The sequence below is a fragment of the Toxorhynchites rutilus genome, chromosome 1 (assembly GCF_029784135.1).
Source record: "Toxorhynchites rutilus septentrionalis strain SRP chromosome 1, ASM2978413v1, whole genome shotgun sequence".
NCBI lineage: Eukaryota > Metazoa > Arthropoda > Insecta > Diptera > Culicidae > Toxorhynchites > Toxorhynchites rutilus.
Window position 1 is genome coordinate 91940125 of NC_073744.1, and position 72089 is coordinate 92012213.

Consider the following 72089-nt stretch of genomic DNA (forward strand, 5'->3'; position numbering starts at 1 on the left):
TACACTTGGTGCACCCGTGGCCGAGTGGTTAGCGTCTCATATTATCATGCCGGGTGTTCGGGTTCGATTCCCGTTCTGGCCGGGGGAATTTTTCGTCAAAGAAATGTCCTCCGACTTGCACTGTAGTCACGCGTATTCTAGAGCTTGCCCCTCAGAATACATTTAAGGCGTGTTATTCGGCTTAAGAAATTTCAACTAAGTATTAATAAATGACGCTAATTAATGCATACGTTGAGACGGCAAAAGTTCCACAGGGAACGTTAACGCCATTCAACAAGAAGAAGAATACACTTCCTCTAGATTGATGTTGGACGCGCTACAGTGGCTATCTGTGAAGCAAATTTTTTTTTATTTATTAATTTATTACTTGACAATAGTGTTCATCTTTAAAATTTTAAACGATATTCTGCCTCGATATTTGTGTGATCGAATTGAAAGAGGAAGTGATGTTCATAGATACAATACAAGATACGCGAATGATGCAAAAACACCCAACTTTATGTTTAGTAGGTCGCAGAACTCGTTGTTGTATAAAGGTATAAATTCTTTCAATTCGATGCCCAGAGAAATTAAACGTGCGGCAACAATGGCAGAGTTTAAGGAAATGTGTATTTCACATGTAAAATCTGTTTTGTAAACTGGTTTTATCATTTTTTTCTAAATAATTCATTTATGTTTTTTGATTAAAATTTATAAAATTTATTTACAGGTTTAACTACCATATTCGTACTGATGATGATGATTTTTTTTTGTTTTGTTAATGTTAATGTTTTGTTATTGTAAAAAAAAGTAAGCGTTATCTACGGAAGTTTGAACCTCGCGCGCATTTGGTGCGCCTGGATTATGTTAAGTGAACACTGGCAGAACACTGATACTTAATGAAATTTTTATGTGGGGTCTGAAGTGGAAACAGGAATGGGGATAGCTCATTCAGAATTGTCGTAAACTATCTTTCTATCGGATGGTTAAATCGAGTATTTCTGAATTGTGACAGATCTCTATCATGTTCTAAGTAGACAATTTAGATATTGGGTTCAATTCCCAATCTGTCAAGGATCTTCCCGGGTTGGAAATTTTCTTGACATGCTTTGAAAAAACTTTGGGCCTGAAGTTGAGATTATTATTATGTTAATGTGAAACACACCTTGCCTATTTATAATGTTCGATTAATAGAAATTCATGCCTGCAACAGAGTCAGTTCACTTTGATTTGGTTTTATAATACTGTTCTCTTAATTTGGTTAAACATTAATATTATCTATTAGATAAATCGGCCAGTTCAAACCTTTGTAGGGGTATGAGGTGGGTCATATCATCAAAACCACAATATGTGACATTAGGTGAAATTGCCGACTGCTCACTAGTAGGTATTAGAAATCGCGAATGCCTTGATTCTACTTCATCAAATTATGAACAGACTGGGTTAATTTCCAATATCTCCTCTCTCCACAGTGTTCGTATGAACGAACGCTGCATTTACATTTCTACCGAGCGATTTACGCACGCCTCATTCGCAGTGGTAGGGAAAGTGGGAGCAAAGTAGTAACTCTATAAGTAGGAACATGTCCATTTCCTGTGTTCACATACCATTACGTTTTCCGCTTTTCATAGAATATTGTAGCTCAGCTTATTGTTGTTCAAGATAGCAAACGGTTTTTATTATAAAAATTGGGGGCAAAGTGGTCACTCGCATATATCATGCTAAAAGGGATAGATTTATGTGTGTTTTCTAGTCCAAATTTGTTTAAATCATTATTCGAATAGTAGGTACATGTGAAAAAAGCTAGGCCTATTCACCTAGAGTCCGAGTGTTTGGATTTCGATCATATCGAATAATACACAATGTGTCATGCAAGCAACCTCTCACGAACATATAACCAAATATGAGTAGATCATTCAGATACTTGTATGAATGACAGTAATCACTTGTGTTACACTCAATGATTAAACCAAGAGAGGAACAAAGACTGTTGATTGCATATCCGAACTGTACCAAACATCGCACACCATTTTCGAAGCCTGCATACAAGTTTGAATCGCATATATTGTCCCGTTCTATTATATCGAAAACCGCTGCACAGGCAAGTGCAAAGCAATAAATGGTACAAGAAAAATTACGTCATCATTCGGTCACCACTTGCGGAGAGCAGCGAATGGGAAAAGAGCTAAAACGAGAGAGTTTTTGTTTCTCAATGGAGCGGTGTTGCTAGTAAAACTATGCGGTCTATATGAATATATATATATATATATATATATATATATATATTAAAGGATAGTAGCGTTAAAAACGAAAAATATGATCTGACTACCCTTCCCTTAGCCTCTATCGAGCTAAATAATCATAAAGTTTTCACTCTCGGAGACTTAAGAATCAGGATCTGCTACATTAGTTGAATATGAATCATTCGCTTTGCGAAGTTCGTATGATCCTGCTGTTTCATGATGAATGGAGAGGTTCGATATGTATATGTTAAGACGCGTCTACATTACGCCAATCGGCCTTGGCCGCCCGGTAAAGCCGACTATAAATTAGCGTTGACGACATTGTTCTTCATGTGTTCGTGACGGCTTCGTGCATCCGATGGGGCTTCGGATTCGTGCACCCGAGAGGGGTGTTCACATTACATAACGAACCGAATATGCCGCCTTGTACAGGCCGATCGGCATCATTCGGCATAATGTGGACGCGCCTTTAGAGACAAAGAAGAAAATAAACTTTCTGCACAGAAAGCGTACATCACGGTTTTGCTTGCATGCTGGTGTATCATGAAGTGCGAACCGATGCAGAGTTGGCTCGTTCTCATTTGTGTCGTGAATTGTAGCACGTAACAACAAAAGAATGCCGGTGGGGGAAATGATTTCTGTAGGATCATATTTGAACGAACGAAAACGAGTTTTTCAGTGAATAGATCAATTGGCGAACACTGCCTAGAGTCATAATTGGAATTTTCTCTTACGTAAAAAAAATAGTAGGAAACACATAGCGCTTTCATAATTAGGCTTGGTTTTGGTTGGGTGGCATATTTTTCTTGGGTCAAAGCCACAAAAAGGACCCCTTCAAAAGCAGAAGGTAATAAAGTATATCAGCTTTTGAAAACAGAATATTGTCAACCATAATCCTCCACTGACCACTTTGCCCCAAAAACAACAAAGTAATTTCTATGCGAATTAATTGCAGAAATCGGAAAAAAACCTCTTTTAGAATATGTGAACAGTCGTCCAAACTATTGATTTGTTGAAAATATCGGGTCAAATAAACTAAATATCACAAGAAATTCCTTAGATTTAAACACACTAAACTACTGCCGAATGACTACCAAGAGAGCGATTTTTGTTTTTATTTATTTTTTGACATCCGGCAGCTTCACTGAAGTGCAGGGTGACTCAAAAGTCTTGAAATTCTTCAAACATAAGGTGACTATCAATACGACTTCAATAGTCAATAGTTAAACTACCAAATTTTGCCCCCACTAACGCCATATAAAAATATTCTTCACTATTACATCCATTCCTCGGAATATTATGAGTAGCTAATGATAGAAATTCACAGAACAAATCTGTGAGAAAATGAGTGTACTTTGTGTAAATTTAAACCATTCACGGATTAAAGAATGGTAATGTTTTGGTTGGAATGATAATGGTTTTAATGTTTTCTGATTTGGTACCCGTACTGACAAAAAATTGTCCTACGTCAAAACTAGTTGATTCAGGTGGAATGCAGGAGGAAAATTTTCTTAATACCATGAAATATTTTTTCGAAACTGCGTTGGAGTACATTGAAAAATAGAAGCCTAGTCTAGGAGAAACAAGAGTATTATATTAACAACTTGCTCTAAGATTACATTTCCAGGAGCACGGGCCAAACACGAGAATATCGAATCGTTCCACTATGCTGAGCGAACGTCAGATTCGTTGTTGTAGGTTTTGGCACTGTCTAATCACCACGAGTTGTATGCTAAAGAATTAAAGTCCATTTCTGATTGGCCAAATATTCAAAGTAGCATTAAAAAAACTACTGTTCATATACACTCGACAAAAAAAAACAGAGTGCAAAGTCGCGATTTCTAGGTGATTTTTGAAATACTGTTACTCCGTGAAAAAAGAATGCACCAGGCTTACTTCATCATTGTCAAAATTACAGAAGATTTTCTAAAACACATTAAAAATCTGTTTTGATAGTTTTTCTAAATCGATACAAAAAAAATCATTTTTTCGTCAAAGCAACAAATTAGCCTTGCAAAAAACTTATTGGAGTTTTCAAAACATTCTTTCGATTTGCTGTGCGATCATTATTTATCGAATTGTTCATCGTCAAAGAAGAAGAGGTCATTTTTCATTAAAACAGAAACATCTGTGTATAGGAAGATTCTACAGGAACGTTCTAGGCAGCAAATGAAAGCTGTTTGATTAGGTTAATTAAGTTTGCTATTGAGTTTGTTAGAAAATAAATATTTTGGTATACAAACAATTGTAAAAAAAAGAAATCATTTTTTTTATTTCTTCCTGATATTTTAGTCCACTACATCTATACATACTCAGATAAAAAAATGTTCGTAATTATTTCAAAACTTTAAGGTTGCAGTTTCAAAATGAAATATATCCTATCTACATGCGTTCATTTTCCACGAAGTAACAGCATTTCAAAAATCGACTCCGCTTTCGAGTGTAGATTATAACTAATGAGATAAAAAAAAGTCACAGGAGGGTTGTGTTCAGGGTTGCCAACTATAATTTAAAAAAATCAGTAAAAAATAAAATAAACATCAGGATAAATCAGGATAGCTCATATTGGGTTGTCCGAAAAGTTAATGTCAATTTTTGGAAAAACGAAAACATCATTTTCAATCAAAGCATTATAATTTAATTTTATATCCATAGTTCTGTTTCACAATTTATCGTCATCTTTCACACAGCTTAAATATTCTATCCTCCCAGAACATTTCTGCTTCCTCGTCGAAAACTACTGCGAGCCATACTGCCGTTCTACGCATAGCTGTCCCATGTTCCAAAATCAGCAACTTAGAAAACGCATTCAAAGTTTTCTAGCATGTCTACCAGAAGCTTTAAGCATTTCGGTTTAGCAATACACTGGGTTTTCAATAAACAGAAAACTATTGTTTAATGAAATGGGAACAAACAATGAGTTTTTTTTTGTGTTTTTTCGAAAGATTATGCATAAAAACATCGTTTTATGAAGAAATTAGTGATCTGCAACACTTTTGCAAAATATAAATCTATATATATCGCCGTTTTGTTCGCAAACTTGTTGCCATTTAGAAGGCAACTTCATTATCCCCCCCTTATAAAACACCCTCTCCTTATTTGCAAAAAACTCAGACAGCCAGTTTTCGCAATACTCTTTTGAGGCCAACTTAGTATCACCAAGAGCGTTTTGCATGGACCGGAAGAGATGATAATCACTTGGAGCCAGGTCCGGGCTATACGGTGGGTGCAATAGGACATCCCATCCGAGCTCCCGTAGCTTCTGTCGGGTCATCAAAGATGTGTGAGGCCAAGCGTTGTCCTGGTGGAAAACAACACCATTCCTATTGATCATTTCTGGCCGCTTCTGGTCAATCGCCTGCTTCAAACGGTCCTGGGCCGGCTCACCGCGCTTCGACCACGACTTTTTTCGCTCTAGGTTGTCGTACGTGATCCACTTTTCATCACCAGACACCATCTTCTTCAAGAATGGGTCGAGTTTGTTCTGTTTCAGCAGTGCATTGCAGGCGTTGATTCGATCTAGAAGATTTTTTTGCGTCAAATCGTGTGGCACCCATACATTCAGCTTTTTTTGGAATCCAACCTTCTGCAAACTGTTCCAAACGGTTTTATGGTCTATACCCAGTTCTTAGCCAATCAAGCGAGTGCTCACATGCCGGTCTACTTGGATGATTTCAACGATTTTATCGGTTTCCACGACGATTGGCCTACCAGTACGGGGTGTATCTTCGACAGCCACTACACCAGAACGAAATCGATCAAACCAACGCTGTGCTGTGCGAATCGTTACAGTATCGGGTCTATAAACTACACGAATTTTTTCGGCCGCCTTCGTTGCAGTTTTACTTCGCAGGTAGTAAAAACGTAAAATATGGCGAATTTCTTGCTTGGTGAACTCCATCTTTGACGCGCTATAACTTGAGACTGAAAAGGACAATAACAACACTGTCAAAACGACACTTGTAGCATAGATTGTCGTCTTTAAATAGCCATACAGTATGACCCGATGCGATAAGTACAACACAAGATATGTTTAAGTGTTGCCATATATTGACAATATACGACATTTCTTTTTCCCCAACCCAATATACATTAAAGTGCCAATGAATGTATGGGAAAAATCGACCTTAAAATTTCAAAAAGTTACTTCATACAAAATGTTCACCACCTCGAAAAAACACCCTATGCCAAATTTTAGCTCAATCGGACTTAAGAGAGAGTGGCGCAAAGCGGTCAAAGTTTGAGTTTTTTTGAAAATCGAAAAATCACCCAAGAGGGGAGTAAAGGAAATCGAGGTTTTCGAAAAAAAATTTTGATGCCAAATGTCTTAAAATTGCCTGAAACGCCGAGATCTAGTTTCATCTCGAAAAAAAAATTTTTGGCAAAAATCGATACTCTGGGACCCTAAACCTACTAAAAGTAGGTTTAGAGTGCCAATAAAAAAAGTTATCTTGATTTTCCATTCGGAACTTGCTACGAATTGTTGGTTTGTACGACAACATACCCTATGCAAAATATTAGATCATTCGGACTTAATTTAGTGGTGCCGCAGACGTTAAAATTTAAGTTTTTTGAAAACTGGAAATCGGGGTTGATTTTTCGATATTCAAAAAACTCAAACTTTGACCGCTTTGCGCCACTCTCCCTTAAGTCCGATTGAGCAGATATTTGGCATAGGGTGTTTTTTCGAGGCTGTGAACATTTTTTATGAGGTAACTTTTTGAAATTAGAGATGACCATTTTCATTGGTACCCTAATATATATCTATATAAATAATATAAATACACGTGTTCATTTAAACTTTTTTTTATTTGTTTGAGAATTAGTTCGTTCTTCCAAATCAAATTCGTCAGACAATCTGGTTTCAAGAAATTTTCTAGCACTGTTTCGGAAAGCCACGAAACAATTGAGGGTAGAGATAAAAAAAGTTAAGTACAGCTTTGCGTCTAGAGAATTTAACTTAATGTAAGATACACAAGTGCGAACCGGAGACCTATCATGACAGAAAACTTTTGTATGGAAACCAGTATATCTATTACAAATATTCTAAAGAGTACAAAAATCAGGAAAAATCAGGATTATTTCAGAAAAATCAGAATAAATTGAGTGTTTGTCAGGATATCAGGGAGCATGCTAAAAAGTCTGGGAAATCCTGAAAAATCAGGAAGGTTGGCATCTCTGATTGTGTCTAAGACAGGACCGCATAGTTGACGTAGAATTCCGTTATGCTATCTGTTGCATGCTGATTTGAGATAGATTTAAAGAATTACATCAATCAACTCTTTGATAACGATTTGGTGGCACTGAAAAGGTCAAGTTTTCTCATCAGAATATACATGTTACTTTATTATAGAGAAAACATATTTGAAATGGAAAAGGTGTTTATTCAACCCATTTCCATTTTCGATTCAAGCTCAAAGGAACACGATGCTATATGCCTCAATGCGAATTTCAATTGGACTAACAGCACCTTGTACTATATGTAGATCATAGGCGAAATTAGTTTTTCGAATATTCCTTCACTTTTCCAAATTTTTCTCGCTGCATGAACTTTCCTTGGGTGAAAATGAACACAACAAAACAGACAGCTTAAACCGGACGATCCGTTCTAGAGCGGGAACACGCATAGGTTTTATTGTAGCTCGATGTACGGTTGTAAACGACACTTCAAGCATGTTTGCGACATTTCGATTCCGTAGATCACTCTTTTTCTCACCGTTGCGGCTTACAACTTTCGATTCAGAACATTTTTGTTCAAATTTGCTTTTGAGTCTTTTTAGGGAGGCCATGAAAATAATGTTCGATATTTCCAGTTATTTTTTTAAGAGTAAATCTTCCTGTCGATTAAATAATATCATTCTGAATAACATTATTATATTGCACCACGATTGATATGAGGTACAGACTAAGGAGGCGTCGCTGATTAATGATCAGTTGCACCACAATAGGAAGTATCCCGTGTCGGCCACACATACATAGTACTGGAGACTGCAACATCCCAATTATGAGAATCTTTGTAATACTAACCTCGAGCCAACCGCGAGTAATCAGTTACATATTACTAACATAGTCGTAAGACGAAAATTGTCAAAATATTGAACTCACGGCCCCGTCAGGCTAACGCCATATGTGCCTTAATAAAATATATATTTTGGAAAAAAAAACATTATTATATTATAAGAAACATATTCACATGAAAGGATTGACTGGTGCCTAGTACTCTTACTGTAGCGCGCTCTGAAAACCCCACTATTTGTCACCAATCTTATCTTTACCTATATTGCGCACGGATTCATTTCAATGCCTTTCAGTGATCTGAAGAAAAGTAGCATCGCACTCTTGTTCATTCTGCAAAACACCTAAATAGCCCTGGTTTACAACCGTAATTACTTAATGGCACAATTTGTTAGCCAAACATTTAAGCTGAAGGCGAATAATTTTTATCGTTTTGATAAGTTCTTTTGGAAAAATGTGCAGCGAGCGTTTTGTCACTCACAATCGATTCGTCAGTAGAAAAGGAAGCATTTTGCTAGACGTTTGTGTTCATAAATGTGGCAATTCTACGGGAATATTCTGTATTAAATTGTGAATAGAATATTTGCTGAACAATCACGCTAAATTTGAGAATCTGTGATGGATAAAGATACTAGCGATTCTGGTATAGCAACCATAAGCTATCCCCCTTCGGAAAAAGCACGAAACTCTTACGTTGTTAACGGATGCCATGGAGGAACCGAAAATGTGGTAAGATATGATTAGGGCACACACAAATGTAATATGAATTCAACAAACAACACTTTATTTATATAATTTATATAATTTCTTTTTATTCATTTGAGGGAAATGTTTTTTAACAGATGATATTCGAATGATAATATTAAGCTGTCAAAAAAGTCCTGCGGTATTTCCGCGAGGTGTCGTTGTAAGCGCGTAGTTCTAGTTGTATTCATTGTATCGAGTCATACTATAGCTTGTTGGAAAGGTATTTTTGCGCGCTATAATATAGCCCATGACAGTGTTTTGTTTGGTTAAGTCGTTCGTGAGTTATAGTGTCGCAAATATGGAGCAAAATAAAGAGAAAATCCGATATATTTTACAGTACTACTATGACATAGGCAAAAATGCATCTCAAGCTGCCAATAAAATTTGTGCAGTTTATGGACTCGATACAGTTTCCATTTCCACCGCACAACGATGGTTTCAACGTTTTCGTTCTGGTGTAGAGGTCGTCGAAGATGCGCCACGCTCCGGAAGGCCTGTCGTCGAAAATTGCGACAAAATCGCTGAATTAGCCGAGAAAGACCGGCATAGTAGCAGCCGTAGCATCGGCCAAGAGCTGGGGATAAGTCATCAAACCGTTATTAACCATTTGAAGAAGCTTGGATTCACAAAGAAGCTCGATGTATGGGTGCCACACACGTTGACGCAAAAAAACATCTTTGACCGTATCGACGCATGTGAATCGCAACAAAATCGACCCGTTTCTGAAGCGGATGGTGACTGGCGATGAAAAGTGGGTCACTTACGACAACGTGAAGCGCAAACGGTCGTGGTCGAAGCCCGCTGAAGCGGCTCAGACAGTGGCCAAGCCCTCATTAACGGCCAGGAAGGTTCTGCTGTGTGTTTGGTGGGATTGTCAAGGAATAATCTATTATGAGCTGCTTCCCTATGGCCAAACGCTCAATTCGGACCTGTACTGCCAATAACTGGACCGCTTGAAGGTAGCACTCATGAAGAAGAGGCCATCTTTGATAAAAAGAGGCCGCATTGTCTTCCATCAGGACAACGGCAGGCCACACACTTCTTTGGTGACGCGCCAAAAGCTCCGGGAGCTCGGATGGGAGGTTCTTTTGCATCCGCCGTATAGTCCGGACCTTGCACCAAGTGACTACCACCTGTTTTTGTCCATGGCGAACGAGCTAGGTAGTCAGAAGTTAGCCACAAAAGAGGCCTGTGAAAATTGGCTATCCGAGTTTTTTGCCAATAAGGAAACGAGCTTCTATAACAGGGGTATTATGAAGTTGGCATCTCGTTGGGAACAAGTCATCGAACAAAACGGCGCATATTTGACTCAAAACAGATGATTGTAATCAATTTTATGAACAAATGAAAATTCAAAAAAAAATACCGCAGGACTTTTTTGACAGCCTAATATGTGGCCAATTCAACAAAACTCACAACAATGAGATTGAGTGTCATACGTTTTATATAAAAGTTAGAAATCACGTGAACTTGGTGGAGATGTTACTATGCCTTATAGTTCGTGCCTGGCACCAAGTGAGCATTGTTGGTGGTTTTGTTGGTGGAAAATTTGCATTAAGAGAAACTTGTGAAAATTGACTGTCCCAGGTTCATGCGAATAGAGGGTCAGGGTTTCAATGAGAGAAACCTAATAAAAGTGTCCTAAAAATTGGAACAAGCTATGGAGCATCACAAAATTCCAATTCGATATGTCATGTCAGAAAGAAGGCTCAGATAGAACAGAATGAGTATGAATGAACACATTGTAAATTTGTTTGACGTCGAATGAATGACAGCAGTATCGACAAGCGAAATAAACGCTTCACAATGATAAAATATATTTTCAATATTACTTAACAAGCTTAATATTTCCAAGCGCTGTCCCCAACACATAGGGAACGTCGTAGAGAGTATGCCAAAGCGTTTTCAGTCGGTTATTGAGGTCAAAGAGAGTTATATTGACTATTATTTATTTGTTTTTATTATTATTTTTTTATAAACCATAAACTGATTTTTTTTATGTCATACCCTAAAAGCACCCATTTAGGAACAAAAGTCATTTTATGTTTTTCTAAAAAAATCAATCAACGATACTAAAATGGCAAAATGGTTTACTAATTACTTTATTACCCAACTTTTAATATTGGAATATTTTTAGATAACAGTTGTTCAATGTAGAACAACTGTTGTCTCGCATTTCACATTGTTTATTCACTTGAAGCTAATCTAGATCGATTATTATAATATACTGCTTTCTTTCGTTTCGATGAACATCTACAGTATCCGACACAAAGAAGAAACCACCCCAATATACATAAAAATTTGAACAAAAAGAAAGCTATTTATTTGAATTGTATGTTTGAGAAACTACATAAACACCGCTTTTATCAAAAATCTGATACCAACAAATACGAGGACCGTTCAAAATTTTGAGAAAAACAGTTTTATGTCATTTTCTCGAAAGTGCGTCGAATGGACTTATGGTGTTTCTCAAACTAACGATTCATTTATTCTTACGGTCCAAATCGTCCCAAGCCGTTTGCAGGGCTGCAAAATGAAACCGTTTAACTGAAAACGTTTTTTTAACTTATTTTTTTTGTTTTGCAATCTCACCAGCGCTCGGCACGCAAACATGCAGCTGATATTGGGTTGGTAGCCTAACCCACGAGATGTTGTCTTGGGCCTCCAAAGATCGCAAAATGCACGATTTTATGTCAGACGTGATATATCTGTGTGAGGATCAGGAGTCATCATCCCTTGTCCCCATCACAAAAATTCACATTCCAACCCAAGCGACTGACTGATTATTGTAAAGTGCATGTTATCTCACAGAAAAGCATGAAGACCGCTGTAAAATGTACCATCACAACATATCGAATCTAACAATGTTCTTCTTTATCTGCTATAATAACAGTATTCAAACAACACTGATAAGAGTGTTGATGATGAGTATTACAAGTAATAATTAGGGCGTTCCCCGAATCGTTCCCATGTTATAGTCATCCATTTTGTGTTTCCTTCCAGGTACGCATCTATGTTTCTAGTTTCGCACACAGATAGCGCTTAGACACAGATAGTCTGAAGTTTTGTTTCTCCCCTTGTCAATAAACACCCCTAGTGTCAGCATACAAAAGTAGTTTTTTTTACAAAAAGATTTGTACTTGCTAGAAACTAGTGTTTTCTCTGAAGGTAAAAAGTATTTAGCAGTGACTCTCGATAGCAAGCAAGATCAATTGGAACGCGCATTTAGATGAAATTATGCAAATGCATTGAGGATTAGTAAAAAAACCTTGGGTAACAAATGGGGACTAAGATCTAAAATCGAGCTGGATTCATACGGTGTGATCTAGGATAACATATGAGTCATTGGGCCTGATTCTCGAATACACTTCACGGTAGAAACGAAATAAACGGCACGCCATCAAACTGCGTTTTACGAGTTAGTGAAGTGTCGAAGATAATAATGAGTTTTCAGGCAGAATGCGCATTTTTCAAATAAAAAATCAATAATAAAAATTAACTTCTTCGTATCAAACTGATATTCAATGTGAGTGGAAAACTTTGTTTTCTTCATGTGATATAATAATTTCATACAAAAATTTCATCTGAAGATAATTTGATATTATAATGATAAGTTTAGTGGGAAACTAATCTCGTATACAAATGTCGACAACGTACCGTTGTCATCGCGGATGCGTTTCATTCCGTTTCCACCGTGAAGTGTATTCGAAATGTATTCGAGAATCAGGCCCATTAGTTCGGAAAAGGAAAAGCTAGGAAAATTACAAAGGTTAGCTACAATTTCCATCACTGTAGCAATTCATAGTACGCCATCTAGAGCACTAGATGCAATGTTGAATCTACTTCCCTTATAGGGTAAATAATGTTGGTTGGTTTGTCCGTTTGTCCGAGTCTCTATTTGCATAGTGCGCTATACTACTATACACTTTGCAACAACTATTTCTTTGCAACACAAACAGTTAGAATTTCAACAAGATGCATTCATACATTGTTGAATGCTTAGAATAAAGTATATTGAACGTCAATTTAATTCAAAAGAGTCGTTTGTTTATTTATTGTGCTTAAATATGATAATTGCAGCTGTCCAGTTTCTATAAAACCACTTCAAAATTCTTAAGTATTATCAATGAAAAATTCAAAAAGATCGGCTGATTTACATGTCAATAATTGGCAACCTTGGCATTTTGACAAATAACCTGGAAAGTTCGTGTTAGCATACTATTTGCAAATTCTGCTGAACGGATTTCTCGAAGGCGACCTTCAGCTCTTCAATCGTGGTGTACCGTTTTCCCTCAGTGTATATTCTGCGTACAAGGATCTCCCTAAAATTTTCAACAGGATTCAAGTCTGGAGAGCGAGCCGACCATCAAAAAAAATAAAGATTTTGGTTCTTAATCCATTGCTTAGTTTCCTTGCTGGTATGAATCGTAGCATTGTTTTACTGGAATGTGAATTTTTTGTAATGATATCCACGCAAAAACGGTAAGGGAGAGGATGGTAGGACATGTATGTGATCCCTGAATGATGTTAAAGCTATTTTGTTATTTACGCCACGTCGGAAAGTGCTCCGGTTGCACCCTACGCCAATCTACACTATCGACCGCTGAACGTACCACACCTATTCACACGCGAGGGATCTCACGCGACTATTGTACAATGAAGCCCGATTTACAAACACATATAAAAACACAAAGAAAGTCAAAAGTAAACATCAGGAAACAATCGAAATAGCTAACTCCTTAAAACTACATTGAAACTACTTCTTAAAATTAGTGAATTTATATACAATTTATCTTATTATCTATCTTATTTGCTATACTAAGACTAGAAAGGTGAGAAATACGTGAAATAGTAAATAAGTTTGATTATTAACCTATGAATGAACTTAAACTTCAAAATAGCAGTGTAAAATCTATAAACTTTAGTGTTGATACTAGCATACCGCCATCTTTTCTGCATTTCGGAAAAATAGGTGAGAAAATAACTTAAAACTAAAGCATAATCCTAAACGTAATTTATGATATATTCCTACAACTAAACAGATATATATATATATATATAGACAAACAAGTTCTTCTGTACCGAAACCGCTCACAAAATAACAAAACGCACATTTATATACAAGGTTAATCCAGCGAAAAACACTAAAAGTAAATTTGAAATTATAATTAATTAGCCTAGCTTAATTTATACACAGCCTAGCTTAATTTATACACAGAAATTTTATAACTTCTGTTCATTAAAATAAACCACCTAGAGATAGAAGTTCATCGAATTTTGTTTCATTGTCGCTGTGATCAACATATTATAAAATTCTCTTACATCAACCCCGAGATGTCGAAGAAATCAACCAACTCTGGACGGGTAAGCGTCGCATTACCTACGACGGATGACGTAGCCTCAGGTAACGCAGGTGTCGTTGAAACGTTAGCAACCAAAAACTCCGTCAGCATAGTTCCCCCTCCTAGCGGAACGCAGGTAAATTCTAAAGTAATTAAGGCTCAATACGCGTTGCCCCATACGCGTTGTCCGAAAGAAACAAGATTTTCATTGTCGATTATGTAATGAGCGGGATAACGATAAGATGGTACAGTGTGATGGTTGTGAACAGTGGTTCCACTACGAACGTGTGGAAGTTACAGATGATGTTGCGAACGTTACCTGGATCTGTCCCATCTGCAATACAGCGAAGGATTCAGGGCCAGTAATGACTAATCCCCCCACTAGTATCAACACAGAGCAGAGCATTCATAACACTCCAGAAGAGCAGCAGCAAGGACAAACCGAGCCGGCTAAAAAGGATGTGCCCTTGGAATGTCCAAAAAGTAAGGCATGTTCAGGCAGGAGTGAAGCAAAGAGATTGAGAGAGTTGGAGCTTCAAAAACTCAATGACGAGTTTCAATTGGAGAAAAAGTATTTGGAGAAAAAGTATGTGATCCTGAAGGATTGCGTTAACGATACGTCAATTGTCGTCAGTGATTTGGAAAAAATGTCTAAGATTCAGGAATGGGTCGAAGAAACCGAACGCCATGGTGAAGAGGACGATTCCGGTTTAGTGGAAGAGGAGACGAATGGACATGCATCGAACAACGCGAAGCAGTCACAGGAGCACCCCGCTCCAAATCTCACTCAGCCCAATATCCGACCATCGATTCCTCTGGGTCAACAGGATCAACCGTCGCAGCGTACACACATGCACCACCTTAGTACCACTGGAAATCGACCATCGATCACTCCTTCGATGAATCCAGGCACATTGGTAGATGGCAACGATTTCATTCCCGCACAGCGTTCAACTCCAGTTCATCGACCATCTCTGGCTGCACCACCCGCAGCGACAGTTAATGACGAAACGGTGTGTGTATTGAATCGAAGTCAGTTTGCCGCACGCCAAGCTGTTTCCAAGGACTTACCAGAGTTCAGTGGGAATCCAGATGACTGGCCACTATTCTTTTCGATGTTTAACTCCTCAACCCAAATGTGTGGGTTCTCGAACGAAGAGAACATGCTACGCCTGCGGAAATGCTTGAAGGGAAAGGCGCTGGGCAGTGAGGTGTCGACTACTCCATCCAACTAACGTAGCCGGGGTGATGTCGACGCTGAAGATGCTCTACGGGAGACCGGAGGCTATTGTTCAAGCAATAATTCGGAAGGTTCGCTCACTACCTCCACCGAACATGGAGAAACTGGAAACAGTTGTGAATTTCGCGCTCACGGTAGAAAATCTCGTTGCTACGATTCAGGCATGTGAAGTTGGCGACTTTGTGTACAATTCATCACTCAGGTACGAGCTGGTAGAACGGCTCCCATCGTCACTCAAAATGGACTGGGCAAGATATTCTCGTGGGAAACAGAGTCCAACGCTCATCGATTTCAACGCGTGGCTATATACAACCGCGGAAGATGCCAGCGCCGTCATGATCAGTAGCAGTAGCGAGCAGCGTGTTCGGGGAGGCAAGAAGGATGGCTTTCTGAATTTTCATTCCGAGGAGGGATCCCCCAGTACAAGATCTACCGAAGCTTCGTTCAAAACGAAATCATCCGGTGTAGTCGTTAGGGATCAATGTACAGTTTGCAAAGGTACTTGCCCCTCTGTAGCAAAGTGCAAGAGATTCCAGGAATTTAGCTACGATTCCAAGTGGGCAACCATCAAGGAGTGCAAGTTGTGCCGGAAATGCTTGCGAAAACATAATGGGTCTTGTAAACAGTCCAAACCGTGTGGAATGAACGGATGCGAATTCCTGCATCATCCGCTGCTTCATAACACGCAAAAACATGAAATCTCAAGAAGTATAGCGTCGAAGCCAACACCTCCTAGTACCGCACAAACAGAAACGAGGAAAACCGATCAAAGTTGCAATGTTCACCAAGGTCAGTCGGACATACTATTCAGAATTGTTCCTGTCATGATGTATGGACCAAAGAAGACGATACGCACATACGCGTTCGTTGATGATGGGTCCGAGCTCACGCTAATGGAGCAGAGTCTGTCCGATGAGTTGGGTGTGCAAGGACCGACAAAATCGTTATGCTTGAAGTGGACCGGCTGTACGCAGAAAATGGAGAAAGAGTCGCAGAAGATAAACCTGCAGATATCAGGCGTGCATAGTTCGAAAAAATATGATCTGTCTGGTGTCTACACTATGTCCTCTTTGCAAATTCGTCCTCAAACATTACTGCTTGCGGAGATCCAGAGAAAGTACCCATATCTGGTAAAATTACCTCTCGAGTCGTACTACGATGTCAGTCCTCGTATCCTTATCGGTCTGGACCATGCTAGACTGGGACATGCCATCAAAAGTCGAGAAGGAGGCGACAACGAGCCAATCGCTGTCAAAACAAGGTTAGGGTGGATGCTCTTTGGTAATTGTACCGCCAAAAAGAAGGCTGAGCGGTACGTGAACTACCACAACGTACAAACATGCGAGTGCAACCGGCATCCAGACGATGACCTACATAAGATGGTGAAAACGTACTTCTCACTCAACAGTCTTGGACTCATAAAACCAGACAAATTGCTGGTGTCACATCAAGACCAACGAGCACAAATGCTCCTGGATACGCTTACTCGATGTATAGCTGGCCGATATGAATCCGGGCTCCTCTGGAAGTATGATGACGTCCGACTTCCGGATAGTGAATCGATGGCGCTGAAGCGGTGGAGGTGTCTAGACAATCGTATGAGGAAGGATCCTGTTCTAGCCGAGATGATAAGGGCAAAAATTGATGACCACGTTAGCAAAGGTTACGTAAGGAAGTTAACCGTTGAAGAGTTGCAATCGCCAAGGCCTCGTGTGTGGTACCTTCCGATTTTCCCGGTCGTCAACCCAAACAAACCGGGTAAGATTAGGCTCGTTTGGGACGCAGCAGCCACCGTCCACGGATTGTCCCTCAATAGTTTCTTGCTGAAAGGTCCTGACCAGCTGACATCTCTTCTATCCGTGTTGGTGCAGTTCCAAGAGTTTCGGATAGCAGTGTGTGGTGACATCCGCGAGATGTTTCACCAGGTGATGATGAGAATTGAGGACCAGCACTGCTTACGCTTCTTCTGGAAAGACAATGATCATGCTACGGAGCCGAACATCTACGTAGTACAGTTGATGACCTTCGGTGCCTGCTGTTCGCCGAGTACCGCACAATACGTAAAGAACAGAAATGCCAAGAGGTTCGAACGAGATCATCCCGAAGCTGTCGACGCTATAGTCAACCGACATTATGTGGACGATATGCTTGTGAGCGTGGAGTCTGTGGAGAAAGGAATCCAGCTTGTACAAGACGTCAAAAAGATCCACGCAGCAGCTGGGTTCGAAATGCGGAACTGGATATCTAATTCTAGTAGCGTTCTGGCAGCGGTTAGTGAGGAAATAGCGAATGAGAAGAACCTTGATATCGGAGACGAATGCGTAACCGAAAAAGTCCTTGGTATGTGGTGGGATACTTCGAAAGACTGCTTCACCGCACGATATGATAGAGAACTCATCTCAGGACACCGTCGACCAACGAAAAGAGAAGTGTTACGCACCCTAATGATGGTCTTCGATCCATTGGGACTCATTGCACACGTTATGATGTTCCTGAAAGTTTTACTGCAGGAGATCTGGAGAACGTCTGTTGGGTGGGATGATCCGATCGAGGACTTGCAGTACGACAAGTGGCTGTCATGGTTGGCCATTTTTACGCAGATAACAACCGTTGAAATACCACGCTGCTACCGAGTGCTAATACCCGCAGAAGCCGGTACCGATGTACAAATGCATACATTCGTTGATGCAAGTGAGAACGGCTTTGCTGCGGCGGTATATTTACGATTCGAGAATGGCGATACTGTTGAATGTTCGCTAGTAAGTGCCAAAACAAGAGTTTCTCCACTCAAATTTTTATCGATTCCTCGATCCGAATTGCAAGCGGCAGTTATAGGCGTGCGGCTTGCAGATACTATTTCAAAATCGCTCTCAATCCACGTTACGCAGCGGACGTTCTGGACAGATTCCAAAGACGTACTTTGTTGGCTCCGTTCGGATCACAGACGGTATACTCAGTTCGTTGCATTTCGGGTCAGCGAGATACTCGAAACGACAGAGATATTCGAGTGGCGATGGGTTCCGACAAAACACAACGTAGCTGATGAAGGAACGAAGTGGAAGCGAGCGCCTAACTTGGCTAGTAACAGTCGCTGGTTCCGTGGACCGGAGTTCCTTTTGCTCAAAAAAGAAAACTGGCCTGAGAATCCATTTCCTGGAAGAAACACCAATGAGGAGCTTCGACCGCATCTCCTCGTTCATACTCGACCAAGGGTTCGCCAATTTATCCCCAGAATTATTCCAAATGGATCATTCTTCTACGCGTAACGGCCTATGTGATGCGCTATATTCGCAACCTAAAGCTTAGTTGCTACGGAAAACAACGAGTACTCGGGCCACTGCAACGACAAGACTTTATAGACGCGGAAAACCATCTGTTTCGCTGTGCTCAGTCCGCCGTTTTCGCAGAGGAAATAGCTATCTTCGAGAAGAACCGTTTGCTGAAGAGTTCAGCTAAAAGCATTCCCAGATCTAGCCTGCTCTACCAGTAGTGTGCCTTTCTGGATGAGAATGAAGTTCTTAGAGTCAAAGGCCGAACGAAGGCCTGTGCGTTCGTCGATCGAGATGCATTTGAACCGGTGATACTTCCCCGCGACCATTGTTTACACAAGATATAAGCGGAGAAGATTCAGAATAAGATAGGTGCAATAATAGTATTGATACGTGGGATATTAATAGGAAGATAGCTAGGTTATTCAAGTTGGGTTAGACCTCGGCTATCATAGCGACGGCGATAGCTGAATATCCCCGCCTGTGTATACCGTACCTGAACGTAAACGGAATGAGCGTAAATGAAAAATTGTAAAGCGCTATTTGAATCTCTCTCTTTACGCGCTCATTGATAAATAGCGCACGTGAGCGATGTTAGAGTTAGTAGTGCTAGAATTTCAGCCATTGGGAGCACTGGTCGGTCACCGAAAATCGGCCAACTTTAAATGTAATTTTTGTATAGTTTTAAGAATAGTAGAATAGAAGAAAGCATTGTTTAAGTAAAATAAACCTTTTGTGTGTCTAATAAAATTGTGTTGTGGTATTGTCACTTTACGTGAACCGATAAAATAGGGCCTCAACTGACCCCTATTCAAATTGAAAAGAAAGTGCAGTTACTGCAGTTTGTGGAAAAGGGTACTGTCACAGATTCGGTAACCCTTCATCGGAAAACCTTTTGGAAAGGCGTGAATAGTGGTTACAATTCGCAACATTGGTGCCGTGACCAGGATATTTATCCTCAAAGGGACAATTGGGCTATTCACGCCATTATTGGATCATTGAATAGAGAATACGCCATCATAGGAAATTTGAATAGCGATTTTGTATCCTGCCATTACAATTGCTGTATTCTGTATTCAATACTTCGCGCCATAGTTTAATCACTTTCGCTGATTCGGATTCTGGATTGGAATTATTTTTCATACAAGGCCTAGTTGACAGGCTCATACGGTGAGTACCTGTCCAACGTTTCTAAAAACGCTTTCTGTTCTACCGGGTCATCTATCTCTACTTTTCGGTGTTCTACGTTATTGGATGTGCTGATTATCTCGGTGGCCGATCACATTCGGCAAGTTTTTCTGGACGACAAGGTGGAATTGAATTTGAAACAAATTAGGACCATAGGACATTCAATTCGAAAATTACATACGCAATACGGAGCATCAATTGCAATTAAATTTATTCAAGGCCTGATTGACAGGCTCACAAGGTGAGTTCCTGTCCAACAGAATTATTTTATTGTGGAATGGTGCTTTGCTTGTCGTATTTTTGAACAGATTTTAGAAAAATAAATTCACAATTTTAACGCTGATATACATCGTGTGGATTTCGACTGCTACGTTCCTCGGCTTCTCTCGCTGCTGAACGAATTCGGCTTTTGGATTCTGGTGGACAACTGCTGCTTACTGCAACTGCTGAAAATAAAGAAAAAGAGGAACAAATTACATTCGGAAGAATAATTTTATTCAAGGCCTGTTTGACAGGCTCACCAGGTGAGAATCTGTCCAAACATTTAAATTTTCTTCCGAAAGGTGCTTTTCTTGTGCGTTGTTTCTGTTGCAGAAAATTTTCCCACTTTCAACACACTCTCCAGCAGCAGTCGTCATGGGAAAGAAACTAAAGCCCAAAATTTTCGTGAGGGACAGCATCGTGGATTTTCTTCTACGTACGGAGAAATACGCTGCTGACAACGCACAAGCCGATGAAAACGTCGTGAAGGGCCGCTTGGAGAAATTGGAAACCAAATGGGACGAATTCGAGGAGATTGAAAATGAAATTGAGGAGGCAGAGGAAGACGAAGAAAACATCGAGGCGCACGGAGAGTTAGGGCTGACTTCGAAGAAAAATATTTCGAGGTAAGGGCAAGGTTGATGGCAAAATTACCACGGGTTTTAACACAAAACGAGCAACAAAACTACGCTTTACCACCTACTAACACACTACACGCCCCTGTACGACTGCCACAAATAAATCTCCCAGAATTCGACGGAAAATATGAACACTGGCTTCCATTTCACGATACATTCAGGGCCCTAATTGATTCCTCTGCTGAGTTAACCAATATCCAGAAGTTCCATTATCTGCGAGCTTCTTTGAAAGGTGATGCGTTGAAACTGGTTGATTCCTTTCCGATGAGCGATGCGAACTATAGGGTTGCATGGGATGGATTGGTAGCTCGGTTCTCCAACGGTTATCTACTCAAGAAACGTCATCTGAACGCGGTGCTAGAATATCCGAAGATGAAGAAGGAGTTGGCTTCAGGTATCCACGACATCATCGATTGCTTCGAGAGAAACACCAAAATATTGGATCAACTGGGTGAAAAAACAGCCGGATGGGGTGCAATGCTGACTCACATCATGATCTCAAAGCTGGATGATTCGACGCAGAAGTATTGGGAGGAACAAACAACACATCACGAAGATCCTGTTTTCCCTTTGCTCGTGGAGTTCCTAAAAAAAACAAACACGGGTACTTGATGCAGTGTCGGTAGATCAACACATTTCTGGTTCAGTTAGTCCACATAGCGCTATTAAAGCACGTCCAATGAAGGTTTCAGTCAACTCGGCTACTGAATATACGGGTCCAAGCTGTGCATCGTGCGGTCAACAACATGCCATCGTACGGTGTCCGACATTTGGAAAATTTACTCTAGACAAACGGTTGAAGTTTACCAATTCGAAACGTCTCTGTAGCAACTGTCTGGGACGCAATCATATGGCAAGAGACTGTCCTTCAAAGTTCCGTTGTAAAACGTGTGATAAGAAACATCACACCCTTCTTCACCCTGGTTTCCCTGGTTCTGGTTCGACGGCCACTAGCGCAGCGGTTGTCGATAAAACTCCTACTCCGTCTACATCTGGTGATTCATCGAGTTCTGGTGGTTTGGTTTCTAGCTCGGTGGTATCAATTTCTTCTAATCTAGCAAAGGAGTCCATGGAGTCTCACGTCTTTCTATTGACGGCTTTAGTAAAGGTGAAGGACAGTTCTGGAAGGTCGCATCTAGCACGGGCTTTGCTGGATTCCGGATCGCAGGCCAATCTGATGTCCAAACGATTGTGCGTCTTATTAAATCTCTCTCTTCGTAACAAAACATTGGAAATATGCGGTATTGGACAGGCACGGCAGCAAACAGCATATGAAGTTTCCGCTGAAATAACATCGAGAGTCAATGAATATTGTGCACCATTGGAATTCGTGGTCTTAGACCAAATAACAGAAACTCATCTAAATACTTCACATGATGTTTCGCGTTGGAAACCTCCACAATGGATGAAGCTAGCTGATCCTGATTTCCACAGATCTGGTCCGATCGATATAGTCCTTGGCTCGCAACATTTTTATGATTTTCATCTGCTTAATGGTGGCCGGATGCAGTTCCGAAAATTTGGTCCAAACCTTCCAATCTTCGTCAATACTGTTTTTGGATGGGTGGCTGCAGGTGAAGCTTTGGGAAGAAATTCCATTGCAAAAATTAGCTGCAATGTGACAACTGAAAAACTGGAAAAATCAATCGAAAAATTTTGGATTATAGAAGAAATATCTAAAAGCACTCCTCGTTCGCAAGAAGAGGAAGATTGCGAGCTTCATTTTCGAAATACTGTCACCCGAGATGAAACTGGTCGTTACGTTGTACGCTATCCGAAGAGAATCAACTATAACGAGCTGATAGGAGAGTCCAAAACCGCAGCACTGCGAAGGTTCCAGCAGCTTGAAAGGCGTTTGGTACATGATTCTAGCCTACGGAAACATTACGATGATTTTATGCAAGAATACCTTGACCTTGGACACATGCGATCGATCCACAACGTTCAAGAAATGCCGAAATTGGAGCAACATGTTTGCTATCTTCCACATCATCCTGTGTTCAAAGAAGCAAGTACAACAACCAAGGTACGAGTCGTTTTCGATGGTTCTGCAAAGACATCAACCAGTCATTCGTTGAACGAAGCTTTGTTGACTGGACCGGTCATTCAAGACGAGCTGTTGGATTTGATGCTCCGGTTTCGAAAACATCCGGTAGCATTGGTAGCAGATGTAGAGAAGATGTACCGGCAAATAAAAGTCCACTCTGGCGACACATCTTTACAACGGATCATATGGCGTTTCAATCCACACGAACCGATCAAGGTATATGAGCTGCAAACGGTTACATATGGGCTTTCTCCTTCTTCCTTTCTTGCAACGCGTGTACTCCAACAATTGGCTGATGATTGCGGGCACAACTATCCTCTCGCCGTCACTGCACTGAAGGAGGATTTTTATATGGACGACTTCTTGTCAGGTGCGCAATCTACGGAAGAGGCAAAAGAGTTACGAAATCAAATACAATCCCTCCTACGGGAAGGTGGATTCCAACTGAGAAAATGGAACTCGAACAAACCAGAGGTACTAGCCGACCTACCACCAGCTAGCATAGAAAGTTCTCCAATGCTGCAATTCGAACCGGAACACAGGGTTAAAACCTTGGGTGTTGTTTGGGAAACAAAGCTGGATCAACTATGCATCGAAGTACGGGAAGCATCTAACCATAGTGTTTGGACTAAACGGAAGGTGTTCTCGGTCATCGCTCAGCTGTATGATCCTCTTGGACTAGTATCACCGGTAATTTCTTGGGCAAAAATTCAAATGCAGCATCTCTGGTTGGCCTCTGTTGGCTGGGACGAGCCAATTCCTGACGAGCTTGATAGTCGATGGAGGGAATTCTGTGCGCAATTGCCACTTCTTCAACGCTTTTCGGTGTCCCGATACATTCTTGTGTCATCCTGGGTGAATGTCGAATTTCACGTTTTCTGCGACGCTTCTGAAGCTGGCTACGGTGCATGTATTTACACTAGATCAACCGGCAGGGATAGGACAAATACAACGAAGCTCACAGCCGCAAAATCACGAGTAGCGCCTCTGAAGCGGCTTAGCCTACCACGGCTGGAACTATGTGCTGCACTCTTGGGGGCCAAACTGTATGCAAGAGTATCGGCAGCGCTGAGGATGGAGGGAATTCCCTGCTGGTTTTGGACCGATTCCATGGTCACACTGCACTGGATACGTGCACCGCCAAACACATGGCAAACGTTCGTTGGCAATCGTACCGCTGAGATACAACAACTATCGCATGGACATAAATGGAACCATGTCAAGGGCGTCGACAATCCAGCTGATCATGTCTCACGCGGTTTACTCCCAGCACAGTTATTGGAAGACTCCATATGGCTGTCCGGTCCGGCATGGCTGTCAAAACCACAAGATGAATGGCCTCAGGTCGCCAATTTAATCCTACCATCTGAAGACACATTAGAACGGCGAAAGGTGGTCAACATTGTTCAGCAAGCTCCTGATCCGTGTTTTCTTTTTACGTTGTATTCCTCATTCTGGCGGCTGGTCCGGATCACAGCGTACATCGTTCGATTCGCATCTAATTGTCGACAAAGGTCCCAACGGAATCAGCATCAATTGCTGACGGTGTCTGAGCTGAAAAAGGCGAAGGAGATTTTAGTAAAATGCGCGCAAACAGAACGATTTGGTGAGGAATTGAAGGCACTGAAAAACAATAAACCAGTCCCATCGAACTCGTCTCTAAAACTTTTGCATCCATTCATTGACCAGGAAGGTATTCTTCGTGTTGGTGGCCGGCTCAGACAATCTCCCGAACGCTATCAAACCAAACACCCAATCATCCTCCCTAACAAGCACCCATTAACACTTCTCATCGCAACGCATTATCATAACAAAATACTACACACTGGTCCTCGCATGACACTAGCCTCGATACGTCAAGAATTTTGGCCCATAGGTGGTAAAGCGCTCGTGAATTTTGTGTATCGCAACTGCATACAATGTTTCCGTCACAAACCTGTCCCTTCTAATCAACCTGTCGGCCAATTGCCCGAAGCTCGTGTTCGTCCAAGTCGACCTTTCACAATAACAGGCGTCGATTACTGCGGCCCCGTTTACATGAAACCAATTCATCGCCGTGCAGCTTCTCAAAAAGCATACATAGCGGTCTTCATTTGCTTCGCAACCAAAGCAATTCACCTAGAGTTGGTCTGCAATTTATCAACGGAAGCATTCATCGCTGCTTTGCGTCGTTTCGTAGCCCGTCGTGGACTACCAGCAGAAATCTATTCCGACAACGGAACAAACTTTCAAGGAGCAAGAAACACACTCACTGAACTGTACACTTTGTTAAAAAATGAGAAGCACAAGCAAGTAGTCGTCAATGAATGTAGCAATCAGGGCATAACATGGAAATTCATCCCACCCAGAGCGCCTAATTTTGGTGGCCTCTGGGAAGCAGCGGTCAAATCAACAAAAACGACACTCGTAAAAACAATCGGCAACGCAAAGCTATCCTATGAGGATTATGCCACACTGCTCACACAAGTTGAAGCCAACCTCAACACTCGTCCACTCACACCGCTCTCTGAGGATCCTAACGAGCTGGAAGCGCTAGCACCGGGACACTTTCTAATTGGCCAGTCGTTGAGCACCATCCCTGATTCAGATTACACAAACACAAAAATGCATCGCTTGAAGCACTATCAGCAGCTGCAAAAGTTAATCCAAGACCACTGGATACGATGGAAAAAGGAGTATCTCACCGAATTGAATCATCTCCGGAGGAAGCACCTGGACAAAATAAATGTGGCTCCAGGCCAAATGGTACTACTTCAGGAGGATAACAAACCATCAATCTCCTGGCCATTAGCAAGAATTCATCAAGTGCATCCAGGAGAAGATGGCGTCGTACGAGTTGTAACAGTTCGAACAGAATCTGGAATCTACAAAAGACCAATTTCTAAAGTATTTATACTTCCCTTCGACCGGAACTTGGCAGAGCATCAGCTGAATGGAGATTCCACATCTCAGAGCACCCACAACAAGTGAAAGACGTATCCATTAGGCTAAATTCATCACTTGTATATCACAATTCACTTCACATGTTTGTTTTTGTTTATAAATTTATCAGAACAAATTTAGGTGGCCGGCTATGTTTACACAATATATAAGCGGAGAAGATTCAGAATAAGATAGGTGCAATAATAGTATTGATACGTGGGATATTAATAGGAAGATAGGTTATTAGGTTAGGTTAGGTTATTCAAGTTGGGTTAGACCTCGGCTATCATAGCGACGGCGATAGCTAAATATCCCCGCCTGTGTATACCGTACCTGAACGTAAACGGAATGAGCGTAAATGAAAAATTGTAAAGCGCTATTTGAATCTCTCTCTTTACGCGCTTATTGAAAAATAGCGCACGTGAGCGATGTTAGAGTTAGTAGTGCTAGAATTTCAGCCATTTCAGCACTGGTCGGTCACCGAAAATCGGCCAACTTTAAATGTAATTTTTGTATAGTTTTAAGAATAGTAGAATAGAAGAAAGCATTGTTTAAGTAAAATAAACCTTTTGTGTGTCTATTAAAATTGTGTTGTGGTATTGTCACTTTACGTGAACCGATAACATAGGGCCTCAACTGACCCCTATTCAAATTGAAAAGAAAGTGCAGTTACTGCAGTTTGTGGAATAGGGTACTGTCACAGATTCGGTAACCCTTCATCGGAAAACCTTTTGGAAAGGCGTGAATAGTGGTTACAATTCGCAACAACCATCCTGTAACCCACCTCGTCATCTCCGCCATACATGAGCGATTCAACCATCAGAATCACGAGACAGCGATGAACGAAATACTTCAACGCTACCGTATTCCTCATCTGAAGACAACATACCGAAAAATGCGGAAAGACTGCCAGCAGTGTAAAATCCTTCTCGCAAAACCACAACCTCCAGAAATGGGCAATCTTCCTCCTGTTCGTCTAGCTGCCTTCGCTCGTCCATTCACTCACACGAGTGTGGACTATTTCGGTCCAATATTGGTGTCGATTGGAAGACGAACCGAGAAACGGTGGGGGGTTCTCGCCACCTGCTTAACCACTCGTGCCATTCACCTGCAGATCGCTCATACACTGACTACTGATTCCTGCATAATGGCCATTCACAACATCATGGCTAGGAGGGGTATTCCGGCGGCGATCTACAGCGACCGTGGAACTAATTTCCGAGCTGCAAGCAAAGAGTTGCAGAGTGCAATAGAAAACCTTGATCACGATGCACTATTGAAGGAGCTCACCTCGAGTCACACCGAGTGGTTTTTCAACTCTCCTGTCACGCCCCACATGGGTGGAGCGTGGGAGCGTCTGATCCGGAGTGTCAAGCAGAACCTTGGTCGATTAAAGTCTAGCAGGCTGTTGACACACGAAGTACTGGAAAACGCATTGCTGGAAATCAAAAATATTATCAATTCTCGTCCTCTGACCAACATTCCAATTGATGGCGACGATTCGCCGGTGTTGACGCCCAACCACTTCCTAGTGGGGTCAGCTAATGGCCTGAGATCTTGGGTTCCTCTGAATGACAGCCCTGTCTTGCTTAGGAACAGCTGGAAGCAATCACAAATTCTAGCGGACTTATTCTGGAAGCAGTGGGTTCGCGACTATCTGCCTACGATAACTCGTAGGACCAAATGGCTCACACCAGTAAAACCGATTACAGTTGGAGATGTGGTAATCATCGTTGATCCAAAGTTTCCTCGAAATTGCTGGCCGAAAGGCCGAGTGATTGCTACGTGTCAGGCCCCAGACGGTCAGGTAAGATGGGCCACTGTGCAGACTACTTCAGGTGGCATCTACGAGCGGCCTGCGGTGTCCTTAGCAGTAGTCGACGTAGGCGCTGAGACGAACACGCTTCAGAAGTAGTCTTCGCGTATTCCGGGGGGGAGTGTTATTTACGCCACGTCGGAAAGTGCTCCGGCTGCACCCTACGCCAATCTACACTATCGACCGCTGAACGTACCACACCTATTCACACGCGAGGGATCTCACGCGACTATTGTGCAATGAAGCCCGATTTACAAACACATATAAAAACACAAAGAAAGTCAAAAGTAAACATCAGGAAACAATCGAAATAGCTAACTCCTTAAAACTACATTGAAACTACTTCTTAAAATTAGTGAATTTATATACAATTTATCTTATTATCTATCTTATTTGCTATACTAAGACTAGAAAGGTGAGAAATACGTGAAATAGTAAATAAGTTTGATTATTAACCTATGAATGAACTTAAACTTCAAAATAGCAATGTAAAATCTATAAACTCTAGTGTTGATACTAGCATACCGCCATCTTTTCTGCATTTCGGACAGATATATATATATATATATATATATATATATATATATATATATATATATATATATATATATATATATATATATATATATATATATATATATATATATATATATATATATATATATATATATATATATATATATATATATATATATATATATATATATATATATATATATATATATATATATATATATATATATATATATATATATATATATATATATATATATATATATATATATATATATATATATATATATATATATATATAGACAAACAAGTTCTTCTGTACCGAAACCGCTCACAAAATAACAAAACGCACATTTATATACAAGGTTAATCCAGCGAAAAACACTAAAAGTAAATTTGAAATTATAATTAATTAGCCTAGCTATCACTATCTTAATTTATACACAGGAATTTTATAACTTCTGTTCATTAAAATAAACCACCTAGAGATAGAAGTTCATCGAATTTTGTTTCATTGTCGCTGTGATCAACATATTTTGAGTTTTCCGTTTGCACAGAGTCCCACCCAAACCATGCTCGAGCCTCCACCAAAAAACCACGTCAGTACCCGTTGAAACCTATTGAAGATAACCTATACATTGAAGAACTTTTCGTTATGGTATATAGCAAAATTTATTTTTTGGCAACATTCTTTGTCATAAGAATGGAGGGGCTTAGAATGAAGGGGTGTAAGTGATTTGATCGATTTCTCTACATCGACTTTCTCTTTTGGTCATAACTTAGCTGCAAATACATTCCCAGCTGTATTTGTCAATGCGGAAGATAGGTCAGAACCTCATCTATCGGTTTCTATAGTAAACTCAAATTGGAACGTTTTTGCAGTTGAGTTATTAACTGAAGAAAAAGTTGATGAAGAGAAATCGATCAAGTCACTTACACCCCTTGCATTCTAAGGCCCTCAATTATTTCCCACTTTCGGTCCATGTGAGCTTTGGCTAAACTCAGACGTCTTCCGATGTGAGATGGTGTAAGATGAGGAGCTTTAACCTTTTAAGCCCTCTTTATGTTAGGATTTTTCTCTAAAACTTGACGAATTGTAACCCGTGTAACATTTAAATTGAAATATTGCTTTATTTGCATAAGCGATTTTGAGGTATTCGAAGGTGTTGCAACTATTTCCCGCTTACACCGGTCAGAAAGCTTCGGTTTGCGTGGAGCTATTCTATTCAAACTTTTTATGTTTTTTGAAGATTTTCCTCAGAGAAGAATTATGTTCATAGTTTGTCCACCTCTGATCATGGTTTGTCCGAAAAATGATATAGTTTGTTCAGTTTGAAAAATCATGATTTTTTAACGAACATATTTGAATTCTTAAATAGTTATAATACTGAATGCATTGACACCAATAGAAGGTGGACTTTATAAACCTTCAAAACATGTGCATTTGTTAAAATATCTTATGAAAACAAATAGAGTCCCGCCACAATAGATGAAATATCTGGTCGTAATGGAAAATGTACCAACAGGAAAAAAGGGAGATGTCGAGTTCTATAGCAAATGTCAAAAGTCTACATTTGACTCTCCATTTATTTTAATTGAAAAAATAGAAGGGTAGCGATGGAGACACGATCGCGTTGATAACATAGGACTATGAAATCATTATACATGATTCGATTATTGATTTAATATTATTTGAGAATGACAATAAAAATAATTAAAACTTTTGTAGATGTTTGGTGAGTGTAGGCTGAAGTTTTGTTTTGGAAGTAGCTGAAGACGGTTTATTGAATAGCCTTGCCCTCATGAGAATAATATACAAACTTACCATGTGTCACATTCCTCTCTAGCAACTTGAGTTACGACCTGTAGAATCACTAATATGGAATAGAAGAAACAAACGATTGCTCCGTCGGTTTGCGGAATTAGTAGAAAATGTTTGTTGTTATTCGACTGCAAATTTTCTTCGACTCTAAAAAGAGGTTTACATGTAGTTTTTTTCAAATTTTGATTTATGGACGCTTTGCATTTTTCAGTTCGTTTGCTTCTAACTTTGTAACGGGTCAATTTTGAAAATAAAAAAAAAACTAAAACTCTATCTCAAGGTCTTGCGAAAGGCTATTTGGAAAGCTATGGGAAAAGTAGTTGACTGGTGACTTGTCTGGTTTTTATTCCTTTCTTTGTTTCTATTAGAGATTTTTAAAGCATGAAGGTTCATTCAGTTTTAGTGAGATTTTTGGGTTATAAGAATTGCACATTTATTTATCGAACATATTAAGACCCCCACAAACTACTGACTTTTTACCGACCGATAGTTTTGTCGAGTGTACACTCTGTCCAACTTCTATAAGACCAGGTGGTGATCTTGCTGCTTTGTGTCATTGTGAACAAACAAGGCTTCAATTTATATTCTAGTGTGATTTTCATATGTGTGTGTGCAAGCGTTGAGCGTGAACGAATGTTTTCGTCTTTTTCAACTGTCAATTCGATTTCTGACTATCAAATTCTCTACGGAGTAAACTGAAATGGTTTTTTTCTAGGAAGCACGAACCCGCCCAATTCCAGCTTCACCTATCAGGTAGAACGATTATGCACTCAAGATTATGCAAGTTTTTCAAATAAATTTTGATTCTAAATCTACCAGGGGGAGAGACATTGCGTATCTAAAACAGAAATGCCAGTGCGATGAGTCTCGAAGTCTTGGCAGGAGTATCCCCGCTTACACTTCGGTTTACAGAATTATCTTACAGATTTCTCATCCACTGCAAGATCATGAATCCATTGGTGATTGATAACTTCGAAAATTTACTCCAATTGACTCCTCAGTCAAGTTTCATGTCTTTATGCCATGAGTACTAGGGTGGCAATGGATGTATGGAAAGAATTTCATCATCGAATTTCAAAAACCGACCATATACATTTTGTTTATTGGCCCAAAAAATGACCTGTGCAAAGTTTCAGCTCAATCGTACATGATTTAGGGGTACCTCAAAGCGCTCAAAGTTTTGATTTTTCGATCCTCGAAAATCTTCCAAGGAAATTTAGAAAATCGTTTTTTTTTCGATGCCAAATAACTTGAAAATGCATGCCGAAATTTGAAAAATGTTTGTGTTGCATAGAATCAGAGTGGTCTTATAGAAGTTGGACAGAGTGTAGCTCAACCCGTCAAAACAATCGTCCGATATAAAGTGCGCACATCGAGCCAACTAAGGACTGCATCGAAAAGTCTTTGGCAATATCTGAAGATCAGTTCAATGTGAAACAATAGTGTGGCTAACATAAGTCAAAATATTATGCAGATGCCAAATCCGGACAGAAGAGAAGAAGAGACTGATGCTTTTTATAGAGGGGCAGCATTTTTTTCTTCAAAGATTCATCTTTGTAAATTTGAGCATTGATTGTATCTTTTGTGGAGAAAGTAGGAGACCGCAGAAAACAAGTACAAATATTGCCTTCTCTCCAAATTTTCCCAGCGCAATCGTGCATTCAGCATCGTCCACCTCCTCCTCCACCGATTTCGTGTAGAATTGCAGCCCTGTAAGCGTACTTGAATCATGTTTGACGTATGTTTCGTTGTCCATCAGGATGCATTGGTTGCTGTTGTTCAGTAGCCGGTTATACAGTTTTCGTGCCCTTGTTTTGGCTTGAAATTGTTGTTCTGCGGTTTTATTATGCGCCTTCCACTTTTTATATATCTTCAAGGAGTTCCTGGTCTTGTTTCTTTCAATCATTCCAATGCTGGTTTTAAACTTCACGTGTTGATACCAATCGGTGTTGTTTGGTGATTTTCTACCGGATCCAGGCATATCATTCAAGGAGAACTCGTTGTCATACTTGTGGATAATAGAAAATATTTTTCACACTTGTGGCGCACTTTAAACCGTTTTGCGATTTGGTTGAAGGTAGCACACTTTTCCGTACACCAAGTGTGCTGAATTTTCTTTCATGTCTCAAGATCAATTCTAGTCATAGTGAAAACGAACAATCCAAACGGAATGAATCGATTGCACAAACTTTTGTTGACATGTAAACAAACTTTTGCTTGCATGCACATTCAAACAAGTTCTACCATTTTGGAGTAAAGTCATCATAAAAGTTGCTGATTATTCTTCGATGCAATTCTTAAATAGTCAGGGACGAATGGCCTTAGAGTTACATAAAAATAAAAACAGAACAGAACCAACTTAACAGTCGAGTTGATGAAGAGGTCGCAGAATAACCAACGGCCGGAAGACTATTCTCGAACGATTTAGTACTTAGTTTGTATTTGACTATTGAAGTAAGCGGTCGCATAATGAAAACATTGTCCAGAAATTATTGTTATTGCTCTCATACAACAGACGAGAAAAATCAAGAAGACTTTCCGAGAATATTGGGTGCGTCTAATCCACAGTTGTTCATTCTTGCATTCTAAATTACTAGATTACCCGGAAAGGTTTTCGCCTTTTATCGGATCAGCATAACCAGCTTCAATGAGCTTCAATGAACAAACAACGATTGTGAATTATGCAATGCCATTATAAAAATATTCGCACGACACGAGTGTAGGACACCAAAACTAGGAGCGAACTGAACTATCGACTTATATCCAATGAATAATTTAAATGATCAATCAATTAACCGCTGAACACACACAATAAGTATATCCGTCTCTTACTAGATGAACCTACAGACTATCCAAGATTACAATATCCGATTCAAGTTTCAACATGCAATGATGATGTTTTCAATTCGATTCGTTTTTCAGGATGATGATCCAGCCAACAAGAACGGTGTCCAAGAACGACCCGAGTGGTCGAATAAGCTTGAATTCCTCATGTCATGTATTTCAATGTCGGTGGGACTAGGAAATGTGTGGCGTTTCCCATTTACTGCATATGAAAATGGCGGTGGAGCATTCCTCATACCCTATCTTATCGTTTTATTCGTAATCGGTACTTATACCGCTTTTATTATGATCAATGATTCAATTACTACGCATACTCTAATACTTTCTTTTCTTAGGGCGTCCGTTGTACTACATGGAAATGATATTGGGACAATTTACAAGTCGAAGTTCAGTCAAAGTTTGGGCCATCTCACCTTTATTTAAAGGTGATTATAAAACTTCACATGAATTTGGATGCTATCGAATGTTTTTAGTTACAATTATCCGATTGTTTTCACGATGATAAAAATTTTACAGGGATTGGTATCGGACAACTAATTGGCACAGCGTCGGTAGTCAGTTATTACGTGTCACTAATCGCAATTTCTATGTCGTATTTCTTCGCATCGTTTGCTTCGGAACTACCATGGGCACAGTGCAGAGAATCATGGGGTTCGAACTGCGTAGATTCGGCTATCACCGTTAGGGACATGGTTGCAGGAAACAGATCTACAGGGGATAAAATCAGCAGCTCCCAGATTTATTTCATGTAAGTACACAACAAAAGAAACAATATTTGATTATACATAAGAGATCATATTTACACGCAGGCTGCTGTAGAATCCAAATTAATCAGAACATTGAAATTTTTGAACTGAATATTGATAATACTAAAAAAAACATTATATTCCAGGGATGTTGTACTTAAGGAAAAATCGAATATTACAGATGGCATCGGTACTCCCGACTGGAAGCTCACACTCTGGCTCTTTATATCGTGGGTGGTAATATTCCTGGTGCTAGTCCGGGGCGTAAAAAGCTCTGGAAAAGCTGCCTACTTCTTAGCACTATTTCCATACGTAGTATTGACCATTATATTGATTCGTGCACTGACTCTGGAAGGATCCATAAATGGGGTATTGTTCTTCATAAAACCACAATAGAGCGAGTTACTCAACCCGAAGGTAAATTATACATCCTAGATTGTTCGCAAATTGACCTTTAGATTACTCAGAGGCACTTGAAGTACTTAATTTGAATTTCTTGGTTGTACAACAGCTCTATTATTTTATTGTTTTAACTATTTTAACACGACCAAAGCAGATGTGGAAGGAAGCAGTTGTACAATGCTTTTTTTCACTAGCAGTTGGAATGGGACCAATCATAATGTATTCATCGTATAACTCTTTCAAACACAATTGCTATAGGTAGGTCTAACGATCGAATTTAATACATAGAATAACTCGTATTCTGGTGCTTTCAATGGAGAAAAACAATGGTCAATCTAATCATGTGACTAACACGGACTGGTAAATAATTTTCATTGTTGATTTTTGTAATGTATTCCGAATATTAGGTATGGTATTCTGCTACAACTCAATTGTTTTTTTCGCTCTCTGTTGGCATGGGAACCATTATTATGTTCTCTTCTTACAATAACTTTCATCACAATATATATAGGTAAGAACCTACATTGTTCTTGAACATTTACTAACAAAAATGTAACGGTAATGTGGCAGTAACTCATCTCATTAATCATAGAACACACTAACATCAACTCGATGGCTTTTGAAAGCAGTTCCAGTAGTACCCGACCTATCGGAGTAAATTCAATTTTCTCGGCGATTTTCAATACCCCTATATTGAACAAATGGAACTTCGCTACGAAGCAGTTTAACTTTCCAAAATAGTAATCAACCGCAGGTTGTCGGATTGCATGCCAACTCGTCTCGGGAGTTGGCAGCATCATCTCAGATAACAGAGAAACGAAAGACATTAGTCATTTAAGAAACATTGCGTACTTGACATCTTCGAAAAAGAATTAGACTACTTTTTGAAAAGAGTTCAAAACATTTTCTTTATTTTTTACAAAAAAAATATGACTCAATAACTATAATATCTACAAAATTCTGGTCAAAGGATGAAATGTAGGAAATTGTTTAAATTTAAATTTAAAAACAAAGAAAAGTTACACGGAAAAAAAATATTTAAAAAATTTGAAATTCATTTTACTTAAAATCGTATTGTTCCATACAAATGGAACACAAATTTCTGCATAACTCGAGAACTAATCATGCAAATGAAGCCAAATTCGGCATATAAAGTTTTTTCAAATCTAATTTTTGGCATAGTTTTGGCATCCTGATTTATTACATTAAATGAGCCTAAAATTAACAGAAAATGCGATACTCCCCAATACTTGTATGATAGGTATAGGTTTCAATATAAGATCAATTTGAGCGAGCGAAACAGGAGACACATTGCAAATAAGCACGGATTAAAGCTTTTCGTACAGTTTGCCAAATATAAGTCCCAGACCGAGATGGATATATAGATCTCTATTATGCTCTTCTATTCACTCTTAACACTTCCCAACTTCATTTTATAATGAGGTGTAATATTATCACGCAGTTATGCAACAACACCATTAGCTATGTGAATAGCGTGCTAGTGCCTTGCATTAATCTGGCCTTGGTTCGATCCCCGTTGACACTGTATAGACTTTTTTTGTATAATCCCAAAGGAAAAGGAAACTATGGATAGGTTATACCTATGATATATCCGTAAGGTTGACGAAGGACTGCCGTTGACTTAGTAATCATTTTTGTTTTTTCAATAAGCAATAATCACACGTCGGATGTTCCTCATTGGGTACGATATCTTTTGTATGTATTGATTAAATTATTGACTAAACTAGTGAATAAATGAAACAATTTACGAATTCAATTGCAAACAAATCCCATTTTAGATCAATACATGCATTATGGTAGTAGTTATCGCAGCAAATAGCTATCAACATTTTCCTAATCATCGAACGGTATGCGTAGAAGTTGTACCCGCCATGCCGATTTCCCCAGGCTCCATGGTTTAGAAATCTGTGTTAGGGAAACATTCCGATTTGCAAAAGCACAAACGAGTACAAAAGTACCAGCTGATTGCATCTTATTTGCAATGCCAGTTTCCCCAAGCTCCATGGTTTTGAAGTTTGTGTTAGGGAAACATCCATTCATTCCAGCGATGGTACCTCAATCGTTACGCAATCATAATTGAGTGGATTTCCGAGCGACACTCGCTTGCGATTGTGCGATTGGTGTGATATCAACAGCCTGTTTCGAAAGCAATTTTAAGGCAATTGAAACATGTTTTTGAATCAAAAAGTAACAAACATAGAACGCGTAGCCATTTTATCTTTCGAATGAAGTATATATCATACCATTTCTTTCAGTTGTTTAGGAGCTATTAACTCTCAAAAACTTGTTCTCCGGCCTAACGCTTCCGTTTTCGAAACTTTGAACTTACACCCCAGTATAGAAATGAAAAACATAGTCCTACGTCAAAAAAGAGAGAGATGTCTGCTCCCTTACATACAATCATTTCAAAGCTTTTAAAACAGCTCATTATTTGCTCATTTGACCCTTCAGCACACGGAAAAGCATTATTTCTAGTTTTGGTGTACGATAAATGTTTCTATGGTGGTTAGACACCCTTCCCTCCTCTGGAAGGGGGAGGGGGATTTCATAAAAACACTCGCTGTCCCGGCAAAAGTTGTTCTACCATAACAATTATTTGGTGAAAAATACGCGTTTGCCGTTCTCAAGATGGTCAGCTGAATTTCATAAATTGGGAAACCAAATATACGCCAAACAACTTCATTGGAGCTGATGCACCGACCAATTTGGTAGCGCATTATTCCGTCGTTGTCATCCAATCGAGAAGTATTCACATCGGTATTCTGAATTTGAAACACAGCCATATTGCTTCATTCATTCACGGACTTGCAAATGTACGCAATGCTCTTGATCGAACTGCAGAACTCAAAATTGATATGAACATTGCTGATATTTGTGAAGGGTTGTCCGCTATTTTCAGTGGACCTGATTCTCGAATACACTTCACGGTGGAAACGAAATAAACGGCACGCCATACGTTTTACGAGTTAGTGAAGTGTTCGAGATAATAATGAATTTTCAGGCAGAATGAGCACTTTTCAAATAAAAAACCATTAATGAAAATTGACATCTAATATTTTTGAGATAATTTGATGAGTTTAGTGGGAAAATAATTTCGTATTCAGATGTCGACACCGTACCGTAGTCATCGCGGATACACATAATTTCGTTTGCACCGTGAAGTGTATTCGAGAATCAAGCGCAGTATTTCTTTATTGATTTATTGCGTTTTCCCAAAAATTTCACCAACGACACAATCGGAAGCGTCGGCGGATGTCTAATATAATTAATAAAAAGCGATAAAAGTTTTAGATCAACGCCGGGCTATGAATCATGTTTGTGGTAACAATATCGAACAGAACCCATATTCCGTTATTAGCAGAAGCAATTTTCAATTATTAAAATTTGAATGAAAATTATTACTCGATGCTGTTTAAATACTTAGAGGACATAGCCGCCACTATTTTTCTATAAATCTCCTTGCATTTCTGTCAAATATTCATCCATAATATAAAATCATTACTACAATTCTCGTTCATGATTTTTTTCCACTTGTGTTATTCTTTTACACAGAACTCATATTAGAGCCCATTTCCTTTTTTTCGGTAGGGCCTATTTTCGTATACAAATTTTGTTTTAAAGCGTGTTCATTTCACACGGAAATTCATTACCCTTTTCGCCTCACAGAAATAAAACACGAAGCTCAATGATGTCTATATCGAATTGCGTTTCAATGTTGCCACATTTTCACAACCCGATTGGACTTGAGTTGAATGTATAATAGAATATATGAAGGTCGTTCAAAAAATAAGTTTCAGTACCTCAGAAATCGCGGAAAAATAAAGTTAGGACAAAAAAAAGGTGATTTTCGTAATCTACGTTTTATTTTCTATTTTTCTACATGATCGCCGTAACGTTCGAGGCATTTTTCATAGTGTGGCACGAGTTTTTCTATTCCGAACGCGAAGTGCGAAGCGTCCAACTTTTTGAAGTACGATGTAACTGCGTCACGAATTTCTTCAGTGTTATCGAATCGTTGACCGCCGACGCCAACAATTTCGAGTAATGATTTTTTTGAAAAAAAGGATACGCCCCTATAAAAATCAGTCGTTAATTTGACCGTCGATACTCGATCGCATTGTTAACGTAGGACTACAAAATTATTGTACAATGCACAGCATTTTGCCCGTTTTTCAGTTTTCATGTAGCAATAACTTGTTCTGTCTGAAGCTTCGAAAATTTCTTCCAACTTCGAGAAGTTAAAAGTGTTGTCTACCGTAGTTTGAGCCTCTTCTTCTGCATCTCTTTAGTTTAGCACGAAATACGCTTGGAGTGCAAAGCATCATCGAAAACACTTAGACCCCTCTCGACGAAATTCCCAATAAAGCACACCCGAGAGCCGGTTCTCAAAAGCAACACTGCAATTTGATGTCACTTTTAACCCAGAAACAATGTTCGAATTTACGGAAATTGAGTAATCGATCGGAATAAGTCACTAATAAGTTCTCTGAATTCACAAAACTATTTTTTGACAAAAAAGTTATAAAAATTAATTCACTTTACATTATGTCGGACCTTTATGTCTTTAACCTTTGCGGTCGAAATTGATTTCCCTTGAATAAGATTCTACTACCTTTTCCTTCTAATAATATTTTGTTTATACCAAGTACAGTTACCTATTATTCAAAGAAACTCCGTATACATTCGTAAATGGTTAAAACACAACAAAAAATTCAAGTTTTCAAATTAAAGTTTTAGGGACTTTAAAAGGACCGATGGATAGTTTTGTAGGAACAGATAAAGATTATTGTTTGATGATCCATTCCTGCCCACGCGAGAGCAATACGCCAGCACATTTCTTAATCATTTCAATTTACATTTAGTAACGCATAAAACCTTTAAGGATTATGAAATCACAATGTATACATCAAACAAATCTTAGAATGTTTCCTAATCGATTGGTGTGCAAATAGTTAAAATTCGTTTGTCAAGTAGTTAGTAACGTTAACTTGATTTCAAAAACCCTGTTTTCTGATTTGGCACCCTTATTGAAAGTCTTATTTGTTCATATAAAAATGGTACTAGGTCGCGTCAAAATCGTCTGTTTTTTGTGTGGGATTGCTCTATGTTTTGTGTCTGCCTGGTCACCTGTTAAAAGGATTTTTTTTTCTTCCATGAACAATATGTGGACAACGCAAAAGTCACAAATCAAAGTTGAATCCATAAAAGTTATGATAATTGTCAAACTTCGATCTGGAATGTGACAAATTCAATGATAAAACTTCCAAAAGTCATGATATCCTTCACAACGTCATTTCATCCTCTAAATATTCCTTCGTTGTAGAGAACAAAGCAGGCTTATCTAAGAATGCTTGATTATTTTGTTTTCTGAATAAACAAGAGTAATTTGGCTTACGTGTCCCGTTTTTATTCCTGAACTAATTGGTCAGCCTATGTTATAATGACGAGTTTTAATAGAAGTACTAGGAAATGTAAGATCGAAAAAAATAAGACCGAAAACCCAAATTTGGAAAAAAAAAAATTGATGAAGTGATAGGCCTTTTTTACATCAGAAAGGGCTTTAAGTACATTTCCAAGAATAATCGAAGAGAAGAAACTAAGGGGTGTAACTCCTCTAGTTGTTAACGCGGACTTCCATGGAACGGATAAACAAAATCTAAAATATAGATTACTTTTATGGTGGAAGACCAATATACTTTATGCGAAAAGGCGTTAGATTTTGATGTTAATAGGCACAAAAACAAAGCTGCAATATGCCTTGGAAACATAAAAAAACAATAAGAAATCTAACAAATCAAAAATTATTGGAGCTAACATACTTCAACACTCGTATCAATAATATGTTATATCAGGGCACACATTACTTCCATTTAATACGCTACATTACTTGCATTGAATCCAAATGAAGATATCCATTTGATCAAACAGGGCACAATGATTTGCAATCGCTATTTATTCTTCTTTCGTAGAGACGCCATGATCGTGACAACTCTAGATACGTTCACCAGTTTATTAGGAGGCATGACAATATTCAGTATATTGGGGAACCTGGCACATAACCTTGGTATCGAAGATATTTCCACTGTTTTGAAAAGCGGAACTGGATTAGCCTTTATTTCCTATCCTGATGCGATAGCAAAGTTCGATGTTGTTCCTCAGGTGAGTATACCTATCAAAACGTAAATTGGAAGAATAATATCTTGTGTTTGGTTTCAGCTGTTTTCTGCACTATTTTTCTTCATGTTATTCGTCCTGGGTGTCGGCTCTGCTGTTGCATTGCACGGGTGAATACAAATTTCAGTTGTAGGATCACTCATAACACATTTCGAATAAGAGAAAATAATATTTATAGATACGTATTTCACAAAAAAAAATCACATATACGGTTTTTACATTTACATTTAGAGGTCGGACTCGATTATATATAGTCGACCATTTTTTCAACAATTATTTTCAAATCCTATACATAATCGAATCTCATGAAAACAATTTTTTCATTGATGTATGAATGTCAAACATTAGTAGAAAAATAGCTTTTTTGTGATTCGATTATATATTGGATTTGAAAATTAACGTTGGAAGAGAAATTGCGATTATATATAATCGAGTCCGATCTGTATTCACAAAACGTCAACAGGCTTTACATGAATGCCCTAATGTTCGAACCTTACAACTAATCCACAAACACTTCTTAAAACTAACTTATTTGTAATCTAAATCTATGTGAGGACTACAGAGTACAGAGCTTTAAGGGACGAACGAGAAAGATGACAATCGAAACAGGAACTTCATCGGTTAAACACGCGACACATACTAGAAACGGGCTCATTATAACCGTAATTAGTGCGTGATGATGGGAGGAACAAGAAATTATTGATACGCAAATAACGTCGGCTAATGTTGAAATTTATTAACCGAAGAAGTTCAGGACAATCAATGTTTGATGAAATTAAATCTGACGTAAATAGGGCCTTGGCAACATCTTTTCGAGAACGTAATAAGTTCAGCCCAATCAGTCTACAACGGTCCTCATAGCTGGGAAGATTGAGAGGATCGTTCCACGGCAAATTGCGCAAGGCGAATCGGACAAATTTCAATTGAATTGATTCAATTCGCTGAATGCTATTTTGGTAGTATGGTGAACATACTAACTACCTGATAGACATTGTTTATCAATATTTTTGAACTGTTCACAAACTGCGGAGTATTACGATCTGGTTAAATTCATCGTTCTAATTAACATATATTAACATCATTCACTACGAACAATGGCCATTTTTGACGAAAATATTGTACCAAATCAAATCCTATATAGGCCCTTTCATGTATTTTTTACGACGACGTTTTTCTAAGAAATGTTTTCTACAGGGTCTTTCAGATTAAACGCTCACGCAACAAATTTCAATAACTTCTACAAAAGTGAACCGATTTTTATTTTCAAAAAACTAGAAGTGGGAAGTAGAAAGATATAGGTATAACCGCGAAGTGGACGTAGGACTAACGTTGACTTAGCAACAAATAAGTAACAAGCATATAAATCTCAGACATTTCATCTCTTAGACATCCCTTTTCAGGGCTCCAAATTTGATGGATTAGAGTTCAGAAAAGTTTTTTTGCAGGCCGAACTGAAAGGAGTATTTAGCGAAAATGGTGTTGTCGATGATAATTCGATACCGATAGGTGCCATGGATATGGATTTCATAATGAAAAATATGAAATATATGACATGATGTAGTGAATATTTCCCCATATCGAAGAAATCACTTTGATGAAACTGCATTATAAAATTATTTATGTACGATTGGCGCAATCGATAGTCAATTCTAATTTGCGCTGGGTATTTCCTCGGAGGATTCGATTCCTCCTTTGAGCATTATTAATCTCTTTCTGGCAAAAGGAAGTGGTATGATAATCACATTATTCGAAATATAAAATGAAGATGTTTTCTGCCAATTTCCTTCCAACCTCCAAACATCTCTTTCTCCCGATTGTCGTTTTTGCGTTCGCTAATCCTTTCTCACAACACCCATTTTTCATTTGAGAAATTGTTGAGTAAACATCGTTTGCCAGTGCGCGTAGAGCGGGATTTCCTCAAAATTCATTGCACCTCTAATAAATTGGCGAAAGACGTGGTCATTGGTACATTGATCGCATTGTATCGTGCGTGTATGTGTGTGTGGCGGCTGCTCCGATGTTTCAAGCGGAACCGTAACATCACTCTCCTCCTGATGGATTCCCTTCTGGCCTTGGTGACACCGTTTATCAGCGCTTTCATGATAAACGAAGTTAGCTTCATCACAACAGCGACAACATGCTCCAATCGCTGTTCAATTATAACTGAGCGGATTTCCGAGCGGCGCTCGCTTATATAATGATTGGTGATTTCAATAACCTGTTTTGAAAGCAATTTTAAGGCTATTGAAACAAGTTTTTGGATCAAAAAGTAACAAGTATACAACGCGTATTTTATCTTTCGAATGAAGTGTTTATCACACCATTTCGTTCAGTTGTTTAAGAGCTATTAACGCTCAAAATCTCGGTCTCCGGCGTAACGCTTTCGTTTTCGAAACTTTGATTTTACACCCCGGTATATAAATGAAAGACGTAGTCCTACGTCAAAACCAAAATAAAGCTTATTGTAGCACATTTTCGTTCTTGTAAATTGTACATTATGACATTAAAAACCATCCGATCAAACTGAACGAGTAGCCGAATATTATCGTCCCGGTGTGGGGAACGCAGTATCACCATCGACGGAGCACAAAAAATTTATAAGGAGCTACTCGATTTTTTTGCATGAGCGTTTCGTTTGAAAGACCCTGTATTTCTCGTCATTTGAATGTAAACAATAGGATTTCGCCAACTGAATGCATCAATTTAAATGGAAGCTTGTCCAAAATGTGTTCTTACATTCATCTATAGGTGAAATACTCAACTCCAGGGCGCGGCAGGCATATTCAATTGAGGATAGTCAGGGGACTATGAAGAAACTTGCGTTCGTATTCAATTGGAACTGAGTTTTATCTTCTTCCAGCAGTTTCACCGTCAACATGACTCAACAGTCTTTCGGTCGTTCAATTATTATCTCACTGTCCTGACTATCTTATTTGATTCTTCTCCGTCAAATGGATTTCATTGCATATTTAAGTGACTCCCCCCAAAATGAATTAGTTTCTATCTCCCTCATGTATCACGTATGCATGTATCGATGTTTAAGTTCAACGGGGTTTGACATATACTACAGGTGAGCTAAACTTTTTGTTGACGTAGGACTACGTCTTACATTAAGGGTGCCAAATCAGAAAACAGGTCACGTTTTTATGAAATAAAGTTAAAGTTAATAACTATTTTTGCTGCGAACGGATTTTAACGATTTTCATACCAATCGAATCGGAAATTTTCTAAGATTTGTTTGATATGCTATAGATTACAATATCATAGTTTGTATTTGATTTAAATTAATGAAAATTGAAGGCAGTCCCATTTCCCCATATATTCGTTCTGTTCATTTATGTGCTATTCCGAAAAGACCTGTCAATAACGGGCACTTATGCAGCCGCTAGAATAGAAACGGAGACGAATGAATCACTAGATTTAAAGTCTCCGTAAACAAAAGAAAAGAAGAAGAATCAAAACAACGAAGGGGGATAGCGGAAAGAGAATATTTGAGAAGTAAACTCCACCCTTGCATAGTAAGTAAGCTGTCGCTAGCGTATAAGTATTGCATCTCCTCTGAGGAAAATTCTCAGAATCTTTCTGTGCCCGAAACAACAAAGGCCGCATATTCTGCTCGAGCTGTGAACGCTAGCGAATATTTCTCTTGAAGTGCAACTTGCATCGCAATTAACAAAACCATCCGAGCCATGGCAAAGCAGGCGAAAAAAGAGAAGAGTGTAAATGAGTGCGCTTCTAGCCATCAGTGTTTGGCTTTGTGCGTGTTGCTTGTTTTCGTTGCGCGAAACTTAGAACTTGTTCTTTTCTTGTGCATGTGAATAGCACAGCTTCGATACTTTTAGTTGCCATTCGTATTTGCTCTCGTGCGCATCGGCTCTGTTCAGATACAACTAGCTCCTAGCTTTGTTGGCGGTTTTGAACGAGAGTCGAGAAATGATTTTTCATAAACGGCCATTCTCGCGATTTTTCATTTTTATCGCTGCAACTCTGTGCATCTGTTAGACGCGTGTTTGATGCTTGTTGAATGACGATGCAAGGAAGATGCCTCTCGTTAAATACTCAGTGCAATACGTGCATTGATATTTGTATTGTTCTCGCAAAGGCAAGAAAGAATCGTTGCTTCTCGAAATGATTCTACAAAACCACGCAAGCCATTAAACATTTTCAGAAACTTTTTACAACGTATTCGCAAATAATACCCGAGATGATAAACTAACAAATTTCAAAAAAAAAAGATTGCATAGTCCTACGTCCTAAGCGGTCGTGTCTCAGATACAACCCCTCGAATGTTTTTGTTTCACAAAATTAATCACAAATATAACGTAACGTGTTGTGTTCAGAAACAGCGACTAATTTGTGAATTTTGCTGATTAAACACGTTTTGGCGTAGGACTACGTCTAACCGTAGTATATGGGACTGTTATGAAAACCTAAACACAGAACATGCAGGAAAAAATAAAGATTCCGTATGCTTAAAACTCGAACATTTCTTAATAGATCGGAAAGATGTTTGCATCAATTGATAGGAGTTTTTTCTACGCGTCTATCACAATTATTTAAATGTTATTTTCCATGAGATAAACAGTTGAATAACTCAAAAATGTCAAGCGTTATCTAAACGTCCTAACTGCCAAGTTTCGATTGGCCCGATTTACGGTTTTCCCTACACAGACTTCAAAATCAATGTACCTGTGGGAATCCGCTTTGTAAATATACATGCAAGTAGGGGGTATTTTTGTTCCCACCGAGCTGTTTCCCTAACACGGACATCCAAATCAATTTGCCTGGGCAATATAAATAGAATAAGTTGCATCGAGAGTAATAGATGTATGCATTGTCCGTTCTGTGGTTTAAATTTTTAGTGTCAATTACAATTCGATAGACAGTCGGATAGCAAATAGTTGCCGGCGGCGGCGATGGTGTCCATTATCAGCATCGAGATATTTCCGCCGAATGCAAAGTTGAGGAAGGAAGGAGAAGGTCCCACGTTTCTCCGGTTATGTCCACGACATTACCCACCCGTCTTTTTATCTGTATGTTTTTTTTTCACAAAAACGAACTCGGAGACAAAGTAAACTTTTAGAAACTTTTGTTGAGAATTTCTCCCAAACTGCACGCTATTTACTAATACTAACGCGAGAACCTTTATAGCATACCTGGTAACTGACTAAGTTCGTTGGTTTGAGTTCACGGTGGGTAAACAATGGAACTACTTTTTTACATTAGAAATCAAGTTTTTATTTCATTTTATATGGACGTTAAAATAAGATTTTGTAAGCGGGTAACGTGCTCCCGTGGCCGAGTGGTTAGCGTCAAACCTAGCATGCCGGGGGTTCGGGTTCGATTCCCGTTCTGGTCGGGGAAATTTTTCTTCAAAGAAATTTCCTCTGACTTGCACTGTGGTCACGCGTATTCTAGGGCTTGCCACTCAGAATGCATTCAAGGCGTGTTATTTGGCATAGAAATCTCAACTAAGTACTAATGAAAATGACGCAAGTAATATTACGTTGAGACGGCGGAGTTCCTCTAGGAACGTTAGTGCCATATAAGAAGAAGAAGAAGAAGAAGAAGAAGCGGGTAACGAGATTCGTGTAAGTGGGAGTAGTAGTGTGGATTGAAGTCAGGTTGAATGAAGAGGCAGATTTGTATTCATCAGTCACGTCAATTAGAATAGCCATTTGCTAGAATAATTTCATCCACGCTCTCAACGCTCGTCAATTCAAAACATGTTGACGGCGAATGCCGAAGTAGTCCTAGTCGAAACGAAGCTACTGAGAGAAGAGTCGATTTTAATTTTTCATCTTCGAAGATTTCGGCTCAACTGCTCAACTTATAACTCGAAAAAGCTTCACAAATAAAAAGTTCTGCTGCGACAGACACGTAGAAGCCAGTCCGTTGTCACTTCTTATTATATTTGTAATGTTCTTCTTCTTGTTTGGCGTTAACGTTCCCTGTGGAACTTTTGCCGTCTCAACATATGCATTAACTAGCGTCATTCATTAATACTTAGTTGAGATTTTTTAAGCCAAATAACACGCCTTGAATGTATTCCGAGGGGCAAGCTCTAGAATACGCGTGACCACAGTGCAAGTCTGAGGAAATTTCTTTGACGAAAAATCCTCCGGCCAGAACGGGAATCGAACCCGCACACCCGGCATGATAATGTGAGACGCTAACCACTCGGCCACGGGGGCATATTTGTAATGTCAATTCTTCTATTTTAGAGCAATTATTACTGCTTTTTGGGATGCATTACCAAAAACAAAATACTGGCAAGTTGCGCTTGTAATATCGACTCTTGGATTCTGCTCAGGTTTGGTGTACATTACACCGGTAAGTAAGTTCATACACTTTGACTGCAAAAATCTAGTATTTATAATTCTAGGGAGGTCAATGGATACTAGATCTAGTCGATCACTACGGCGGGACATTCCTCATCTACGCTCTAGCAATAATTGAAATAGTGGTAATTTTCTGGATTTACGGATTAGAAAATTGGTGCTATGATGTTGAATTCATGGTACAGCAAAAGGTTGGGCTCTATTGGCGACTTTGTTGGGGGGTTATAACTCCAATTTTTATGATCGCTGTTTTCATTTACTCGATGATGAAATACCAATGGCCGAAATATGCAAATCAATCGTACCCTGACGAGGCAATCATTTGCGGAATACTGGTTTTTATCATCGGAATGGCACAGGTCATAATTTGGGCGTTGTGGACCTTAGCTCGAAATCAATCGAAGGCATCATTGTGGAAGAAGTTCATAAATACAATGAAGCCGAGTCCGCACTGGGGACCTTCTGCTAGCGCTACAAGAGCAGCTTGGCTTAATTATAAAAATGAAGCGAAAAAAAGGCGTATAGAAAACGCATCTCATAGAAATCATTCCAGGTTTGTTAGAAAACTATACGTGTTACTAAATTTGTACGACGATTTTATTAAAACGACATGATAAAAGTATCAAATGTATCCTTAATGATAAATCTTTCCGTTGTATAGTTTTTAGAACAGAATGATGTAAGACAGAGAAATATATGTCGGAATACAAATGCCGCAAATGCTTTCCAAATCTTTAGAAATTTGTACACGACAAACCCAAAGTTCCCTGTTCAGGTTCTATCTAAAACTCTTAATTTCGTACCGTCCACAAATGAATCGTTTGTTTGAGAAACGCCATAAACGCCACTTCTATCAAAATTAACTTTATGGCAGTTTTTGAGTCCTTTGTTAGTTCTACGAACCCCCTTTAATTGGGGTTTCAAATAGTCGTTTGTGAGAGAACCCCCATAAGACCATGTTTCGAATTATCACCGAGGGTGGCACTGCGATAGGTAGGGTATATAGGGGCAATATGACCAGGCGGGGCGAAATGGGTCACCCTTCGTTTGGGCTTATTATTGAACCAATAACACTTATTTTCCAACAATTGTGTTAGTATTACTCTTATTAAGTATCTCCGTGAAAATCGTATTCGAATTCAATTGTTTTATGAAGATATTGGAACAAATCTCACACTAATTATGACGGAAACCATATAAGAAAAACAGTCAACAAAATAAGCTTTGTATGCTTCACACTGAAATTTATAACTCTGCTCTGTATATCAATTCGTACTGGTATTATTTCTGAACATTTCCATTGATCTATTGCACTGCTATTCTTTTGCACTGCAATCATGTAAAAGATTAGTTCATTTTTATTTAGCGTAAATGTACGGGGCGGAATGGCCATACCTGCTTGGGGCAGCTGTCAACATTTGTAAACATAGAATTATCTAGTATTCAAACCAGACTTCATGAGTGACCGTTTTCAACTGATTTTATTGTTCAATTTATTTCTTCGCGCACCCATGGTTAGCGATCGTTGCTTATCTTAGTAAGCTAAACAAAAGATAGCATGCTAACGCGGATTCCGCATTTGTTATTGTTACAGATCGTATTTCGATCTCGGTCTGACCGTTCTATTGCGGATGTTTGTAATGCTTTTATGTTAGCTACCGTAGGGTGGCGTTATATTGATATTCGGTACATTATAATTTGTAAATACAAATCTAAAGATGTATGTGTGTGATATACAGTGTAGGGATTCATATGTATGTGTAATCTATAGGTGTGTGTGTGTGTTCTAACTCCTCCCCATTTAGATTGGCGAATCCTCCTGGCATTCGTCTATTCCTCTTATTCGTCTAATTTTTGTATTTAGATCTTTCAGTTTTATAGTAGTCTCTATTTTTGTGCGTCCAAATTTTATTTTAATTATAATAATTGTGACGATTAGACACACTATTATGGTTGTCAAACTAAATGATACGATGTGAAATTTAAAATGAAGGCTCTCTGTTTTAAGTTTAATATAATTTAGTTTCTCTCTTTCAATTTCTTTTTCATTGATTATTTTGTTATAGGTTGTGTTTTTGTTCGATTGTATTATTTTAAATTGATATTGTGCCTCGTGTACGATAAATGTCTTGTTTTCAATACACATTTCTTCTGTTATTTTCAGTATTTTAGGTGGAAAAATTGTATTTTGACCTTGAATGGTTGTAATGTTTGTAGGTTTTCTTATAATAATCAATGTGTCAGTATAAATATTTTCATTGATTTCTTCGTCCTCAGTACATTTAGGGGCTAGTAAATATTGGTTACATTCATATTTTTCCTGTGGTGTACAACTATTCCATAGTGTACCATTTTTGTCAATCAATCTGTACTCTCTTTTCATATTTTCGATAGGTAAAATTCTATAAAGTTGAATTTTATTTATTTCCCTTGGAACTTTGTATATAAAGAGCATATTTCTGTTGTTAGAAGTAATTTTGACTGTTCCAAAGTGAATTATCTCTGAGATTGATAAATTACTCTTATTTTCTATTTTCAATAATTCATTTTTTGTAAAAAGACGGGTGGGTAATGTCGGGGACATAACCGGAGTGACGTAGGACTATACGAAGGGGACAGCTTCTGTTAAATATATATTTTAAATATATTGTTTCATTTTCATCTCCTACGTGAATATCTACCTATCTACCTGAAAAATGGATTAGTTCACTGTTTACTCTTTATGAATATGTTGATGGTTCTGAAAAGAACCTTTGGTGTTGTGTTTTTGTTATCACTCGATATTCCCATCTTGTTCGGTTAAACCTTCCTGTTTAGCTATTGCGTTTGCCACTCGCCACAGCTTTCACAGTTGGAAAATTTCTTCCCATCCAGCTTGTGACATGTTGTTCAGTAAATTACATTTAATGCGACGTGCCGGAGAAACACTTTGCCACTCACTGAAACTAATTGTTGCCTTGATGAGCGCCGAACCGAAGCTGCTTTGTTCTTGATGCGGGTTTTCTGATTGTCGTGAGCAGCTTTGCAAGCCAACTCGAGCACTCCGACGGCCGAAACTCTATAATCGCTGTTAGGTATACTGTTGCTCCGGCACCAATCCGTTCGGCCTAGTTACCCTTGCGGAACAATCAGTGAATGCGACCAACAGGGAACTGGAGACCTACACGGTTCGAGTGAGACTTTGCCTTTCCCTTAACTTGTCCTCCTTTGTTACGTCCACGATGCCGATGCCGTACAACCACACGGGTTTACGGTTTGAAAGAAAATAAGATATTTTTTTGGGGTCCGCGTGTTTTATACTCTAGCGGTACACACTCACAGGATAGAGACAAATCGGCAGACTCAGCCAGAGGGGCGAGTCCAACGAGACGAACGAATGACCGTTAAAAGGGAGCGATGGCAAAAAAATACATTCATTACGATTCGTTCGCTCGTTGGATTCACATGCAGGCTAAAAAGGGTCCTTTTCAGGATCACAAAATTATCTTCAATGTAAAGAGTTTATTGTTTTGTTATCACTCGATATTCCCATCTTGTTCGGCTAAACCTTCCTGTTTAGCGATTTGTTGCCACTCGCCACAGCTTTCACAGTTGGAAAATTTCTTCCCATCCAGCTTTGTGACATGTTGTACAGTAAATTACATTTAATGCGACGTGCCGAAGCGCCACTCAGTGTCGCATTGGAGGCGATTTTAACCTGTAATTGAACATTTGCGATGACTGTGGTACAGTGTCGACTTTCAATGTGGGGTCATAATTTGGATCTCTATGTTTACAAAAATGTCCAACTAAATAAGTCGCATTACATGTCCGTCCAATTAGCTAAATGTCGAACTAATTGTAAATTACTGTACTATCAACCTGGAAACAATTTAAGAATTGGTGAAAATTGAATAATCAGGAAAGTCCCTGAGCTTATTGATAGTTAATAAGCTCAGAACAACTGCCAAATTCACATACTCATCAGATCCTGGCAAACAAATTATGAAAAAATCAATTTATGTTTTATTATTATTTTGGATAATGTTTTAGAAAGCATTGAACTGTATTTCCTAAACTCTTTTTTGGAAGGTTTAATGGCCCTGAAAAGCGCATTGTTTTATTGAATGGTTCCAATTTAGGAAACATAGTACTCGTGGTTTTGAAAAAAAACCATTTCGAACGCCCTCGATGCCGCCTTGTTCTGGATATGCCACCAAAGCAGTTTGTATAAAGAACAAACATTTTTCTTCTGCTACCTGATGCCGTTTTGCGATTGCGTTTGCCACACGCCACTCGCTGCAACTGCCTGTTGTCTTGATGTCCACCGAACCGAATGTGTTCTGTTCCGAATGCGGGTTTTCTTATCGTCGCGAGCAGCTTTGCCAGCTAACTCGATCACTTCGGCGGCCGAAACTATATAACGCCGGCTAGGTGGACTGGTGCACTGGTACTAACGCGCTCGGCCTAGCTACCCTTGCGGGGAACTCCAGATCAACACGGTTCGAGCGGGATTTTGCCTTTCCCTTCACTTTTCCCCCTTTGTCTTTTTATATCCAGACATGGCTGCTTGGGTTGGTTTGTTGATGTGTTGTGATGCGGACCGCTGTGGTGTACGGTTTGAATGAGAATGATCGTTACGGCAGCGGAGCGGGGATTTTTAAGCTGACTGGCTGGCTCGAGAATTACGGATGTGTGAGACTGCGACCTATGTTTCGTTCATTTTTTTCTTTTTCCTTTCCAATCGTGCTTCATTCTATTTCGCTGCTGCTCTGGTTACCCGTTTTGGTCGGTACGATTTGAGGAGCACAAAATGGACCAATCAAAAATGGGCACATAGTGCATTTTGACAATGCTTGATATTTCACAATTATTCAATTATTTATCTCAAGAAAAATGAAATGTTATTCGTTATGATAGATGCGTAGATATATTTCCTATCAATTGATGCAAAAACCTTTGCGATCTATTGAGAAATGCTCGAATTATAAGCGTTCCAAATCTTGCATTTTTTCCTACTTGTTCAGTGCCTAGATTTCCATTTCACCTCCTATATCTTCCGGTTAGACGTAGTCCTACGTCAATATGTCTGGATATATTATTTCTTGTTTTGCGAATGAAATTGCTTGTGTTATATAAACTAATTCCTGTATCAAATATTCCAGATTGTGGCTCAGCTTGAGATAAAAATATATCATGTTTTTTTCTTGTATACCTTCATCTATTTGTGTCTGTAAGCCATTTATTCTTATCGTCAATTGATCGTTGATTATAACTTGTTTATTTTCTTCTGTTATTATGTTGTTCATTGTATTATTGATGATTCTTAGGTCATTGGCATCAGGTGAACCTGATAGCCATTTCCAAACTTGTCCTAAAATTTCCCATCTTTTGAATCTTGGGGTGTATATTTTGAAAAATAAATCTTTTAATTTTGAAAGTTTATCCTGTAGTTCATAACTAAATGTTGAATTAATACCTCGTGTCATTGTTACGTATTCGTATTCCCTGATTACATGTTTTATTTGTGTAATGTTGATTTGATGGATTAGAATAACTGAAAAGATTTTGAATTTATTAGTCGTTTATGGATTTTACGGTTATTCGTATCAACTATATATGAGGGGTGATTTTCCTTTACATAATTAATCCTGTATCTGGGTTTATTTTTGTCTATATCGTTTGTTTTTTTCCATATTTCTTGTCCTTGATCTAAATTTGGATATTCTTCTAATACTTTCTTGTACTGCTCTTGTAGTTTTTCTAAGTCCTCTTTTGTCATGTTATTGAACCATAACTCGACCGGTTTATGTCCGGTGACTTTGAATCGTGTGATTGTATTTTCGATAAGCTTGTGCAATTTCCATTTTACTTGGTTTATTTTCTTTCTTTGTACAGCGTAGAATCTCCCTTACTGTAGAGTGGACTCTCTCTATTTGGCCGTTGGTTTCACTTCTAGGCACTGGTGTTGTTGTATGATTAATTCCAAGCTCTCTGAATAGAAGTTGAACTTTTTGTGTTAAGAATGATGATTCGTTGTCTGTCATGATATGTTCAGCTTGAGGAAACTCATTTAACATTTCTATGAAAGCTTCTTCAACATCCTGTGTGTTACGTGTGTTTAGAAATCTGAATGTAACATATTTTGTCAATTTATCAATTACATTCATTATAATGTTGTTGTCAATGAAGACTAAATCAGCATGTAAATGTGTTCCTTTCATTGGTACTGGTGTATTTGTAAGTTTCTCCTGTATTGGATTACGATCATATTTTTGTAGTACACATATTTTACATGTTTTTACATATTTTTCAAATAGTGTCCTCATTTTTGGGAAGTAATAGTGCTCGAGTGCCTGTTGAACATTTTCTCTTGCATTGCGATGAGCGTAATCGTGGATTTCCTTAATTTTTTTCAATTGGTCTTCTTCATCAAATATTTCTTTTACTTCCATTGGTGCGTAGTATATTTTTGTTTTGCTATTAGAGAGATGTTCCTTGTAAGTTTCTTGTAATAATCCAATAATTCTCGTAGGTGCTTTGATTCCAGTTTTTATTCTGTCTTGTATGATCATTAAAAATTCTTCCTGTATTTGTTTATCTGTTTTACCTTCAAAATTCACATAGATGCGTGTTCTGCCATCTTGTGTTGTATACGTAGCTTTTTCACCCTCAATATACACGATTTGTAATTTGTAGACATTAATAGGAGCAGTAGAACTTGGAAAAAAATATTCGTCTGAGTCTTCTGCGCTATGAGCAGTCATTGTATTAACAGAAACTCTACTCAATGCATCTGCGACTTTGTTAGTATTGCCTGGTTTGTATTTTATTTCTATCTTATATGTTTCAATTGTCGATTTCCATCTTCTTAACTTACTGTTATCATTATTTTGTGATATTGTATAAGTTAATGGTTGATGGTCAGTGAAAATAATTATTTTTTGACCATAAATATAATTCCTTAAATTTTTCAAACTCCATTTTATTGCTAATAACTCCTTCTCTATTGTGGAATAATTTTGTTCACTAGAGCTCAATGTTCTACTGATAAATGTTATGGGCTTTTCGCCTTGCTCTGTTTTTTGTGAAAGTACAGCGCCTATAGCAATGTTGCTCGCGTCTGTCGTTTTTTTTTTTTTTTTTTCCAAAATATATATTTTTATCAAGGCTCATATGGCGTTAGCCTCACGGGGCCGGGAGTTCAATACTTTGACAATTTTTTTTATTATCTATGTTAGTAATATGTAACCGATTACTCGCGGTTGGCTCGAGGTTAGTATTACAAGTGTTTTCGTAATTCGGATGTTGCTGTCTCCAATGCTCTGTACGTGTGCCCGACACGGGATACTTCCTATTGGGATGCAGCTGACTCTTAATCAGCAACGCACCCCTAGTCTGTACCTCATATCTAGCGTGGTGCGTCTTTCTCGACTCGAGGAATCCAGGATAGAATGGTCACTAACCGGCGCAATCATCAGTTCATGTAGAGTTGTCATGAGCGGTACAACCTTTGGCTCTTGTTGAATCATCAGTGGACTGCACAACCTTTGGCCCGTGTATCTGTAAAGAGTGTGTGTATGTATTGCCGCGACTAAGTAAAAGTTTATCGATCGGATAGGAGGGATATAAAACGGGGACACAACGAAGGAAACATAATTAAACGTTGACATCGGCGTTCCTGAGGAACAGGTATAGATGAAGCAGAAGATCAGGATCACGGCTACCTAAGATATCCCGGACGGGGATATCCGATTGTCTGCCTTGTGCTCTCAGTGCTCTAGAGAGCTGAGAGCGAGCAGCATGGAACCGGATACACGACCAGACAACATGCTCGATGTCGTGGTAGCCATCGCCACAATCACAAAGATTGTTTGCTGCAAGCCCAATGCGATAGAGATGCGCGTTTAGGTTGTAGTGATTGGACATAAGCCGAGATATCACGCGAATGAAATCACGACCTACATTCAATCCCTTGAACCATGCACTCGTCGAGACCTTAGGGATAATCGTGTGTAACCAACGACCGAACTCATCTCCACTCCACATGCGCTGCCAACTTACGAGCGTGTACTGACGAGGAATGTGGAAAAATTCATTATAAGCAATTTGCCTTTCAAAAAGTGTGCCTTCTAAAGCGCCCACCTTAGCTAGCGAGTCCGCTTTCTCATTCCCCGGAATCGAGCAATGAGAGGGAACCCATGCTAAGGTAATCTTGAATAATTTTTCGACCAAAACACTCAATAGTTGTCTTATTCTTGTTAGGAAATAAGATGAGCGTTTATCAACTTTCATTGAGCGGATTGCCTCTATTGAGCTGAGACTGTCTGAAAAAATAAAATAGTGGTCGATGGGCAATGTTTCAATGATCCCCAGTGCGTAGTATATCGCACCCAGTTCAGCGACATACACGGAACAAGGATCTTTGAGTTTGAAAGAGGCACTGGAATTTTCATTGAAGATGCCGAAGCCAGTGGACCCGTTTATGTATGAACCGTCAGTAAAGAACATTTTATCAGATCTAACTTTCCCATATTCTGCCGAAAATATCGGCAATCACCAATGGATTCATGATCTTGCAACGGATGAGAAATCTGTAGGATAATTCTGTGAACCGAAGAGTAAGCGGGGGTACTCCTGCCAAAACTTCGAGACTCATCGTATGTGTCGAATGCAAACACCCCATGGCTATACGCAGGCAACGATATTGTATTCTCTCCAGCTTGAGAATATGAATCCTGGCAGCTGATCGGAAGCAAAAACTGCCATATTCTAACACTGATAATATCGTTGTTTTGTATAACTGAATGAGGTCTCCTGGATGGGCACCCCACCATGTTCCGGTTATTGTTTGGAGAAAATTGATTCTTTGCTGGCATTTCTGTTTCAAATACGCAATGTGTATTCCCCAGGTACATTTAGAGTCAAAATATACTCCAAGGTATTTGAAAAACATCGAGTGCTTGATCGTTTTGCCGGATAGGTGAAGCTGGAATTGGGCGGGTTCGTGCTTCCTAGAAAAAACGACCATTTCAGTTTTCTCCGTAGAGAATTCGATACCCAGCTTGAGGGCCCACGTGAACAGATTGTTCAGGGTATCTTGCAACGACTTTTGCAGAACGACGGGATTAGTACCCGTGATGGAAATAACTCCATCGTCTGCAAGTTGTCTCAGCGTGCAGTCTCTAGTTAGACAATCATTATATCATTGACGTAAAAACTGTACAAGAGGGGGCTTAGGCAGGAGCCTTGTGGTAGGCCCATAAAACTGTATCGAGAAGATTTCAAGCTGCCATGATTGAAAAACATGTGCTTTTCTGACAGTAAATTGTACAGGAAATTATTCAGAATTGGTGAAAGTCCACGATTATGAAGTTTCTCTGAGAGAATTTCCATGAAAACTGAATCAAATGCCCCTTTGATATCGAGGAAAACGGAAGCCATTTGTTCTTTGCGAGCAAATGCGATTTGGATTTCAGAAGATAGCAGCGCGAGACAATCGTTCGTCCCTTTACCTCGGCGGAAGCCAAACTGCGTATTTGACAGCAAATTGTTCGCTTCAACCCACTTGTCCAAACGAAGTAGAATCATTTTCTCCACGTCTGTCCAACCAATGTTTTTCCATATATGATGATATCGTCAATATATGCAAAGCATATTCTATTCAGATGTTCGCCCAATATTTGGTTGATTGCGTGTTGAAAGATCGCCGGCGCATTCTTCAAGCCGAACGGCAATCTTAAAAATTCGTATTTCTCAGTTCCTGTGCTAAATGCTGTTTTTTCAATATCTCTTGTATCTAGTTTAATTTGATGAAACCCATTTTTTAGATCAATAACTGTAAAATATTTTTGTCCTTTCAACTGAGACAATATACTATCTATATCTGGCATTGGAAATTTATATTCGATTGTATTATCGTTTAACTTTCGATAGTCGATGACCATTCTATATTTTTGAATCTGACTGGTATCGATCTTCTTAGGAACGATCCATAACGGGGAATTATATGGTGATTGAGATTTTCTAATGATTCCTTTGTCTAATAGTTCTTGAATTTGTTCTTTAGCTTCGTTTCTCATATTGTGTGGTGGATTATAAGGTCTCGTATAGATAGGAAAATCGTCCTTAGTTCGAATTTTTGCTGGAATGGTTTTCATAGGTTCATTATTATCTTGAAATAATTTGAAATTTTCGCTAATTACTTCTTGCAGTTTATACTTCTCATTTAAATGGGAAGTTTGGATCATATGTATTGCATCAGAGTCATTTTCGTCGTATTTGAGGAATAATTTTGTTTTGGGGAGTATAATAGTGTTATTAACGGTGTTAATAATTGCACCAATTCTTTGTAAGGTTTGAATTCCTATAATCCCGTCATATTTAGTTAAAAGTGGAAGTATATAATATTTTTGATTCTCGTTAACAGAAGGTATAATATTTAAATTTGCAAATTCATTTATAACATTTACACCATTTATGGATTCAACATGAAATCTATTTCGTAGTAGAAATGTTTTATCAACAATTCCTGGTTTGATAAAATTATATTTTGATCCTGTATCAATAGAAATTTTCTTGCTTTTATTTTTCCTTGAATTTCCAAATATGGAAGGCCTTTTTTATTTAGGGTAAATAGTTGACATGAACTTGCCTCATTTCCGTGTTCCTCGCATTCTTCTATATTATTTATTAGCTGGTTTCTGTTTTCATAATTCACATGTCGTGATCGTGTTGAACGATCGATTTCCATCGGCTCCCCTCTCGGATTATTTCTTAGCTCTCGATCACGCTGAAGTTGTTGCTGGAACTGTTGGTTCTCATGTTGCTGTTGTTGGAATGGTTGGACTTCTCGTTGTTGTTGTAATTGTTGTAAATCTCGCAGTTGATGTGGTTGAAATTCTCGTTGTTCAAAACCTCGTTGTTGTCTTTGAAATGGTTGAAATTCTCGTTGTTCAAAACCTCGTTGTCTTTGAAATGGTTGAAATTCTCGTTGCTCAAAACTTCGTTGTTGTCTTTGAAATGGTTGAAATTCTCGTAGCTCAAAACTGTGTTGTTGTCTTTGAAACGGTTGGAAATCTCGTTGGTGTTGTCGTTGTTGGTATAAAGTACCTTGTTGTTGATACTGAAATCTTTGATCTTGTCTTTGTTGTTGAAAATTGTTATTCGGTTGGTTGGATGATCTTCTTTGATAATTTCTTGCTGGTACTTGTGGAACGTTCGTAATTTCGTTCTTCAATCTTGTGTTAGCTTCCATTGTAATTACATGATGATATGCTTCTTCAAGTGTCTTTGGGTCATATCCAGTAATAATTAATCCATTTATGCCATTTAATCCACGAAGATATGCCGATACAGCTTGCATTTTGTATTGTTCAATTAATGGCTTTGCATTTTGATTGCCGTATTTCAGAATTGTAGAAGATATAAGTTGGTTTAGTCGAGTCGTAATGTATTCATAAAATTCGTGATTACTTTTTTCATGTTGCTCCGCTGTAATAATCTCATATAATAAATGCTCAATTTTCTTTTTTTCACCGAACGCCTCAATAAGTAACTTCTCCATTAGTGAGAAATTTGCTTCGTAATTATTTTTTGCAAGCACTTCCTGTGCAGGTCCAATAATTTTGGATTCTAGTCCAAGCAGAAATGTGTAATAATGACCCTGTTTTTGTTGAGTATCCGAATCCGTTGCAAAAAAAATTTGGTTGATCCTCCTCGCTTTATTCAGCCAATGGTTAAGGAGATTCGGGTTTCCATCGTAGTCGTTTATAGTTTTTAGAAGAGCCAACGGATCCTCGTGCGACACCTGAGCAATGTGCCCCGTCGTGGGGTTTCTAATTTCGAATGGCGCGAAATTAGCTTCCGGCGTTGGGTTAACTTGGTTATTTAGTTGTGTCACTTGTTGTGCTAGGACACTGATTGCTGCGTTCAAACTTTCAAGTGATGGTGGTGTCGACATTTTTTTTTTCTTTTTGAACTTACTTGTTCCTCTCAGAGTGATGTCGTTGTCGCTTTCGCTGGCTTGCTACTAACGAGACCTTCACCCGGCTTCCGATTGGGATTAGAACAATGCAGTATTTTTTTAATTGCACTGTATCTGGATTGCAGTAACTCCAGATTGCACTTAAATTTTCACACTTTCACTTTCGGGCGCCAATTATCTAGTATTCAAACCAGACTTCATGAGTGACCGTTTTCAACTGATTTTATTGTTCAATTTATTTCTTCGCGCACCCATGGTTAGCGATCGTTGCTTATCTTAGTAAGCTAAACAAAAGATAGCATGCTAACGCGGATTCCGCATTTGTTATTGTTACAGATCGTATTTCAATCTCGGTCTGACCGTTCTATTGCGGATGTTTGTAATGCTTTTATGTTAGCTACCGTAGGGTGGCGTTATATTGATATTCGGTACATTATAATTTGTAAATATAAATCTAAAGATGTATGTGTGTGATATACAGTGTAGGGATTCATATGTATGTGTAATCTATAGGTGTGTGTGTGTGTTCTAACTATAGTTGGATATAGCTAGATGTGTGTGTTCTAACTATAGTTGGAAATAGCTAGATGTGGGATCATGGTGCTGATTTATATCAGAGCATCCAATCGTCAAAAGTGGTCACAGGACGGTTGAACGCGGCAATCGAAGCGGCGAAGAGTGTTACGTCAGTGCGACATGCAGTCTTAGTACATTGTGTCCCGCGAGAAACATTAGACCTTTATTTACATTGTGCAGATCCTTTGCAGCTCCATCTGCTCGGATCATTTGGTAATATTTTTACGACGGAGCAATATTCTCGCTATGGAACAACGGTTCTACGGTGTTACGACAAGAGAAATCCGTAAGCTGGCGTATGATTTGGCCGAAATAAAATTATATTCCTTACCCTTTCAATAACCCAAACCCATTAGCCGGAATAGATTGATTGGCTGGTTTTCGAAAGCACCACTCACAACTCTCTCTTCGGACATCAGAAGCAACCTCCGTCGCCAGGGCACAAGGATTGAATTGCATTGCAGTCGGGAAATTCTACGATTTACTGGAGGAGTTACAGCAGAAATACAGCATTCCACCAGTAAGGCAATTCAACGTCTATGAGAATTCAGTGATTCCAGTAACTATTTCTTATCAATAGGAGAAGCAAGTAAACTAAAAATAATAATCTTCATTCAACAGGTGCAGACCAGAAATCCCAAAATTCTAGCAATTTGGAGCAGCAGGCAGGGCAGAGCGCTATAACTTCAACTGAGCGCTGAGTACTGAACACGAAATAACGAATGAAACCCAATGAAATATACGTGATAGTTGCAAAATAGAATAAACTTTCCTTTTATGAACTTGTTACCTTATTTCCTAACGAAAACATGCTCAAAAGATTGAATCAACTAACATGGCCGCATGGTGGCCCATTTTGCCCCGTAGTGTTTTCGATCGACTGAAATGGAACACATTTTTAAAAGTGTAAGTTTTCCACATAAATCTTTTTTAAAGCATATTCATACAATTTACATCGATCATGAGGGTTTCAAATCGTGAGGTTTTAACATTTTATTGTTCAATTTATTTCTTCGCGCACCCATGGTTAGCGATCGTTGCTTATCTTAGTAAGCTAAACAAAAGATAGCATGCTAACGCGGATTCCGCATTTGTTATTGTTACAGATCGTATTTCTAGATGAGTATATAGATGATATAGATGAGTCGAAGGTCGAACTCCTTCGAAACGGCTCGACCGATTTTTATAAAATTATGCTCAATAAACTTGGTAAAGGATGAGAATAGGTCGTATACTCTATAGGATACCGATTACCGTATGTTTAATATCGAATAGGGTGACCCGATGTAGAAAAAAAAGTTTTTTTTTAAATATTAAAATATAAAAATGCATGTAACCTTCAATTTTCACTGCCATCACCTATTTTTAATAGCGATTTTAGTATTTTGGTATAAACTATGTCCAAATAATTGACCCGTAGTTTTCCAAACAGAACAAATATATAAATTTACGTTGTTCAATGACAGATGGCTACGTCCGCTTCATCGAACTATCATCCACACATGCTCCAGTAACATCAGTTCGACTAAAACCAGGTGCACAATCAGCGAACTGGAAGGCTTTTTGAATGAGCACAATCAATTATTTAATTTCTTCATATCATACATGCTCGGATTCCAAGGTGACAATCAGTCATCAATTCTGATAAAACAACTGGAGAACATGTGTGTAGATGCGCATGTTGTTGAAGACTTTGCTGGAATCCTGCTAGAAGACTGCACTGCGAATCGAGTAATCGTGATTCGAAGGAGAAACAATAATCTGGAGTTCGTCGTTGGCACACATCTTCTTCTTCAATGAACTTCAACGTTCCTTAAGTTCCTTACGTTCGCCGTCTGATCGTAGAATTACTTGTGAACGGTGGAGAGGTAGAGAGCGAACGACTGCGATTCCTACGACACAATAAACAGTGAGGAAAAACACATCATGACGCTATCATGAGCAACCCTGCCTTTGCTATTACCATCACCTTTGTTCAAACAAAAAATGAAGTCTTCGATGACCAGTTACAACATCAACCTGATCGCCATATTATACAATCGGGCTGTGCAAATATGGCAACCTTGAAACGCAATTCGATATAGATATCATTGAGCTTCGTGTTTCGTGTTCCGTGCGAAAAAGGAAAAGAAATTCCGGGTGAAATAAACACGCTTTTAAAACAACAATTATAATGAAAATAGACCCTACCGAAAAAAAACGAAAATATGCTCTAATATGAGTTCTACGTAACAGAATAACACATTCTCTGCAAATGGGGAAAAATCTTGAAAGAGAATTGTCTCTGATAATGATTTCATATTATGAATAAAGTTTTTGCAGAAATGCAAGGAGATTTATAGAAAAATATTTAAGTTAGCATCAGGACTATGTCCCTATAGCGTGTAAACAACATCGAGTAATAATTTCCATTCAATTTTTAACAATTTAAAATTATTTTCGAGTCTGCTAATGATGGATTATAAGTGACTGTACGATACTGTCTCCACAAAAATGATTCATGACCCGATGTTTATCTAAAACTATTATCACCTTGATGAAAAATGTACAAAGCGTTTTCCCAAAGATTTCACCAACGACACGAACGCAAGCGTAGGTAGAAGAAGAAGTACTGTCACATCTCTGCGGATTGTGTCGAACCTCACTCTAACACCTTGGCGTCGCGAACTGTCATGAGCATAGGTATATAAACAAAAGGTAAATAAAAACATTTTATGAGTCGAAGTGATAGGATTGGAAAGATAATTGAATAAACTGATTGATCCGAGAATATCGATGTAAAATGGCGAAGAACTCCCCCTGTAAGTGCATCTTGCGGAAGCTGCAGGGATACAGATGATCGTCAAATGGTTGATTACGACGTATGCGGACAGTGGTATCATTTCGTGTGTGCAGGTGTGGATTCAAGTATCCAGGACCGTGATTGGAGCTGTGAGACTTGCGTTAGAGCGGCAGTTCAGATCCCAGTCGGAACTTCAACACCGATATCGACGGGTGCTACAGCAAAGTCAGCAAACAGCGAGCGGCTTATATCAATTCCGGATGTGCAAATGCAAATAGCGTCAATACAGGAGAAGTTGAACAGCCAGTTAATGCAATTCGAGAAACTTTTAATGGAAAAGGATCAACATCAAAAGACTCTATCAAATGAACGAGAAAAATACGAACGTCAACTAGAAAGCATGAAGCATCAGGTACAAGAGCGCGAGGAATTAAAACAGAAAGCCGTTTGTGGTGGAACAGCAAGTTCAACGAGATTTCTACCTCCGCTGAACGCGAACGAAAATAATGAACCGAATGACTTATTGACACAGAAGTTGCAGCTTTTGGAGAAAAGGCAAGCATTAGAAAATAAGCATTTAGAGGAGCGGAGACAACTATTGCAGCGGTTTCATATGATTGACAGAGGTGTTGTTGAAAGTGACCCTGAATTGAGTGCGTTTCAACCGATTGATCGTAGTAATTTGCAACGCGTTTGTTCTCTTAGCCAAAGTCAAATTTCGGCTCGTCAAGGTATTAGCAGTGAATTACCAACCTTTTCCGGCTATCCTGAAGAATGGCCTCTCTTCATTGCAAGTTACGAAAATTCGACCAGAATTTGTGGTTACAGTGACGAAGAGAATCTCCTGCGCCTTCAACGAAGCCTGAAGGGAAAAGCCTTGGAAGCAGTACGCTGTCGCCTTTTGTATCCGTCAAGCCTTTCGGGAACCATCGCCACATTGAGAACGCTGTTTGGTAGACCAGAGATCATCGTACACTCGCTCATCAACAACATTAGGGAGATGCCGGTACCGAAAGCAGAAGAGTTGCATACGCTTATTGATTTCGGAGTAGCCGTTCAGAATATTTGCGCCACTATTAAGGCGTCAGGTTTGGAGGAATATTCGTGCAATGTAGCCCTACTGCAAGAGTTGGTAGAGAGATTGCCTCCTTCAATAAGATTGAATTGGACGTATCATCGACAGACATTATCGCGGGTCACTCTTTCTAACCTTGGAGATTGGCTGGAGAAATTGGTGGAAGCTGCTAGTACAGTCACTATACCATTCATTGGAATCCCAAACCCGGAGGGACGGGGTCGAAGGGACAGTTGCATGAATATTCATTCGGACAGTAATACCATCTTTGGGCTATTTGTCGCGGGATTTCGGATTATGTACATGTACACACGATCGTAGTATGAACAAGTCAACTCTGTTTCTAGCGAAACATTAAGATCAGTTATTTATGATCTTTGGAAAATTTGTTACAGTACACATCGAAGAGTTTTCCCCAAGGATTCGAACGGGACCAATTGTGAGAGGTTGTCCCGCATGTAAAGAGGAATGCAGTAGTTTAGAATCGTGCCACGTGTTTCTCAACATGGACATCGGTACCAGGTGGAATGTAGTCAAAGAACGAAAACTGTGTAGGAAGTGTTTGAGAAAACATTTCGGGGCTTGCAATATCAGAACACCGTGCGGCAAAAACGGCTGTTTCTTGATGCATAGTGAATTGCTGCATGACGATCGGAGACATAGCCAGCCAGCGCCAGAACTGTCGACGTCAATAAGCGGGCAGACAACATCGCAAAATTGTCACACACATTCGAACAATGTTGGAAATGTCCTGTTTCGATACGTGCCCGTGACCATTTATGGGAAAGGAAAAACAATAAAGACTTTTGCCTTTCTCGACGATGGCTCGTCGGCAACTTTCATGGAGCATAGCTTGATGAGAGAATTGAATCTCGAAGAGATTTCGCACCCTCTGTGTCTGAACTGGACTGGAAGTCAACAGAGAGAGGAAAATGAATCAGTCAAGTTAACGGTGAAGATCTCTGGCGTATGTGACGTGAACAAGGTGTATGAGTTACCGAATGTCCACACGGTTCGAAGTTTGGCGCTACCTAAACAGTCCGTACCGGTGCCTCAGCTTGCAGCTAAGTACCGCTACTTGAAGGGATTGCCGCTCAAATCATATGCTAACGTGTCACCAAGACTCTTGATAGGGATGGACAACAGTCGTCTTGGCCACATATTGACAAGCGTCGAAGGAACATACAATGAACCGATCGCTTCTGAAACTCGGCTTGGTTGGATAGTGTACGGACCTTGCTCAATGACTTCTGGATCTACGAACACAGACTACAACAGCTTCCACAGTTTCCACATCTGTCAGTGTAGTAAAGAAGCGAAAAAGGATTTGACTGTGACGCAGGAATATTTGGTTGACGATTCGTTAGGGATTTTGGATCCGGAGTCATCCAAGGACGAGGTGCGAGTCTTGAACACTGTCTCACCCGAAACACGTTTAAAAGAAAATCGCTGTAGAACAGACTTGTCGGACAAGGCGTTGTCACAGGAGCTTACTGTTTTCCTAGAGAAAAGATTGCAAAGGGGACCTGCACTAGCTACCTCAACGGTCGCAAAAGAGTACGAATGTGAGATAAAAGACTACATTCGACGTATTCCGATTACAGAGGAATTGAAGATTTTCCGTAAATCCGACAAAAGGATGATGATTTCTCACGCGAAGATTAGGCTGCAGAAACGGCGTAGTCCAACGAAGCTTCAAAGCGGTGGACGGCTGAATGAAAATCCAGACTTGGAGGTGGATGACGCGACATATGATACATTCCATTTCTCGAGTTGTTCACAGTTCGTCAAAAATCGAAACACCAAAAGGTGGAAGAATTTGAGTTTGAAGATGTCGAAGAGGAAAGTCAAGTTATAGCCAAGTTATAGACGTGGGTTCTAAGAAGATTAAGTCGCTCCAGTTCCAGCGACGTACTGGGGGGAGTGTCACATCTCTGCGGATTGTGTCGAACCTCACTCTAACACCTTGGCGTCGCGAACTGTCATGAGAATAGGTATATAGAAACAAAAGGTAAATAAAAACATTTTATGAGTCGAAGTGATAGGATTGGAAAGATAATTGAATAAACTGATTGCCTTTAGAACGAATAACGAAGGTAAAAGTCTTGAAGTTTGCCCTTTAAATATTCTAATGCGCATGTGTATCATTTATAGTTGAAATCATAAATAGGACTAGACTGAATAGGTTGGAAATTGTAGCAGAGGACTAAACGTGAGTAGTTTCGTTGCAATTACCTGAAATAGAAGAGATAGAACCATACTTGCCTGAAAAGAAAGAAAGTGAGATTAGATATCAGTGAAATTAATACTTACCATTATAATTGTGCAATAAAACCTGAAATATTTAGAATACTTACCTTTTGTATGTGAAATAATAACGTAATGATTGTATAGAATGTGTGATGTCGAAAATGTATCTTGTAATCAATGATGTAAATTTACGTAACCAGTTATTGTTGTTTTAGGGATTTTTTACCGACTGACAATATACGTTATCAAACCGGAAATAGCGACTTTTTCCAACAAGTACTGAAAATGGCGGACAACCATTCACAAATATCAACAACGCAGCACTGACATTCACAATCGTTGGGTAGTACCACACTCGCCTTAGCTGAGCAAAACATTCAATGCTCATACTAATGTTGAGTTCTGCAAATCGATGAAGAGCAATAAATACAATTGCAAGTACGTGAATAAATGAAGCAATATGGCTGTGTTTCAAATGAGAAACACATGAAATTTATCAGAATACCGATGTGAATTCTCCTCGATGAAATGACAACGACGGAATAATAGGAATAGGAATAGGAAGAGTCTAAGGCCCTTTTCGGGTTGAAAATTCGTTCGACAGTCCTGGTGCAATAAGCGTATCGTTGTGATTGTCTTGTCACACAATGCACGATTGGATGCTACTGAAAGGCATAGTTAGCCCTCAATATAGAACTGTTGAAGTGCACGAAGAACACTAAGTCCTTGGGCCTGTTCACGAACGTCACTCCACGGTGAAAACGAAGTGAATTGTATACAAACCTTATTACGGCTGTCACCGTGTGTGTAGAATCCAGAAGAGTTCATCCGTCGTGACAACTTTGATGAACTAGGTGTTCTTATGGATACCACGATACTGTCATGTCACGGAGAAAAACAGGTATATTTGTTACTTGTGTTTTAGATGGTGAAAGCTAGTCACGCGGAATTGAGTAAGTATAATTTTGTATTTATTTAGCTTTTTTGCTAACATTTTGGATCTTGTGTTGTGTTGTTTAAGAAACAAAAGATAAACAAACAGCAATTTACCCGCCTGGTGGCATTTTCAGAACGAAATTCTGACGTATCCAGAGGTAAATTTGTTTATTTGTATTCGGTAAATGCGCTATGGGATGTAATTAAGGATTAAAAATGTAGTTCCCGTAGGCCCATTGAAACATAGCGGAGGTCTACTTCCGAATGTCTTGAATGAACAGAAATTGTTTGTTTCTATTTTTAGGATTGGACTAAGAGAGAGTTGCAACACCATAAAATGGCAATGGAGGCCACTGGTCCAAATACGATCATGATTGATTATGTATAATGTTGATTTGTTGATATTTTGAATATAAAATAATAACTGTAAAGTTTTTCCAACATTGCAGGGCTAGTTTTTTGTTGTTCAAACATTCACATTTGGTGGACCAGACCAAAATCAGGACGATAGTTATAACTTCTTACGTTATAGATATTTTCAACGGTATTGTTTTGAAGACATACTTTGAATGAAATAATATGAAAAAAGTGATAATAAGTTTCAAACAAGGAAAAAATAAGTCAAAGCATTCACAAGATACTGTTTTAAAATTCTTCTCTAGTTCTTTTACCATAATTTTGATATCCGTCTAAAGAATCGCTTTCCGTTTTTTTCAAATTCCTTGAAACCCATCATATATTTTCTATAAGGATTATGCTCCTGGCCGACGCTGCTGACCAGTTTCTGTTCAAATAATTAAATCAAACCTCATGTCCCGTATATCAAATTACACGAGAATTGGAAGGATAAGATGAATAAACTTCAGAATCCCATATGGAAGTAGCTCAGATTATACTGATCGTGAGGTGGATAAATTCGGGTTTGTTCTGAGATATAGAGGATATTATTATTCATCTAAATTGTAGAAACGGTTCATAAAAAATAATTCTAAATATTTCTCACTATTAAAACGAGTAAGACAGAGCTAAGTACAAGAGTATGCGAAATTTCGATTATTAAACATAATAGTCATGTTTTATCTCTAGCGTAGAATTACATTCCCAGATGTTCAACAACTACATTATTCCCGAGCAACCAAGTATTCCTCCTCATCTTTGAGCCAGCATTTGATTCAGCAAACTAATCATCGAGGTATAATCGCAAACTTGTCTTTCTAAAATATTCGATTAATTAAATGGAATATTATCTCATACGCTGTATTAATTTTACCTGCATAACGTTCAAACGTCCGAAATTATGCAACCGACAGAACGTTCAAACACCCGACATTATGTTATACCAACATGTCTCTTATAAACGAGAATGAACACTTTCTCTTCACGGAGTTCATTTTTACACGCAACTGTCCGTGACAATGATGATAGACAAAAAAGATTAACCCTCCTGTACTCGCGTGCAAAATCATAACACGTATACTCGCGTACGGTGTCACAGACCGAAAATCGAACTTCTCTGTAATGTTGCCATTGTGTATTTTTCAGGCTTTGTTGGCATTTATTTGAAGAAGAGGGTATGATTGAATGAAAAAACTCCAAAAAATATGTTTTCTTCGTCTTTATTATGTTTAAAAGTCATCTAATTCAGCCTCCTCAAAATAGAGTAATTTTTGATACTCCAACACAAATAACGAGATTAGAATTTTTTACTGTTATTAATTAGAAGTAAGCAACTGAAAATAATTCATGGAAGTATAAAGAGCTATAAAATAACATAAAAACGTATTAATCGATTGTGGTTTCATTGGTGTGAGAATCAGAACATAGCATAAATGCATGCTCGAAACAAACATATTTTTTACATTTCATGCAGTTGTTGCATGTTTTTCTGCTCTTTTATCGAAGAGAAGAATGTATGACGACCTAATTATTAGATGGTAAAGATTCTGGAATATAAAGTTTGCATATTTCTAATATTCTTTGTCTCTGTTTTCTTAGTAAACTAAGAATTAATGCCTTTTTTTAGATGGGGCATTAAAAGATGATATAAAAGGATTTCTTTTCCTTTTCTTTTTCTTGTTTTCTTGTCGATATTGTCCATTATCAAAAAAATATCCCCGAAACTGTAACTGTTAAAAATAACCATGAGCTACCGATTAGTTTATAGTTTACTGTTTACAATTCTTCCACAAGTGAAATTCTTTCACAAGTGTGTATATGTATGACCATTATATTTAGCGAATAACTATACGAAAGTCAAACATTTATATTTTGCTTTTGAACGTATAAATCGAACGACGAATAATTAATATATGGATCCGTTCAATACAGATACAAAAGGGACTGAAATCAAATAAGAATAGTCCGGTAATGATCTTACGCATTATATTCAATAAATATTCCACGCCACTAACATTAATTTATACATTTCATTCAACAATATTCTAGAATATGAAAAATGGCACTTGTCCAAAAAAGTTACTCCTATACTCGCGTCGGTGTGTCAGACCGAAAGTGTTAAAAAAGTAGCACACGTCCCCATTGTACCAACACATGCGATACGCTAAACGATGACCAACGACGAATAACGAAGCTAGAGAGAATCGCAAAATCGTAGTGTTGATATTTTCTGAGAAATGAACGAATTATTAATTTCTCGGTCTGACAGACCAATTCGCGAGTATAGGAGTGTTAAGTGAAGTGTAAGTGACGTGAAAGCGTACGTGGCAGTGATGTTCATGATCAGGCGCCTTACCTCTCTCTCCTTGAATGCAGGACATATCTTATAAACAGCCCCATTATTACTTGGTATGTGCATTATGAACATTAACCCAAGCTGTAAAAAATATTTTTTTAACAAAAGTCATTGGTGTAATTTCGATTATTGGCGTTACAGAAACCCCAATCTTCAAGAATTTTTTTTGTTATTCCATTTTCCGGAAAGTGACAAAAAATCGAAAAATCGTCAAACAAAAACATTGGCCAAAACCTACTTTTTTGTTCCTGTAGGAGTTTCAATCCAATTGTTTTTTTCCTACAACACAATGTGTGATCTTTTATCAAAGTAGAAAAATTTACATATTTTTGAACACTATGAGGTATATACATTTGTAAAAACATTTGACGGAGCACCTGCATTTTTTAATCAATTAAACAAATTCTATTTGCATTGCCGTTACCCAACTGGGAACAACTTTATTTCGGTTGCGCGTCGCAGTTACACGACATCTGACCCGGAGTAAACAAGATAAATCACTTACATGTTGGTTAACATGTTGAACCCCGCGTCGATCCCTACCGGGCCGACGCTGAGCTTTTCGGTAGGAAAGCGCTGATTAACTGGGATGAAGTTTCAGTTTCAAGAAAATAAAAATATATATGGTTAGTTTTTTTAATGTTATACAAAATGTGACTACTTTCTAGTCGAATTTCTGACTATTTTTTTTACAATAAGTATCTTCGGGAGCTGGGACCGACACTGGTATGCAAACTTTCCGGCGATTTTCAATCTTTACATTTTGTAAATGAATAACTGTGAACAATGTTGTTGGCCACTTTGCTAAGGAAAACCATAAATACGGCGAATGACAGGGCGACGAACGATATCGGTTGGAAATTATATAGTTAAGGGTAACACTAACAGTACTTGGTTGCTAATTTTTTGTATAGTTATAGTTTTGCAAGTATGCATATTATCATGCATATTATCAGTATGCACATTATCATGCATATGCATATTATCATGCATACCGATATCAGAAGAAATAAGGTAGCTCTCGTTAAATACAATATTCTATCAGCCATTCCATACCAAACCGATATAGTGGATTAACAGATTTCCATGAAAAGTGGTAGTTTTGTTCTTTATTGCAAAATATTCGACCGTATTTTTTTTAATTTTTTCATTAGGGTGACCATTTTCATTTTAGACAGCAAAAAAACAACTACAATCGATAATTATGAAAACAAAATCCAATTTTTCGGCAAGTTCCTCCGGCGAGTCAAAGGTTCCATAAACATACTCGAAGATGTCAAAGCGATGAGACAGCAACGAATCCTATCCAGACTGAGAACCGTCCAGTGCAACATGTCTCAACAGGGGACTCTTTCATCCCCTTTGTGATCTATGCGAGACCCGCAATTCGATTGAACACATCGTCTGTATTTACCCGAAGTACGAAGTATCTCTGAAACTTATACGGCCAGGACCATTCGTGATATGCTTGGCGATGATCCATCGTGAATTCCTGCACTGCTCTGTTTTTTTTAAATATGCCGATTTGTAATTTAAAATCTAAACAAAAACTGGTGTTTCTTCTCTTTCGCGATAAGGGGAACAATCTTCGTCGGCATCTTCGAACGGCGCGGATTTCCTATCAGTGGCCTGGGCCGTGGTAAGCGGACATCCTCGTCAAACAACCAGGGAGAACAAATCAAGAATGTAAATGTGTGGAAACTCTCGTGATGAAATTTGTTTTTTTTTTGTTTATTGTATTATTGCTTGAATGTAAAGTTGGGGTTCTGCTAGAACGAACCAAGCGCCAAAAACAATTTGAAGTTCGGGCTCCCACTAATTGACCGTGTCTGATCAAATCTATTATTTTAGCGCTCACGTGTTACAATCAGAATGTCTTCAATGCACTGAGACTGTAAATATCTGTAAAACAACACATAAATATTGAAAAATAACTTACTTTGGTAAGCATGCACTCAGTTCACATTGAGAGAATGAAAATGAAAGAATATAATTTTAATTTCAGTGTGGTTGGATGTATTTTTAGTCTGAATCATTACTAAAATAATATTATTAAAATTATTTAGAAAAACTTAAGATTCTTCGTCGCTGATCAGGTCGTTACCAATATCAACATTGTTTTGATTTGAGCTTCATGAAGAATTCATGGTTTATAGGAGGTACATATTTCATCAGATGTTGAATGTCGTTGTACTTCGCAAGAAAAATTATGTAAAAGTTCCATTTTTTTGCTCTAAATCTAGTACACTGAAAATATTAACTTGAAAATGATACATAATACTGAAACCAATTCGATTTGAGTTCGAATTTTCTCGAAACGAGTTACACGATTCGAAATGCGCAATGCCACCCCAGAATCATGAAAAATGTGAAAAACTAAATTATGTCGCCCACACAAATCTTCAATATATTTGCAGCCAGAGCGAACCAACTATCATGCATGCTAACTATCAATATAATATTATCACACAACACGTTAGTATTTTGTAACGGATCTTGAGTAATTTGATAAATAGTATAAGTTACAATATCGGACGGTGGACGTTCTTCTTAAAAAAGGTTCACACCTGCTTCTATCGGAGTCTAAATACAAACTGCTTTTATTTATTGCTCGGAAATGGATTTACAATGAAAATGCTTATTCTACAAAAACCTACACCTGGCGACAAATCGATCGGACGATCGATAGCGCTTACCTAGCTCAGCACAAAATGTGTACTTTGGTGCCCTCGTTCGATGAGGTATTTATGTCAGCAATATTTATATTTTGGTGCCATGTGTATCTGCGTGTGACTTATATATGGTCGGTGTTAAGTCAGACCGGGCCATGTGATATTTTTATGATTTCGAGAAAAATGAGTTTTAAGTTTGGTGCTATGAGGGGTTTTCATTGAGCGTTCAAACCATTTTCGAGTGATTTTTCAAATCTGATGAATGTGGAATGAAGCTTACAACATGTGTAGCCTAATGCGATCAATAACTCGATTTTTTTTTAAATTTTGCGACTTGGTCCGCTCTGACTTAACACCGACCATATATTGACTCACTTTTGCTGTTTTTGACAAAATAATATCTTAATAAATGAAAATAAATTAAATTAAAAATGTATTATACATGGCTGATCGCGATTTTGAAAAATGCAGATCAGCCTTATTAACATGATTTTACACTTTAGGGCAGCCT

General features: G+C 38.6%; 3 protein-coding genes and 1 long non-coding RNA gene across 7 annotated transcripts in view; 3 read left to right on the forward strand and 1 right to left on the reverse strand.

Moving 5' to 3' along the window:
• Nucleotides 1-8727: 8727 nt before the first annotated feature.
• LOC129761988 (sodium-dependent nutrient amino acid transporter 1) lies at nt 8728-47281 on the forward strand. The gene is given in 10 exon segments (XM_055759897.1): nt 8728-8966; nt 32965-33151; nt 33222-33311; nt 33403-33634; nt 33779-34049; nt 34189-34292; nt 40025-40214; nt 40272-40339; nt 46454-46562; nt 46615-47281. Coding segments are annotated over 10 exon segments (1932 nt in total). The 5' UTR covers nt 8728-8855; the 3' UTR covers nt 47185-47281.
• A 9693-nt stretch (nt 47282-56974) lies between these two features.
• On the reverse strand, nt 56975-58511 carry LOC129761178 (uncharacterized). Its single transcript, XM_055758892.1, has 2 exons — nt 57512-58511; nt 56975-57466 (listed from the first exon to the last, which is right to left on the reverse strand). The coding sequence occupies exons 1-2, from the start codon at nt 58509-58511 to the stop codon at nt 57027-57029; spliced, it is 1440 nt and encodes a 479-aa protein (XP_055614867.1). The 3' UTR covers nt 56975-57026.
• Nucleotides 58512-61957: 3446 nt separating this feature from the next.
• Nucleotides 61958-64594, forward strand: LOC129761179 (uncharacterized). Its single transcript, XM_055758893.1, has 3 exons — nt 61958-63224; nt 63364-64525; nt 64573-64594. Exons 1-3 carry the CDS (start codon nt 61958-61960, stop codon nt 64592-64594), a joined length of 2451 nt encoding a protein of 816 aa, XP_055614868.1.
• Nucleotides 64595-64821: 227 nt separating this feature from the next.
• LOC129763255 (uncharacterized) overlaps nt 64822-72089 on the forward strand; it is a 15853-nt gene continuing 8585 nt past the window's right edge. The window contains exons 1-6 of one of the 4 annotated variants that reach the window (XR_008740858.1): nt 64924-65064; nt 65123-65180; nt 65434-66171; nt 66240-66312; nt 66459-66536; nt 66604-72089. The exon at nt 66604-72089 is cut by the window's right edge and continues 8585 nt beyond it. This is a non-coding gene — a long non-coding RNA (uncharacterized LOC129763255). Of the gene's footprint in view, nt 65065-65122; nt 65181-65433 lie in introns of all 4 variants that reach the window. The other 3 variants (XR_008740855.1, XR_008740856.1, XR_008740857.1) reach the window with 3 other exon arrangements.

Bases quoted from the DNA above. Each gene is read 5' to 3' on its own strand.
- LOC129761178 (XM_055758892.1), bottom strand. From the start codon at position 58,511: ATGTCGACACCACCATCACTTGAAAGTTTGAACGCAGCAATCAGTGTC. The intron at 57,467-57,511 runs GTTTTGAACAAC...GACAACAACGAG, and splicing joins ACCATTTCAAAGACAACGAG to GTTTTGAACAACGAGAATTT.
- LOC129761179 (XM_055758893.1), top strand. From the start codon at position 61,958: ATGGTTGATTACGACGTATGCGGACAGTGGTATCATTTCGTGTGTGCA. The intron at 63,225-63,363 runs GTAATACCATCT...AATTTGTTACAG, and splicing joins CATGAATATTCATTCGGACA to TACACATCGAAGAGTTTTCC. The intron at 64,526-64,572 runs GTACGAATGTGA...TTCCGATTACAG, and splicing joins ACCTCAACGGTCGCAAAAGA to AGGAATTGAAGATTTTCCGT.